The sequence below is a fragment of the Vigna umbellata genome, chromosome 1 (assembly GCF_029865625.1).
Source record: "Vigna umbellata cultivar VRB3 chromosome 1, Vumbellata_1.0, whole genome shotgun sequence".
NCBI classification, from domain to species: Eukaryota; Viridiplantae; Streptophyta; class Magnoliopsida; order Fabales; family Fabaceae; genus Vigna; species Vigna umbellata.
The window spans coordinates 81,255,375-81,327,463 of record NC_142165.1 but is presented as its reverse complement, the minus strand read 5'-3'; the positions used below and the strand labels follow the sequence as shown (position 1 = coordinate 81,327,463).

The 72,089-nt window shown below is 32.9% G+C and overlaps 5 protein-coding genes across 5 annotated transcripts; 2 read left to right on the top strand and 3 right to left on the bottom strand.

The window, feature by feature from the left end:
* Positions 1-4,467: 4,467 nt before the first annotated feature.
* Positions 4,468-6,536, bottom strand: LOC148206575 (uncharacterized). Its single transcript, XM_088116579.1, has 3 exons — positions 6,527-6,536; positions 4,610-5,391; positions 4,468-4,502 (listed from the first exon to the last, which is right to left on the bottom strand). The coding sequence occupies exons 2-3, from the start codon at positions 5,199-5,201 to the stop codon at positions 4,468-4,470; spliced, it is 627 nt and encodes a 208-aa protein (XP_087972705.1). The 5' UTR covers positions 5,202-5,391; positions 6,527-6,536.
* A 3,417-nt stretch (positions 6,537-9,953) lies between these two features.
* On the bottom strand, positions 9,954-20,318 carry LOC148206574 (uncharacterized). Its single transcript, XM_088104386.1, has 3 exons — positions 19,344-20,318; positions 11,114-12,212; positions 9,954-10,986 (listed from the first exon to the last, which is right to left on the bottom strand). The coding sequence occupies exons 1-3, from the start codon at positions 19,419-19,421 to the stop codon at positions 10,502-10,504; spliced, it is 1,662 nt and encodes a 553-aa protein (XP_087960512.1). The 5' UTR covers positions 19,422-20,318; the 3' UTR covers positions 9,954-10,501.
* Positions 20,319-35,090: 14,772 nt separating this feature from the next.
* Positions 35,091-37,143, top strand: LOC124842317 (phospholipase A1-IIgamma-like). The gene is made up of 2 exons (XM_047318775.2): positions 35,091-35,678; positions 36,436-37,143. The coding sequence occupies exons 1-2, from the start codon at positions 35,091-35,093 to the stop codon at positions 37,048-37,050; spliced, it is 1,203 nt and encodes a 400-aa protein (XP_047174731.1). The 3' UTR covers positions 37,051-37,143.
* Positions 37,144-48,453: 11,310 nt separating this feature from the next.
* LOC148206573 (uncharacterized) lies at positions 48,454-49,272 on the top strand. Its single transcript, XM_088108096.1, has 3 exons — positions 48,454-48,582; positions 48,664-48,990; positions 49,078-49,272. Exons 1-3 carry the CDS (start codon positions 48,457-48,459, stop codon positions 49,270-49,272), a joined length of 648 nt encoding a protein of 215 aa, XP_087964222.1. The 5' UTR covers positions 48,454-48,456.
* A 3,112-nt stretch (positions 49,273-52,384) lies between these two features.
* On the bottom strand, positions 52,385-53,116 carry LOC148206572 (protein FAR-RED IMPAIRED RESPONSE 1-like). The gene has a single exon (XM_088108095.1). The coding sequence runs from the start codon at positions 53,114-53,116 to the stop codon at positions 52,385-52,387; it is 732 nt and encodes a 243-aa protein (XP_087964221.1).
* Positions 53,117-72,089: the final 18,973 nt, after the last annotated feature.

Genomic DNA, 72,089 nt, shown 5'->3' with positions numbered 1-72,089 from the left:
ATGTTATACCCCCAATAAACCCAATTATACTGCATATGATTATTACCACACCCTTACTGATGGGGAAAAGGGAAAAAAATAATAGCAACTTAACAAAGAGTAATAATGCAGCAGAAATTTAATCCCCTTTCTTGTGAGAATCTGCGATGAGTACCAAACAAATAAAACAAAAACAAAATCCAAAACACAAAGAGACACCAACAATTTTTAACGTGGAAAACCCTTTAATGCAAGGGTAAAAACCATAAGTCGTCCAGACCAAAGAAAAATTCACTTTGATCAATAATAGAGTACAAAAAAGTCTCCGATAAAAACACCAAATGGTATTTCAATTAGCCAAACTAACTAAGCATAATGCTTACAAATGAGAACAAAGAAGATGAAAATTCTCTAAAATAGAACTGCTGATGTGAGGCTGTTTTCTCCCAAACTAGACCTCCGATTGACGATCCGAACGATTATAATGAAGAACCATACATTTGTAACCCATTGTCCAAAAATAAGCCCGATGTAACGGTAAACGACTTCACAACGATGAAAACACCAGTGCAGGTTTTATGTTATACTTCTTCTATTTCTTTCTCACATACTTGGTTTTTCCCTCTCATCAAATGACTCTAGTGTGTCCTACTAATCTGATCCATCTCCACTAAAACAAAGTGAGACATAATGGTCCACATTATTTGGCCTATTCTCCACATAGGAAGGGGGCTTAATAACCCAACACTTACAACATATATTTGCATGGAAACCCACAAACATCATAACTTTATTCTCTCTTAGCATCAAACCCTTTGTAGGGATAACCCAACAAAACATACATAATACAGTCATAGGGAAAACCTATCACAAATATTACCAAAAACTTATTTCCTTGCACACATAAACCCTTGCCCAAAAATAGCAACAAATAATCATAATCATAATCATATAACACACATCAAACAAGTATTTTCATGCAAGTAACTTGAGAATGCATAACATACAATAAACAATGGTAAGCTTTCCCATACCTTGGCTAATACTAGAGTTTTATCTAACTTCAAAAACACCACAAATCCTCCCTTGCACTAAGGTTTTCTGCAACTTTCTTCCTCTTTTCTCCTAGAAAACGTCTTTTTTCTCCCTTATCTTTCTAATTTTCGTTTTTTGATTTTAGGATAACAAAATGCAGACCCCTATTTACTCTTTTCCTGTTTATCTTGTTCTATTCTATCTCTATCTTTTTTAGTTTTAGTAAAATCTCTCAATTTATCTCTAAAACCACTAAGATTTCCTCTCTTATTCTTTCTTAAATAATTTTTAAAATATCATCAACCACCAAATATTTTTAAAATTCATGTAATCTTTTAAAATATCTAACATTATCTAATAATGATTTTCTCTAATAAAAATATCTCTTTTAATCTTTAANCATCGTGTTTACATGATCCTTAAAATTCTTTGGTGGCATGCCTTTAGTTAAAGGATCAACAATCATCAACTCGGTGTTAACGTGCTCAATGACCACTTTCTTTTCTTTAACACGTTCTCTTATGGCTAGATATTTAATATCGATGTGTTTACTTCGACTTCCACTTTTATTATTCTTAGCCATAAAAACAGCAGCAGAGTTATCACAATATAACTTCAGTGGCCTAACAATTGAGTCCACAACTCTAAGCCCAGATATAAAACTCTTCAACCATACACCATGTGAAGTAGCCTCAAAACAAGAAACGAACTCAGCCTCCATAGTAGAAGTAGCAATCAAGGTCTACTTTTTGCTACTCCAAGATACAGCTCCACAAGCTAGCATGAAAACATAGCCAGATGTAGATTTTTTGGTATCAACACAACCAACAAAGTCTGAATCAGAGTAGCCTACCACTTCCAAATTATCAGTTCGTCTATACATGAGCATGAAATCATTTGTTCCTTGAACATATCTCATTATTTTCTTTGCAGCTTTCCAGTGGTCAACACCTGGATTACTCTGATATCTTCCTAAAACTCCAACTACAAATGCAATGTCAGGTCTAGTACAAACTTGAGCATACATAAGACTTCCGACAGCTGAAGCATATGGAATATTTTTCATCTGTTCCCACTCAAGATCATTTTTCGGGCATTGACTTAATTCAAGTTTGTCACCCTTTACAATGGGAGCTACACTTAGTGAACAATTCTTCATGTTAAACCTCTCTAAAAATTTGTTGATATAGGTCTCTTGAGACAAACCCAAAATGCCTCGAGATCTTTCTCTATGGATCTTAATGCCAATGACATAAGATGCCTCTCCCATATCTTTAATGTCAAAGTTCTTTGAGAGAAATTGTTTCACTTCATATAGCAAACCCTTATCGTTGGTTGCAAGCAAAATATCATCCACGTATAATACAAGGAAACAAATCTTACTCCCATTGACCTTTTGGTATATACATTGATCCATGACGTTTTCTTCAAAATCGAATGAAGTGATAACATCGTGAAATTTTAGATACCATTGGCGGGAAGCTTGTTTTAATCCATAGATGGATTTATTAAGCTTACATACCAAGTGCTCATTATCTTTAGAAGAGAATCCTTCAGGTTGTTTCATGTAAACCTCTTCCTCTAGATCACCATTAAGGAATGTTGTTTTCACATCCATTTGATGTAACTCAAAGTCAAAATAAGCTACTAATGCCATAATTACTCGGAAGGAATCTTTCTTAGATACAGGAGAAAAGGTCTCTGTGTAGTCAATTCCTTCTCTTTGAGTGAATCCTTTGGCAACAAGTCTTGCCTTATGTCTCTCAATGTTGCCTTTTGAGTCTTTCTTGGTTTTAAAGACCCATCTACATCCAATGGATTTTACACCATCAGGCAACTGAACGAGATCCCAGACTTTGTTGGATGCCATAGAATCCATCTCGTCTTTCATGGCATCATACCATAGTTTTGATTCTTCGGAACTCATGGCTTGTGAAAACGTTTCAGGATAGAAACTGCTGGTCTTCTGATTCTAGTAGATCTTCTTAATGTTGTGTCAACATCTTGATGAGAAGCTTGTTGTTCAACTGGTTGTTCAACATTTACTTGTTGCTCCTCATCAACAACTTGATCTATATTATCATTCTCAGCAATTTGTGGAACTTCAATTATTGGCTGTCTAATTTGCTTTTGAACTGAAGGAGCGTGAATGACTACCAATCTTTCATTTGATTGAGAGGTTTGAGCTTCATAGTGATCTTTTTCAAGATCAACGTCTTGATTTAAATCACTCCCACTAATCAAATCATTTTCAAGAAACTTTGCATTTCTTGATTCCACAATCTTAGTGTTATGAGTTGGACAATAAATCTCTAACCTTTGGACCTTTCAGCATATCCAATGAAATACCCACTAATAGTCCTTGGGTCTAATTTCTTCTCTTGTGGATTATAAATTCTCACTTCAGACGGACATCCCCAAACACGTACATGTCGTAAACTAGGTTTCCAACCTTTGAATAACTCAAAAGGTGTTTTTAAAACAGCCTTAGTTGGGACCCGATTTACTATATACACAGCCGTCTTAAGTGCTTCAGTCCACAAGAACTGAGGAAGTTTTGAATTACTCCTCATACTTCTCACCATATCCATCAAGGTTCGATTTCTACTTTCTGCTACACCATTCTGATCTGGAGAGCCAGGCATGGTATATTGGGCAACAATCCCATGTTCTTGAAGAAATCTAGCAAATGGACCAAGTGCTTGTCCATTCTTCGTGTATCTACCGTAGTATCTCCACCTCTATCTGATCTCACAATCTTAATTTTCTTTCCACATTGTAACTCTACTTCAACCTTAAAAACTTTAAAGGCATCTAAGGCTTCATCCTTAGAACGAAGTAAGTACAGATACATGTATCGTGAGTAATCATCTATAAAGGTGATAAAGTATTTTAGACTACTTGCGTCCATATCCGGACAACAAATATCTGTATGAATAATTTCTAGTAAACTTGAACTCCTCTTAGCACATCTTTTGGACTTGTTAGTTTGCTTACCCTTAATGCAATCCACGCAAGTCTCAAAATCAGTAAAATCCAAAGTACTAAGTACTCCTTCATTTACTAATCCCTTAATTCTCTCAATGGAGATATGTCCCAATCTACGGTGCCATAAAACAGAAGAATCCTCATTATAACATATCTTTTTAACCCAGCGGAAACATGCATAGAACTATAAGCAGCGTTGTTTGCAATTTAATAAAGTAAAGACCATCGCATAATTCCCCAAAGCCAATAACTTTGGATTTATTCAATAAAGTAAAACCAAAATCCATAAAATTAAAGGAAAAACCCAAAGGTGCAAGTTGTGAAATAAAAATCAAGTTCTTGCTAAAACTAGGAACATAAAAGGTCTTTTCTAAACATAAAACAAAACCACTGCTTAAAACTAAATTGCACGTCCCAATGGCTTCAACATGTGAACTCATCTTGCTTCCTAAATAGATGTGTTGCTCACTTCCTATCGGTTTCCTTAGGTTTTCCATACCCTGCAAGGTATTAGAAACATGAATTGTAGAACCAGAATCAATCCACCATGTGTTATGATTAAAACTAGTCAAATTAGATTCATAACAGACAAAAGCAAACAAATTACCTTTCTTTTCAAGCCAATCCTTAAACTTTTGACATTCCTTCTTCATGTGTCCCTTCTTTTTACAAAAGAAACATCTGGACTCCTTCTTAATAACTGACTGAGCAGGAATCTTTCCCTTCTTATTAACTTGGTTCTTCTTATTCTTAATTGAAGTGGTCAAGTTCACCTTCTCCCCTTCTTCAATCAATAGCCTTTCTTCTTCTTGAACGCACACGGTCAATAATTCATTAATCGACCACTTGTCCTTATGTGTGTTGTAAGAGATTTTAAAGGGAGCATAATGGTGAGGCAAAGTGCACAAAATATAGTGCACTAGGAAAGAATCAGACATGGTAACTTCCAAAGCTTTTAGTTGAGCCACAATGTCCCTTATGCGCATGATATGATCACGCACTCCCTTAATTTCAGTGAGCTTTAAGGATGAAAACTGCATTATAAGAGTGCTGGCAAGAGATTTATCAGATGTCGTAAACTGCTCATCAATATCCCTCAGTAAATCCTTGACATTCTCATACTGATCAACCGAACCCGGATTCCAGCGGAAATATTGGTTTTTATTAACGTTACGGAGAGACAATTTGACCTCTCCCATTTTTCATAAAGTTCAATGGCATCTGAAGTGCTAGTCTCAGTAATACCCGGTGGTTCAGGTTTTCTAATAGCATAGTCTATGTCCATCCAGCCTAAATGAAGAAGAACTCTTTGCTTCCAAATCTTATAATTATCTCCTTTCAACTCGGGAATACCACACTTGATATCAGAAATATTCACAGATTGAGAAACTACAAATTCAAAATATTCATGTTCATTATCATAATTTGAGACTAAAATAAATGTCATGTTTTACCAATGCAAAACATGTCTTTACCAATAAGTCTATTAACATAAAACTTGCCTGTGGGCTAAAGTCTTACTCAATTAGACTCATTTAACCTTATGATAAAACTATTAAATTATATCACATTCCTAATTCCTGTGGGAAATTTAAGAATTATAATAAATATTTTATCCTAATTAATCATACAAATGTAAGGAAAATCCTGTGGGTATATTTCATCACATTATATATAATTAATTACAATTAATGTTTCAATAAAGTGATCTTTATAATATAATTTAATTAATTAAAGATGTTGTGGCTACTCTCTAATTATTAAAAAATTATATTTATCACTAAACATTAAATTCTCTCTTATATTTAATCTAAATAAAATCTAAGAGTCATATTATAAATATATAATATTAAAAAATTATTATACTAATATTTAATGTTAGTATAATATCCACGCATACCAGTGCCTGTATACCAGTGCTATATATATTATATATATTATATATATATATATACACATATAACAGCAATAAGAAAAAACATCCAATATAAAACGTAACCAAAAAATATTATATATTTATATATATGAAAAGCAATCCGTGTGTGCAGAATGAAAGGACAAGGCAGAGGAGATAAAACCAGAAGCGTACATTATTAATTAAAACCAGAAGTAGTGTACCTAAATCTCCAGTGCGCGTACAGCAGATAAAGAAGAATTTTTTTTTTCTGAAAGATGCCCAAAATGAAACGCAAAAACAAATATCGTTTCAATCATCTTCAACCTCCAGCATGGTTCCAACAAGGCGTATTCAAACACGAACCCAATAATATGTGAGGGTTTTAGCACCAAAATTTCACAGAAAATTTCACAGAAAAACTTTCTTCTTTCGATTCAGTTTCAAAACAATTGATAAAACTAAAAACACAATACGCAGAGGAGTGAACCAGACAAGGCAGAGGATAAACAACTCTGATACCAAATGTAAAAATTCATACTAAAGATTCGATAAATCTAAATATCTCAAACAAGCACATTTAATCATATTCAGATTTATAAGAAAGAAAGCGGAAGCAGAAAGACCAACCTCCAGCCATTGTTATATGCTTGCTTAAATTCTGGTTTCTGAACCCTTGCTCTTAAAACACGATGGTGATGTATATGAAGTAAAGAGTAGGCTCAGTGGCCTGATATGAAATTTTTGTAGTGCTCCAAAAAACCATCATTTTCTATGCCGGTTATAGGTCGAATTGGTATAAAAAATGTTTATTTTATTTTCATTTTACCATTACGAAAACTTTCTATATCAGTTGGAGCTAGAACATGTATAAAAAATCTTAAAATATTTATAATTATATCATTGCATCACTTTTTGTACTGGATGAATTATAATACATATAAAAAGTTGCTATAAAATGTTTTTTGCACTAATGTAAAAACACATTAGTAATTAATGTTAAATATCAATTTAAACTTTAATTCCCAAGTATATTGTTTTTTTATTTACAGTAAAGACTAGATACTAATAATTCTTTTTTAACAAAATAATATATAAGTTAGTCGGTGATAACCTTGTTTTTATTCTTTTTATTCCTGTTTTATGATAACCTTGAACTAAGTTTTGATTATTAGAATGGTGTAAAAGTATCTAAGATATTGTATGATCAGTTAGGTTATATGTTTGGATTCAATGTGATAATATTATGGTATTTGGTTGTTCATGTCTTGAATTAAGTTTCAAAGTGATAGTATGGTTGATGGACGTAATTCCATGGATCTTAAAGGGAGGTCACATGGTGGTGCCTTATCTTATTGGACGTAATTCCATGGATCTCAAAGGGAGGTTACATGGTGGTGCCTTATGTTATTGGACATAATTCCATGGATCTCAAAGGGAGGTTACATGGTGGTGCCCTATATTATTGGACGTAATTCCATGATCTTCAAGGAGAAGATTCATGGTGGTGCCCTTAGTGTTTAGAATGATTTGCATGGTAGCTCAGTCTTGAGGGTTATCTACAATGGTCAATCATTCTCAAGTAGAGAGGATTGAATCATGTCGTGAGTAGTAGCAGGAGATCCTAGTCTTGGGTGCTTCCAGTATAGCCTAAGGTGAGTGATAACGAACTAACCTCGTGAGTATGGTAGGGTGAAACCCATTGGCAATGGCTTTGCAAAGCAGCAGAGGCCACCACAAGTGCATGACCCGCCATAGCTCGACAATCATTCTAAGTCCGGACGAGTCAAGTGTAAAGTGTAACAAGTTAGGTTGGTGTAGTCTAGTATATCTGTATTTAATTGCATAATGTGTGTGATTGTTATAACATGATTTTTGTATATCTAGCTCACCCTTGCTTTTGTGTTGTGTTTTGCTTGGGTATGTTTTTCTTTTGCAATGATTATCCACTTAGGTGTGATCAGATGTGGATGAGGTGCCTCTAGAGCAGGCTTTGGTGGGAGATGATGTTGCTGCTTAGTCTAGTTAGGGCTCTTAGTTGTTCCTTATCATTTTGAAATACTCTACTGTGTTTAAGTTTTAAATTATGGTTTATTTTGGATAAGCTTAACAACTTATTAGCAAGTCTACCCTAACTGTTCTCTTATATTAAAATGTGGACCTACTATATTGTATTTCTATATAATCTGGGACGTAACTAATTATTTTAGTATTTAAAATTGATTGTCATTAAAAATTATTCTCATTTAATAGTCTTATAGTAAAATAATAATACCATAAATTTGGGGTGTTAGATAACAAGGTGAAGTATAACGTGTGATTTTCTTTAAATCAAAACAATATACTACAATTCTTTGTTATGCTATCTCTACTACATAACAGAATTCATAGATGTACTTTTCGAAAACTAGAATATAGTTTACTATTTTTATTTCCTTATCCTTGAACCTACATTTTCCCATCCATTTTCAATTAGTTGATTTGTATATTTTACACCAATAAATATTATTTTACAGACTCAGTGGCAAGTACGTAGCATATAGGTCAGAGAGAACCACTATTTTAAGTTTTTGGAAGTTTACTTTTCCTTTTTCGCGAAATGTAGCTTAATTACTCAAGGATATAAAGATCATACCCTTACACATATTGACACGTGATTTAACTTTTCTAACCTTTTCTTCAATAACTAAAAAAAATGTGTGATCGTGTTACTAATATTTGGTAAAATAGCATGTAATACTAAAAAATACCATTAAAATGTCTTTTTTTTTTACAATTTTTCTTATTTTATCTTTCAAATATTTGTTAATTCTTTTAATTTTTTTTATCCCAGACATGATTTTATTATTTTGTTTTCATCATCTATTCAAAGTACTGGAATTCGTTACTTTTACTTTTCTTATTTAAAATCAACTTTTTTATTTTAAATATTTACTAAATTAGATATTTACAATGACAAAAAATGACTATTATTATTATTATTTAAATTTCAATGTTGCTTTTGATTAGTTTGAGCCAATTTTCACGATTAAGGAAAGATTTACTTGATTTTGTCGAGATCTCTATGAGGTTGAATATAAGGTTTTCAAGAACCAAGTTTTTGTCTAATGTGGAAACTTTGAATTTAAAAAAAATAAAAAAACCACTTATAAAATACTCTCTAATATTTAAATAAGGAAGAAAGGAAGGATCTGTATTAAAGTAATAGTAAAGAAGAAATATAAGTATTAAAGTTGCTTTTGACACTATTTCTAATTTATTTTAAATATCTTATATCTAATTAAAAATGAAAGTATTATAGGATATTATATAAGAGTAATGATAATGTCGTATAAGATTAATATTAAATATATGGTAAGAAAAATAATATAACAACTAAAAGTAAAATAAATATAATTAGAATAGTTAATTTAGAAATAAAATGTTATAAGAATTTAAAATTTAAAATTAATTAAAAAATAATATTAAAGAAATCTGCAAAATACATTTCATCAATAAAATATATATTGTATAAAAATATATAGTATAAGCATATTTAATTATATCTTCTTTTACTAAACACATAACTTATTAAGTTAGCCTTAACAGTTTTTACTACCATTAGTTTTTCACCTATTTTTTTCTTTTACTATTGTGGTAAAATAGATCAAGTAAGGCGACATTGGTGGAAAATGTTACATAGAGAATAAATAATAGGAATAATCCCTTAACTACCTTAAAGGATAAATCAATTATTGCCAGCATTTTACATAGAATGACAAACTTAATCGTGCATGGATTATGGCTTCTTTTTGCTGTTGAATTTTTGAATCAAGATTGGCGTGCAATGACGAGGTTTAATCATTAGGATAAGAAGGTGAATACCTCCAACTGAATAGATCCTCCTCATCTATGTACGACATGTTCCATAATTGAATGCATGTAGTCACCCTGTAACTTGCCCCTGTTTATGAACCTCCGGCCCCACTTTAAAGAAAATGCTGTAAATCTAAGAACTAAAACATAAAAAAATGGTACAACTAGTTGCAATGTCCTTTGTTTAGAATAGTTGCAAAGCTAAAGCAAAATTTTTCCCTTCTCTATCATACATATTTTCGTAAATAAGAGTTCTATGTTACAAATCAAAATTGTGGTGGAGTTGAAAAGATCACATCTAGTTTCACTTAAATATTCTGATACTGGATTAGAAAGAGCAGCTCAGCTCAAATAGAATAACAAGTTGCACAACCTTGTACCCATCCCCCCTCTCTCTCCACAACCTATACAAAGTCTCACTGTCGGCTAAATAAATTACTGAGATGCACAAGATAGGAACTGCGCTTCCAACTATGTTTGCAGCAATGCACTGAACATGAAACAACTTGCAACAGATTTTCTCATCCTCCAATCAGTCAAAAATCAAGACAAATCAGTCAGGCTCTAGTCACCATCCAAGCAGTTTAAGATCAAAGCAATCAATCAGTCACTCAATACTTGCTGCCTGTATGCAAGTAACAAAAGAATGAATGAAGAAATTTGGTATCTTCAGCCCATGCCCCAGTTCCTCCTGCTCCGACAGTCATTGGAGGATTGCACGTGTAATTATTGTGACAATTAAATAATCAATCAGTATGGAATGACATATGGAAGAGCAAAAACATCTGCTGACTCTATGCGCAGAGCTTCGGCCCATACCTGTGGTGTATCCCCAACCTCTGAAGATTGCACCACAGATTTTCTTTCGGGTGAAACATTGCTGTCAAATAGCCATTCTTGATCATCAAAATCAGACCAATGATCCACCTTAGGTACGGAATATACCTGGCTTAGGTACTTGGAGTCTGGATGGGATGGCTTTGCAGAAGCTTCAGTTATAAAATCAACTGGCACAATATCAGTGCGAGTCTTGTTTGAAGAAGCTGAAAATGACTGAGTTTCAAAAATCTCATTTTTCATGCCTTCTTTGTTTTCTACCTTAACACCGGTGGCCACTTGCGGTCTATCCGAAGCATTTGGTACGGAAATTTGCCAGGGTTCCAATGGCCTTCCATTTTTGGTGAATGGTTGAGAGGAAGACAATTTTGGAAACTTATTGGGCAAACTGTCATTAACTGTAAGAAATTTTAAAAAAATGTATATATAACATGTGAGTCAACCGAAAAATATTATGTACAATCTTAAACACAACAGGATCACTGGGTAGAAATGCGAATAAGACTAATCATAAGTAACACTCACCACGTGGAACTCCATTTGACTCCATGTCTTTTCGTTTTTTGAGATTTTCCCCACCAACAGGATCATCATGGCTGTTTCTAGAAAGCTGTGAGAAACAATTTGAATCTTTAAGTCCAATTTTGTTGCTTTCTTTTAATTTATTTTGCTCTGTTGTTTTAAGTTCACTAGACTCCTTGTCTTTCTCCTCATTTTTCTTCTCTTTATCCCTATCTTTGTTTTTCCCATGCCCTTTCTTCTCCTTCTCTTTATCTTTCCTTTTATCTCTTCTTTTATCATCTTTTTTTTTCTTAACCTTTTCCTTTCCTTCATCTTTCTTTTCCTTAATCTTTTCCTCTTCTGTCTTTTCTCTAGCTTCATCTTTCTTTTCCTTAACCTTTTCCTTACCTTCAACTGTTGCTTCCAAATTCTTTTCAAAATACTTCCCGAGAAGTTTGGGTATTCCATCAACTCTAGGATGAACGTTTCCAGCATAATTCTGAGCTGGTGAATTTCCAATAGGTCGGACCTCAGCTTGTACTCCTCTTCCATCAATCTTCTTAACATCAAGGCCTTTATCCTTGGGTTTTTCACTACCATCAAGCCTGGTCCCACCTCCTTTGGCCACCAACCTATCAGTTGCCTCATTTTTTCCATGGTTTGCATTAGTAAAGTTATCAACCGATTGATTGGTAGCTCCTCCGTCATCATTCCTATTCCTCCGGTCCAACTCCAGGAGGAACTTTGATTCCATGTTTGCAGCCAGAGCATTTCTTTCTGTTGCCTTCTCCCCATTGTTACCAGAATACTGTTTGGTGAGTCTGTTCTCAAACAAGATATCCTTCTTATCATCGTGCTTATTTTCCTCTTGATGGATATTACCAGCATTGACACCCTCAGATTGTCTTGGAAAACCTTTGTCATCTGTAGAACTGATTTTACTTTTATCTCTATCTTTGTTCTTATCCTTATTCTTATCTTTCTTTTTCTCTCTACGTTTTTCCTTTTTGTCCCTCTTTTCCTTATGCTTTCCATCTCTTCCTTCTTTCTCTCTCCTCTCCTTACTTTCCCTCTTCTCTTTGTCCTTCTTATCTTTCTTATGTTTTCTCTCTTTCTGCTTCTCCTGCAAGTAATATGGTGAGAAGAGATATTAAAACAATAATTAAATAAAGAAATGACAACAATGGCTTCACAACATTTTCAAAACCTTTGCATGCAAGAGCAGAGAAAGGAGAATATATCAAAAGCAAAACATGCAAAAGAAAATAAATGGTTCTTGCCTGTTGACAAGCATATAAATCCTAGGAAGAAACCATGACAATAACAACAAGATCAATGTCCATAAAATACACAATGTCTATCAACTAAATGTTCAAGATTTTAGGAGATCATTGTGATGCCTTCCTTATTAAGAAGTTTCAATGATTAGATTCCTCAAACCCCCAACAGAAGCACTTTCATTCTTAGATGCAAATGCTGATCCTTCTAATATATATTTTATTTCTCTTTTGGCTTTCGGCACATATTACAAGATATGCTATGACACTTTTAACGGATGTCTTGTAATCCATGCCTTGTATTAAAATAAAAAGAACAGATAAGTGCAGCTGACAGGTCTTATTATAATGGTAGATAAGAAACTCTGGCAAATAAATATATACATGTCTAGTTATATCCCATAGATGAACCACCAGAAAACTTAAATGCTATCAAGGATAACTGCTTGTTCATCCTCTAAGTCTCGAGAAGCAACCTATATTCAAAGTCTAACAAATGAGAACAAAGTCTATGCATAAATCACAGGACTTTGTGGGTCCCACATCTTATTTAATAAATCTCTTTCCATTTTCTACTCTTGAGCAAATATCAACCAATAGAAGAGAGTGTTACACAAACTATTAGAGAACATGTTCCTAATTCTTCTCATAAATTTGCCTAGGATTCTTTATTTTCTAAATTTATCCAACAGTTTTATTATAATTGGTTATAAATGCCTTTTAGTTGTCTTATGCTACCTAGACCTTTTGAAGCACTATAGTATTGAGACATCGATTTCCTCATAGAACATATGAAAATCTAATCAAGAGCATGGCAGTAAGTATTACACAATATACAATTCGTATCGCATGATATGATACAGCACAACCCCCATGATGCCAATTGTTGGAAAACTTGTTTGTTCTCCCGAATTGGTGTTGCATTGTTCATATTGCACTTGGAATAGCTTGAATCACGATTCTAACAAGAATCGCAGCCTAAATCAATTGTGAAACCTAAGTCTTTTCACTCCAAAAATGGAAGGGGTTGCATGGCTCAGTGTGAAAAAAATCCAAATCTACTTCCTTTTATTGCATGAACTGAGTGGGTAGAGATGCATACCAATTCATGCTTTTCCTTACTCCAATTACCATGCATGATTTCTTTAGCAACAACAAAGGGCCTCTAATCAAAATGGGAACAAAGCCTCGGAGGTTTGATCTATGTAAAGCAATAAAAACTTGTAATTCTCTAAATATTTGAACCGTTTAGGAAAATGTTTGTACAAATAATGACACCTAAACCAGAATTCTATATCAAAATCCATAAATGTCCCCAAGATGTACAGAGATACCAGCTTGAAAAACTGTGCACAATATCTTACCTGGATTTTCCTCACCTTTCTTTCACGATAGGTTTAGCAGTAAAGTATATAATAGGAGAAATAAACTGCAGGAGGTAGTTACAACCTCTGGTGGTTGTAACAGGTTCTAAACAGGACTATTATATATAGTCGAGGGGTATGCTGTTGGAAGGGGTCTTTTGTTTTTAAGGAAAAGAGAGTTTAGGAGAGTTGGGTCCTCTCGGAAGACCTGGGTTATTGTACATTGTTGATTGTAAGGTTCTTACCATATTGGTAGAACTGTATTATTCCTAATAAAGCATATATAAGAACTGGTCTTGTATCTTCTGTAAACTAATTGGTTTAACAATTGGTATTCAGAGCTTCCTTCTTGACCCTGTGATAACTGTGTGATGGCATATGGTTAACACCAGAATAGAGTTCAAATTCGAAATTTTGGAACGCATTCGGTAGAACTGTATTATTCCTAATAAAGCAAATATAAGACCTGGTCTTGTATCTTCTGTAAACTAATTGGTTTAACAATTGGTATTTAGAACTTCCTTCTTGACCTTGTGGTAGCTGTGTGATCGCGTATGGTTAACACCAGAATGGAGTCCAAATTAGAAATTTTGGAACGCATGATTCAAGATAGATGGGATAGGCTAAAAGTGGAAAATGAGCAAATGGAACATTTTCAAAGAATGGAGAATTTGATTAGTGTATTATCGGGAGTGGTGGAAAATATCGTCTGCAATTCAATAGCTAGGTCTAATAATAATGACTTTTCGGCCCAAAAGACAGTTGAAAAAGATCAAGATGGGAAAGCAAATGAAGGTTCAAGGTGGTGCAAATTAGATATTCCAATCTGTGCAGGGGAAGATGCTTTTGGCTGGACTAATAGATTGGACAGATATTTCCATTTGCAATAAGTATCTGACGTGGAAAGAATGCAAGCAATGATGGCGACTTTGGATGGAAAAGCTTTAAACTGGTTCCAATGGTGGGAATCTTGCAATCCATATCCCACATGAGAATCTTTCAGGATAGTAGTGGTGCAACGTTTCCAGCCATATAAAGTAGACAGGAAATGTAGAAGATTATGTTGAATAACTTGAGCAATATGCAGGATTGTTAAAAGGAATGGATCAATATTATGTCATTGGGATATTCTTGAATGGGTTAAAGGAAGAGAGCAACGCTGAAGTCAAGCTGTATAAACCCTCAAATTTGGCTGACCTGATGATGACAGCCCAAATGGTTGAAGATAAAATTAAAGTTTTATCCAAAGGAAAGGGTTCAGTAAAGAATAAGGTTGTGACAACATCCAAATTCAATTGGATGACTAGGAGTTTTGCAAGAGGGAAATTCTCAAATGGCTTCTACGAAAAAAGGAAAAGATGTACGAAGAATAAACAATTCAGTGGGAGAAACCAAGGTTCACAGCGAGGATCAACCTTTAGATGGTTGACTGATGAAGAAATGTAGGACAAAATCAAGAAAGGGTTATGTTTTAGATGTTACAGAAGAAGAGGCAGACATATATTGAGATTAAGGTGGAAGATGGGAAAACAATGGAGCTATCTATGTTTACCTTGGCTGGTATGACCACCAAGAAATCATGGAAGGTTTGGGGATGCATTAGTGAGGAACAAGTTATTGTGATGATAGACTGCAGGGCTTCCATTAATTTTCTCTCCAAAGATTTGTTGGAAAGATGTGGGCTGACATATGTAGACACTCCTAAGTATATGGAAGAGGTGGGGGATGGAAGGAAATTGAAATTTCAAGGGAAATGTTCAGATTTGGTGTTGGAGATTCAAGGCTTGAAGATTCGTGAAGAATTCTTCATCTTTGAAATTGGAAGAGCTTATGTGGTTTTGGGGTTAGAGTGGTTGACGAGTTTGGGTGAGGTGAAGGCAGATTTTAGCAAATCCCGACTTACTATTGGTGGAAATGGAAATCAAGTCAAAGTGGTCAGTGATCCTACCTTGTCTAGCACTGCCACTTCCTTCAAGAAGTTGATTACCAACTAGCAACAAAGTGATAAGGGCCTACTTGGTGGAAATACTTAACGGGGATACAATAGGAGGCACGGGACAGCTGGAGTACTGCTCTGAGTGGATCAATTGTTAAATTCTTACAAGGAGTTTTTCTAAGTTTAGAAGGGCTACCTCCAAAAGGGTAGCAAGATCATGCCATTCACATGTTAGAAGGGGCTTCAATTCCTAATCTGAGGCCTTACAAATACTCCCACCAACAAAAGAATGAAAATAAGAAACTGATCAGTTAAAGGCTGGAATTCGTCCGAATCCTGGTGAGGAAGGATGGATGGTGGAGGTTTTGCATGGATTATAGGGCTCTCAACAAATTGACTATCCCAAATAAATTTCCAATTCCAATGATTGAGGAGCTATTAGACGAGTTAGCTGGAGCAACCATATTTTCTAAACTGGACCTTAAATTTGGTTACCATTAGATTATAAAGAAGGAAGGGCACATTGAGAAAACGGCTTTTCGAACTCACAAAGGGCACTATGAGTTCCTTGTCATGCCTTTTGGGCTGACAAGTGCTCTTGCGACATTCCAATCTCTCATGAACGAGGTTCTTAGGCCTTTTCTTAGAAGATTTGTGTTGGTGGTTTTGGATTACATATTGATATACAGACCTTCCCTATATGAGTATCTTTAGCATTTGTCATAAGTCTTAAAATTGCTGAAGGATCATCAATTGAAGGTCAACAAAAAGAAGTGTAGCTTTGGCCAAAGTAACATTGAGTACTTGGGGCATGTGATTTCAGGTGCAGGGGTGTCTGCTGACCCTAAGAAGGTAGAAGCAATGCAGAATTGCAGCTAGTGAATTAGAAGTCTTACTCAGATGGCAACCAATTCCAGAAAAGTTGATAGATACATGCAAAAATGCAGCTAGTGAATTGGAAGTCTTACTCAGATGGCAACAAGTTCCTGGGATGGAGAATAGCTGGGAATCTGCAGATGCTATCAACACAGAATTTCCAGACTTTCACCTTGAGGACAAGATGAATCTTCAAGGGCGGGGTATCGATAGGTTTAGTGGTAAAGTATATACTAGGAGAAATAAACAATAGAAGATAGTTATAACCACTGGTGGTTGTAATAGGTTCTAAACAGGACTATTATATATAGTTGACGGGTTTGTTGTTGGAGGGGAGTCTTTTGTTGTTTTGAAGGAAAAGGGAGTTTAGGAGAGTTGGTCCTCTCAGAAGACCTGGGTTATTGTCCATTGTTAATTTAAGGTTCTTCCCATATTGGTAGAACTGTATTATTCCTAATAAAGAAAATACAAGAACTGGTCTTGTATCTTCTGTAAGCTAGTTGGTCTATCATTTCACAACCTTCGTCTACGGCAGGGAGGTCATTTGAGGTTTCAATAACAAATGGAAGGATTTATGAAAATAATTCTCAGTTAATTTGCAGTAACTAAAGAAAAGTATTATTCTAAATTTAACTTGTCTACAGCACAAATAATCTAAAGTCAATATTCATTCAAGGAATCTAAAATTATTTTAAAGATTATTTTAAAAGAAAAACAACCTAAAACAGTTTTCTAGAGGTACACCAAATCGAAAACTTGTGTACAGATGGAACTCCACCTAAACTATAAGTTGCAATATCCAATTCAAATTATGTAGTTCAAGTCAGTTCCTATCATGACATAACTTAAAGGGTTAGGAGCAACAGCAACTGATCCTGTTGTTCCCAGGGTAGGTATTACAGATTGACATGCCAGTTGTAACTACCACACAATAACTAAGACTTAGAAGCAAATGATACTGATCCCTGTAGCTACTTTAAGTGTAGCTATGACAGTTGAAACCAAAAGTCAGGTGCAACTGTGAAAACCGGGAAATACAGGAAAAAATAACAATATATAGAATCATACCTATCGTACAATACCTTATAAGATTAATCATACCTAAAACAACTATCAATCAAAAGTACAAGGTAAACAGTCTTGATCCAGAAAAGTAAGTTCCATGCATAAGTTACTCCCTCAAATTAATCATCCAATGCAATAAATCTAGCTGATCTACAAAGCTTCAGCTTCCATACTCAAACATCATCCTGAAAAAATTGTTGTTCTTTACTATTTCCTCTTTCACCTCAATTTTCAAATCCCTGCTTATGGGAAAGCTCAACTACCTATGAGAGACACTACTACCAACTAAATCCAATAAAAAGTAGAAACAAAGGGTCTCAGAAAGAAACAAATAAAAAGAGAATTAAGGCCACTAGCCATCATCTCACCAGATAACCAGATAACATTGGGTAGGTGGAAGTCCAGTCCAGCAAGGAAAACAAAGGCATGAGGGAAGGGGAACAGAAGTTAAAACATGGACCAAAGATGCAGAGTCATTGCCCATAGCAAGGCCCAGAGTCACTGCAGAACTCACGGGATGCCAATTTTCTCAGAAGAAAAGCATGGCATACAAGGGGAAGGGGGCTCACATACACAATCATGGGCACCCACTGTTTTTCTAGAGCAACACTTCATGAAACTAGCAATGAAAAAAGAGTACAGAAGAAGAAACTTGCAAGTACTAGCTTCTTCACTGAAAATAACTACAATCCTGAATGCTAATATATAAACAAGCTGAATAATCAATCATCTCATGATATGGTCAAACATACACCATACCAATGAAAAAGGAAAACTAGACTAACAATTTTGCAAGTCAACACCTAACAAGAAGACTGATATGTTAACATTTAAAATAAGGGAGAAAATTGATCAGGATCAGTGTCAGTCAAATTGAGAATTCAAAGCAGATAATTGACAAAAACATTAACCACCATTCCTTTCTAACATAAAAATCAAGCTGAAGTTACTGTCATCCATAACAAGTACGATGATTTCACAAGAAAATCATAGTTTTCCCTAAATTTAAATATTTTTTAATGTAATCAAGGCAAACAAAGCATGAACTCAAGGGTCACATAAATTGATGTAACTAAAAGAATATATGCAAGAACAATATACCACTCCAATCTTGATCACATCATTGTAGTAGCAACCTCTTGGCTTCACCACAAAGTAACTTTGGCCACTTTTAGATGTTTGAGGAAAAAAATGTAGCGCAATTTCACCAATATTATGTGATTACAAAACAAAATTTTCGGTTATAGATTTATGACAGATAATCTGTCACCATTCAATAAAGGGTTCATGAATGATTATTAGATCAATTAAAATCACCCGGAACAAAAAAAGGACAATAAAAGGTCTGAAAATATAATATTTTTAAGGTCATTGATCAAGGATATTCAAAGATGTTGGCTTCAAAAAATCAGCAAGTATTACAAAGTACATTAGAGGAATCTTCAAAAGACAAATATATATGAAGAATCTCTACCAATACTATTTCTTCTGCTTCAATACCTAAAGGGTCAAATAACAGCAATGTTTTATACAACAAATCAAGCAAAACAAATTCAAAGCCTCAAACAAAAGCTTTACGACTTAGAATAAACAAATATATAACATTGTCAAGGATATGAATTAGAAGAATGACAACAATATGAATTGGGTGAAGTCTGTCACTTTATCTGAGATGGACCTTTCCTCTTCAAGCAAAGCATATGCAATTTAATTAATGAATGTTAAATTATATTTACCTTTTTTAACAAATCCACTCCATCTGTTCTAGCCTTCTTTATATATCCTGGTGGTGGAAATGGAAAACAGCGCGACATTGCATAAAAGCCTTAATGTAAAATTCTACGTGTGAGACTGTTAGAATCCAGTAACACTGTTCCAGGAAGGGAACAAACCAGCAACTATGCCCATGCACCATGTCACCACATTCATTTCAAGTTTTAAAATTCCTCCATGAACCTTCAACAAAACATTCACTTAAAGCCACCAAACCAGCTAAATATTTGCTTCAATTGCTTGAAACCAAACAAATGGTCTGAAATTCAATACTCTACTCTTGTGAGCCACCATATCACCAAAGACAACAGAAAACACCAAAAATGAAGAACAAATGACTTTGTACTTGATCACTCATTCACAATTACTAATAATAGACAATGCTCAAAAAAAACATTGTTAACATCTTTAGTAGTCTGTCCCAAAATACAAATGTTTCTCAAAGAGTCCCCAAATGCAAATGCTGAACTGTGCAATATGAACTCCCAGAGAGATGAAAGTCCCTGTCCATTTCAAGCAACCCGTGAAGTCCAGTTGTCTTTCAATCACGTCTCAATGAAAACCCTAATCACTCGAGAAGTTTAGAGCCCCAGTTACGATCCAATGAAACCCTAAAAAATATACCCACATGCCCAAGAAACTACTTCACCGAATAAAACCTAATCCAAATCCCAAAAACTTGTATTGATTTGAAAACAAAATCAGAGGAATGAGAGGAAATACAGAGAATCAAACACTTTGAAATGATGGGTATGGATCAAGAAGGAAGAAACTCCGATTCGAAGTGTTAACAGCCAAAAAAACTGAAATTGATAAAGGAGAGTCTAAGTGAAAAACTTGTTAGATTCTGGGTTCTCCTTGTTTACCAAAGGGTTCTTTCCTTCTTGTTCTCTGATTTATGGGTTGTATTTGTTTGTGTTTCTGTGCTCGAGTTGGATTCTATGTTTCTGTGCTTTAGTTGTATTCCATATTTATTCCTTATTCACGGCTAGTGATATTGGTTATTTGTTTTACTTTTTATTCTTTTAATACTAGTCATAAGACTCAAATAATCATATTTTTATAATAACATTTTTAGTTATAATTTAAAAAGTTATACTCTACATATATGTTTTTTTTACTCTACAACGTTGTATAGTAATTTTTAATCTTTATTATTAATTCAATATTAAGAAAATATATTAATTAAGATAATAAATATTTTTTAAATCAAGATAATTACATTATTTTAAGAAAACAATGAAATTAAATAATAATTACATATAATTCATTTTAATAAGTTTGAACAATAATTTCGATATTAAACATATATATGTTTATACTTCTTTTACTATAATAAAAATTTATTTAAATTATAAAATACTTTTTAGTTATTAAAATAGAAAATATTAGTAAAGTGTAAAATAAATTTTATAAAAATAAATAATTTTTATTATGGAAATTGTTTTTTATTATAAATAATTATTTGAATTAAAAATAGTTAGCCGAATAAAATTATATAAAAAATTATTTAAAAAATAATTTCATTTTATAATTATAGATAAAAGAAATTATTAGTTAAAAAATATTTAATAAATTGTACAGTGTATATTAGTTTTAAATTGTGTATTTTTGAACTGTGCAAGAAAAATGAAAAGTACAATAGTACTGATTACTTTCTTATATTACTTATAACTCTCTAACCTTATAGTGAATAATTCTAACATAGAAATATATTTTTGGTGCTTATTATTTTTTTTGTAAACAACATTATCATTTGTTATATATTGAAAAATAAACCATATTGCTATAATATAATATTATAATATTAAAAAGTAATATAAAAAAATAAATTATAAGGGTATAAGTTAATTGTAAAATATTTATGTTAAATTAAATTATAATTTATTCAATTTTTGCAAAATTTTATTTCATATATGTGATTCTTTTTTCAATTTGTATCTAGTATTTTTTTTCTATTTTTCTTTGTGTTTTTGTTATCTTAATTATATTGTTCAAGAAAAAAAATTATAATAATTCTATAGAGATGAAACTCAATTTGTCTCACTGTATAGTCGTGCATATATAATTAATAGTCGTGCATATATAATTAATAGTCGTGCATATATAATTAATGTGTTTTTTTGTGAACATTTATGTAGTGTTTTTGTGATGATAAATTACTTTCTTTGGGTAAAATGTAAGAAAATTTTTAACATGAAAATAAGTTCTGAAGTTAAATAATTATAATATTTTAGAAGTTAAATATTAAATATTTATTGTATTTATGTTAAAATTTTATTAATAATATATTAATTTGAAATTGTTTCCTAATATTATTATAAGGTTTCAATTTTAACAGCTTACAACTGATAAAATAGAGTGTTATAAAATTTTGATAAAACAAAACATATTTATCACAACCATATAGATATAATATTAGTGTAATTATCTAAAAGGAAATAACCATAATAATAAATATATTTAAAACAACTAAACATAAACCATTAGAAAATCAAGAAGAAACTATCTAGTGTCATGGTCATCTGCTAAAGATGTTACAACACCTATTTCTTCTGCTTATACCAATAAAGTGATCATCTCAAAAGAACCAAATAGCACACGAAAGACAACAAGGTAAGATAGAGTTCAAAAGAAAACATCATCAGATTATTTAATCATATCAAATACTAGATCACCATTTATAAAGTACTAAAAACTCACAAAAACATACATACACTTAATTCTAGACTCAATTATCTGGATACATGCTTTGACATTAGGTCTCACTATAGGTGTACACTCGTAGTAGTATTTATACTCTCAAAAGTCATAAACACAAGGGTTATCACCCTACTATTCACGTGGTTAATTAATCTTTCATGTCTAAGACCAATAGTCCACGATACCTCCTGTCATTTGTCTCCTTCGCTCCATTAATCTTTTAAAAAATTGAATGGTTGGTAGTATATCATGATACCTCTTTTTTGAGCTCTCATATGTCAAACATACACTAACATCACCAAGACATAGAATTTCTCCTTGAAATTCTTAAGATTTTGAGTCAGTGGTTGTGCTTAAAGTGTGAAGTTAGTTGAAAAATGGGGCATAATATTTTATGGTTTTGAGTTGTTTGAAATAGGCCAATGAAGGACAAACGTGAGGGATCCCAATTGTGGAAGAGTTTATAGATGTGTTCCGGAGAAGGTGTTAGGACTACCACCTTGAAAAGAGGTGGAGTTCACTATTAATTTAATGCATTGAGCAAGATCAATGTCAATAGCTCCTTATAGAATGGTTCTTGTCAAGTTTGTGAAGTTGAAGAAGCAAGTAGAGGAATTGTTAGAGAGGTAGTGGTTTAGACTCAATGTGTCACTGTGAGAAATTGATGAAAACCCATTTTAGTTTTAGCAAATATGGTGTTGATGATGAAAAAAAATCATGGAAGATTCTCACTATAATTTACGATATCCAAGAGGTTATCTAGATGTAAAGGTGCACTTTCAAGGATTCTAGAGAAGAAGAAAGGTGCATTTAAATGAAACTAAAAGAAAAAACACAATGGAAGTCAAAAGTCAAATGAAAATAACACTAAACAAAAAGAGAAGAAAGATGGAACATAAGATGGAAGACTAGAAGGGGGATGAGGTTGTAATGTTAGCACGCCACTTGAGGGGGCATAAGGCTTACCATACTTAATATAAGAGGTTGATGGTGCCACTTGAGCTCCAGGCTCAAGATGAGACTAATAAAAAGCTTACACTATTAAGAGAGCAGTCACAAAGGTGGTAAAATATGATGTATAACACTTAAAATATTCAATCGTTTTACAAGTGTAGCAGAACCTTTTTTATAAGTGATGGAAGGGATCTCTTTGTAAAAACATAAAATAGGGGAAATAAGCAAATAAATAAGAAAGATTCTAGAAAATGGGTCATTTAAGAGACACCTTGGGTAGAGCGTGACCTAGCTTACCCTCCAAGGATCTCATGAGGCACCTTTGACCTTCTAAAATGAAGGTCAACTCCAAGTTCCTCCATGCTTCCAAAAAGGCACTCAAGGTATATGTGGGCTCAAGCCCAAGCCTCTCCTCCACTACAAGTAGTGTTATCCTTCTCCAAGATGATCCTAGTTTATCCTACAAAATAAACAACTAAACAAAAGACAAGTTAACTCAAGTCAAGTCAACAAGGTCAACTAAACTCAAGTCAACAAAAAAAAGTCAATATAAAAACTAAACCCAATAAAAGAAAAAAGGTGAAGAAACTTCCCTTCTAATCATGTTCATCTTCCTTAAGCATGTGCCTCCATCCTTAGTAGGGGTTAGCGGCTCATCATCCTTCCCTTCTTGGAGAGAATTTGACCACAAATTTTTAAAGCCCTTCTAGATTGATTTTAAGTTCATTTGAGGAAGTAATTTCTCTTTCCTCCTATGAGGTCTTTCCCAACCTTTACTCTAGAAGCAACCCCTAGCTTTAAGAAAACTATCTTTCCTCTCTTTGTGATTATGGCTTTGTCTCTCCTTTTTGGTTTGGAGAGGGAAGGTAAAATAAGAAGGAGAGTGGCCAACTTGCTTTGAGACTCTCTTTTAATGGACAAGTAATACTTTGGTGAAAGCTTGTTTTTTTTCTTTCTTTTCTTCTTTTTATTTTTTTATTTTTTTCATTTTAGTTTGGTACTCATTAACCTCTTGAGGTGATAGAGGTGCTAAAGTGATTTTCTTCCCATGAAAGTAAAAAGAAAACTTGTTAGTATGGACATCATGGAGGGTGAGTTTATCAAATTGTCATGGCCTACCAAGTAATAAACGTGTGACTTCCTTGGGGACAACATCACCAAGTAGTTCATCCATGTAGCTTCCTATGGAAAAGTTAATTAGGATATGTTTATTAACATCAATTTCTCTCTCCTTATTTATCCAAGTAAGCTTGTAGGGCTTGACATAGGAAAGGTTTCGAAGCCAAGCTTTTCTACCACCCTTGTGATATCAATATTTGCAGTACTTTCTCCGTCAATGATTAGAGAACAAACCTTGTTGTTCATGAGACATCTAGAATGAAAAATATTTTCTCTTTGAATTGGCTCTAGTTCCTTGGAAACTTGTGAAGTACCTGAAAAACACTAGAAGGGGGGTTGAATAATGTTATTTAAAAAAAAAATCACAACCGGTATGATATAACACCTTCATCGAGATTGAAAGATTTTACGTAGATTGTTTAAAAACTCGACTTTGAAATTGATTTAAGCAATGAGTTCTTTTCAAATGTTATTCAATGGTTAAGAGATATTCGCTGCAGTGTTTGAATAACACTTCCTTTTTAATAAAAGTATAGGAAGCTTATATATTAGTAATGAAAGTGCAACTACGAGTTTTGTAAGAGAAGCTTTGAGAGAGAATAAAACAATAAATGCACAGATATTTTTATACTAGTTCACTCAAACTGAGTTACATCTAGTCTCCTCTATTCTTAGAGGGATCCGCTATAATCTTCAACAAGATTACAACTGAGTATTCTCACCACTTTTGGTATCCCTAGACAATCCTAGTATCCCTTGATACGTTGCCTATTTGAGTTTCACCCACTCTTGGTTATGCAATATTCTTCATCATTCACCACTCCTAGTATCCCCAAACACTCTTGGTATCAACCTGATACATTGTCTAGTTGAGTTTCACTCACTCTTGGTATCCCTAAACAATCTTGGTATCTCCTGATACATTGTCTATCAATCCTTAACTTGTCTGAGTTAATCAACAAGTGTTTGAATTCTCTTCAGAATGTGCAATCAATCTGATTGCTTACAAGTCATTACATGATTACTCTCACAAAGAGGATATATGTTCAATACAACTCAGTCTGTACACTCGCTGGGTGTTTTTCTCTCTTTTCTGTCCACTTACAAATAGTAAGCTTATATTACAACGAAGCTTGATAGTGTTTCTAGACTTAGGGTGTGTTCACATGAATGGATTTCACTATTCAGTTAGATTTGCGAGCGAAGATTTAAACTGATTTGCGTGTTCGTTTTAAAAGATATGCGCAAATTGATTTGAGATGATTTGTGGGATGAGTAACTTTTTCATCACCCGCTAATGTATCGAGATTTGGAGGGATTGTGCTTAAAAAGTCACATTTATCCTTGAGTTATCTTATAATACCATGTCCAAATATATTAACGTGCAAATAACATTCGATTCTAATGTCAAAATAACTGATTCCAAAGTTCTTGAACATGAAGAAGATGAAGAGGAATGGTGAAGACGAAGAAGAATAGAAACGTATTTGATTACATAGCATTTATATTCGGTTCCGTTATACAAACAAATACAAAGGGACCTGTATTCGCTTCCCTATGTTTGTATTCGATTCCCTAGAGTAAAAACATGGTTTATCCGGTTCCATTTTTTCCTGTATTCTATTCCCTCACAGTTCTAGAGTGGTATGTATTCGATTCTGTGGAATAATTTTGTACTGACCAGAGGGAGGTTAAGCATCTGCGTGACGACCAGAGGGAGTGAGACGGTGCTGTTGTTATTGTAGAGGTCGAGGACCTCGAGTCTCTGGAGGCGCGATAGCTCCGAGGGAAAGGTTTGGTTAAAGCCATTGTTGGAGAGGTTGAGGAAGCGGAGGGCAGAGAGGGAGGAGAGAGGCGGAAGGATGGGGCCGGCGAACTTATTATCAGCGAGGGAGAAACTGAGGAATGAGAGGTGAGCTACGTCGACGGAGAGACCCCAGAGAGGTGGAGACCACGATGTGGAGAGCAGAATAAGAAGAAGTGGAGGGTGGGGCGTCGGTGTCGCCACGAGTACCATAGTTCCGGGAAGCCGTGGAGGAACAAAACCACTGGGCCTGACCCAATTGATGCCACGTGCATATTTATTCTATTGGTACTCACCATTCACTGCTTTATTTTCTCCATTTCTTTCTCTTCACTCTATCTTTCTCAATTTTTCTACTTCAAATGGTGTTGCAGGGAATTTAGGTAAGTGGAGACTGAGAAGAGAATTTTTCTTTTCCTTTTCAAAATGATTTTGCATGTAATGATGTAATCCAAGACGATACAATTCTACCTTTCCGATCTGATTCCAATATTCTCTGTGGCTCTCAAAGTCAAGAAATCATGCCTTTACTCACTGATCCAGATAAGTGTAATTTTAACATTATTTTTTTATATTAATTTGTGAGTGTAATTCTTATAAATCTATGAAAATACGTTTTAAAATTAATTTATCATTTACTAAATAATTGATAATTTAGCTTATGAGTAATGGTATCATGATAAGCTTTTACATTTATTTGACACAAGCACAAGGATATAATGGTCATAAAAATGTAAATTTTTGTATTTTTTTAAGAAAGAAGAAAGTAAAAAATAAAAAAGAATAATGTCAAAAGAATGTAAAAAATTTAGGTATCTCAAAGAATCATTACTCTTATATTTTAAAAATAATTATTTCAATACATTTTAAAAATTATTTTTTATTTTTTTTCTCCTTATAAACATTTTTACAATTAAATATAACATTAACAATTATCATTTTATATTACTTTAATAACTAGGGGCATTTTGGTAATCTTCAATTTCTACCAATTAAACAAATTTTTTTTATCTGTCACATCAATCAAATTGTACACTAATTCTTATAAACTTTACTTTCAAATCCACTTCCATTTACCTTCAAATCCATCCAAATAAATAACCTCTAATTCATCCTCAAATCCCCTCAAATCCATCCACTCACTCTCCCTCAAATCCTCTCCCCCAAGTGAAGTAAGCCTTAAGCTTTTTCTTTTAAGATATTCTCTTTTTATTCTTGAGTTGTTATGTGCTTTTCTCTCGGCGATATTTCTTTTCTCTTTGTATGATATTCTTCTCGTAAGTTATTCTCTTGATTCTTTCTTTGAATCATCTTCTATTTGAAGACTTCTCAAAAGATATTCGTTAGATTGAGCTTTTGCCTTGAATATTGTGTCTTCTTAGTCTTGTCGTGTGAAGCAGTCGTTGGTTAAAGTTAACTTGTCATAGCAGACTTGCTTTTTTAGTACTTTGATAGAAGTAGGTTGTACTATTTTTCTGACACAACTTCTAATAGAGAGAACATTTCGTGAATGTCTTCTTTGTTTTTAACGTCCACTTCTGATATGCATTGGATATGTGGATGCATGTAGTAGGCTATTTGCAAAAAGTAGAATAGATATGCATGCAATAAATATGTCTTTTCTCTTATCATTTTTGTTGTTTTTGAACGTTGATCATTTAATAACATTTAATGCTTGTTCTGAACAATAAAGTGATTTTTATATTTTCATTTAAGCCCTTTTACTAAGATGCCAAGCATTAATGAGACTTCATTGTTGGACGAAGTGAATGATTTAGCTAATGATATCATTTAGTCCATTGTAAACGCTTTAAGATTCTGCTTCCTTCAGCTAATGGGCTTAGCGAGTTGTCTTTCACAAGCTTTTGTAATATTAATTAAGACTTTCAAATGACTTACCAAAAACATTTTCTCCACACTTTTATCTATTTGAGAGTTTTGACTAATCACCGTTTGATAGAGTATAGCTTATGCATTTAGCAAGGCTCTCATTGACGCTTTTAACTTTAGGTAATTGTTTAGAGTTGCATCTAGGTTAAGCCCAAATGTTTTTCTACAACTTTCCTAGGTTACTAGATTTTCAAACTATTTAACTTATCACATATGTTTCACCTATTCCGATATTCTACTTAATAACCTATTTTATGATTATTTCATTTAATGTTGTTTTGTTAAACTTCAAAACATGAGTGCGTTTAGACATTTTAATCTTATAGACGATTTTGTCTTAACAATCTCCCCCTTTTTTATGTTTAACAGATACACATCTAAACAATATGAATTTTCTCAATTCAGTACAGAGGTGCATTTATAAAACATTTAAGGTTCTTAGTTGTTTAATTATCTTGTGAGTTTATTAATATTTTGTCTTGTGCATGTGGGTTAGTGTTCTAAACCGTTGAAACTAATATGAGCAAAATAATCAAAGCATAATAACACATCAAAGTATAAAATAAATAAAAGACTGATATTTAAACACATAAACATATTACATTTACATTAATGTGTACAATATTACGCATGAACCTCTAAGAATATGGAAACTCCCCTTAATTATGTGTTATCCTATTTTATCCTATCGTCTGGTGTACTCCCCTTGAATACATTCTCCTAGATACTGACTAGTGTACTCCCCTTAAGTACATGCTCTTCTAGATGGTGACTATGTTATATGTTGATTGTGCATATATCTCGCTCCTTATTTGATAAACAATCAAAAAGGGTGATTCTAAGTAGTGTGAAAGGGGTTGACTAGAGAGTTACTATGAATTCTAAGTGATTCTAAGGGGTTGACTAGATAGTTACTTTGAATGTTGTGTCTATTAGTGTGTTAAAATATACAGATGCAAGTGTCACATGATGCATGTTATTAAGCACAGACAGAGATAAAGATCAATATATGTATAAACAAGATATCTTTAATCAAGCATTAAAAAGTATTTTTGCACACTGTACGTTAAACAGTATAAATCTGATATTTACTACTCAGGAACAGAGGGTTTGGAATCGGTTGATGAGGACTTGGTAGCAAGAGTGTCTCAACCATTTAATGATACTAGGAACAACACCTGTACAATAAATCACCAGATTGCATGTTGCTAATGGGACTACTTGGAGTCCTTGGTGTATCAAAGTGTAACAGCTGCACTTTTCCCAATTTGCACGGCTTTAACAACACCTTCAGCTTGAAGATTCCACTAATTTAGACACCACTGACTACTTAAATTGACCAGCCTTTTTACATGGACAAGCTGTGGAACGACTAGCTTATTAGAGCCAATCACCGCAAAAAGCTAGGAAATGGACCAATCTTCTACTATTTCCAATTCAATCTATGAGCCCTTACTTGAATATGAATTTCAATTTACATCTTTTTTCTCTAAATTCACTACACCGAATGAACATGAATGTGTTGCTATAATTGGTTAGTTGGTTGCTGCCACTCATAAACCAAAAAAATTGTAGTTGTATTAATTGCTTGATGATGCCTTCACAATAAAGCACTCAATCAACCAATTTGGCAGGACATAATTTGGCCAATTGTAATGTCCTATGCAAAAAAAAATTAATTCAGTTGAAGGTTTCCACTTTGCACTGCTTTGCATCGCTTCAAGCTAGAAATTCAGGTGCTCCAAAAATAGGTTACTGCACTAATTGACTAGCACCTAATAGAACCAGAGATGTATTGTTGTGCCGCTTTGTTTGAGTGTAGCAATACCCTTTGATGAAACCAACCAGTTGAACTAACTGTGTGGCTTCCAAAGAATGACTATGTGCGATCAATTTATCATAAAGGCACCAACCAATTTAGTGTTATATATCTTGGACAAATTCTAGCTTCCTGAGTAGTAGAAAAGGATAGATGCACTTTTCGAATCTGCACTGATTCAAACAGCCACACCTTTATCTTGGAGTTACTACCAGCTTGCACACTGCTAGCTTGAGGACGAGACCAGTTACTGCAGCTGCCAACCCTACTCTCACTGCTTCTCGTTGCAGCTGATTCAACACAGACTAGTTCAAGTGTAGCACCAAATCAGAACATTCTCTCAACGCCATTGAGTCCAGTCAGCAGCCAAATTTGCTTAACCAAAATTGCACCAGAATTTTCACCACAGAAGTGTTCAAGGCACCACAACACAACAAACATACAAGTCAGAAAAGCAGAATGAAAGAAACATTCTCAAAATGTATCACTCGACCAATATAAGTGATGAGAGCCTGATCAGGTACAAAGGAATAACACACAAGAGAAGGGCTTAGCATGGTGCATGAATGCCCAACGACAAAGACCTGGGCCTAGTGCAACCCAAGTCAAGGGCTTCTTTCGTCCAATTCGCCCGCCCGGTTGCCAACACAACACCCAGCGGGCCCGTCTTGTCCCATGCTTCTAGAAGACCTACGTTTCCTTTGATAAGTAGCTTGTAATTAAGAGTGCTAATGCTTGCTTATTTTAGTTGTTTTAACTTTTAGGTGAGTTTACCCTTAAACTATATAAACAGGGGCTGCATTCTTTGTAAAGACAACTTTGCATCTTGAGAATAGAAACTTTTTGCATTGTTGTGTGAGAAAAAGGAGTGCCACTCTCACCCAGGGTCTTATTGTGAGTGTTGAGCTCAACACTCCTCCTTCATTCATCCTGACGTTATCTTCAAGCGTGTGTGGTGTCTTCGTTCGTTTCATCTCAATTCTCCATTCTCTTTTTCGTTCCAGCTCATAGTCATCCATCCCAAACTTCGTTCACTGTTTCAACACTTGGGTTCATGCTTAATCGGTCAAATTCTTCCCCAATTGCTTATTTCCCCCTTAATTTTTCGTATGCCAATCTGTACACGAGCTAGGTTTCGATGAAATTATGCTTATCTGAATTTGAGTTTTTCAGGTATTGGTTCATAGTAGTGTATAGTACGTTCAGCCTTTCGGGATTGACCTATGTGCTTAAATTCAACCGGCAAATGGTCCTGTGTTCTTGAATCTCTGTTCGTGTTTTCTGTACGTTTGCTAATGTCCATTCTCTTCTCATGTTAATTGTTTTGTATTCGTGATGATTTTGTATTCGGTTTTTTTACCTGTATGCATAAGTGTTTTTTGGCATTCTGTATGTTAATTTCATTCGGTCAATTCACCTGTGTGTTTCCATGTGTTCGATTATTGCATAATTTTTAGGCCTCCTACAAAATTCACAACTCCCAAATATTGTGATCTGTTTTCAGCATGTAGCGTGCGTTGTTGATTTGGGTTCAGTTGTGCAAGTGAAATATGTGCAGTTCAAATGATTGTTGAATTGCGCCATATGTTAGTAGCGTTCTAAGATAGGAGTAGATCCGGATTGCTTGAATTTAAATTAAATGTTCTAAATAGGAAACTGTGAAGTAGGAAGTTAAATATTGTCTGATCATTAACAGCACAAGTGTTCATGGTTAAAGCTAAATAGAATTATTAGAGAGTGGATCTTAAGTATGGTGAAAAGTGTTGGCAAAACTAATAAAAACACAGAGAAGCTACATATTTCTACATTTCCAACAACAACATAACAATGAGTAATAAACAGTAACCGTGAACCCAAACTTAAGATATAAATAATCGATTTATGATTAAGGCCAGGCAGATTGTGTTGATATCCGGTAGACCTCTTTCCTTTCTACCTAACAATCTTTTATTTGGTCATCAACGTTGTTAGATATATTAGGTTTTGTGTTAATTAGGATAACATATTTTATATGTTAATTATTTTATTTTTACATATTTCTTTATATTTAGGTTTAGCCCATATTATCATTATTTTAAATATATTATCTTAGGTATATTTTTTACACAAGAAGATTAATCCTATATACAAATTTTGTAATATAGGAAAACTCTAGAAAGAGGATTTGAATAGAGTTTTAATTTTTTTCGTAAAACAAGTGTTTAATTTTTTTTTCAGGAGTTAGGCTGTCTCTAATCATTATTAAACACTTAAGTATTTAAAACAACGTTTAGAAAAAATCTTTGAAAACTAAAAATGTAGGCTTATTTGTATACTGATTGATTCTAAACTGAGTTATGTTTAGTTTTTTTTAAGCAATCTTAAGGAGTTTCACTAATCACAAAGTATTACAATAAGTTTAACCAATCCTAGTATTAAACTAACCTAACTGGTTAGAAGAAGTATAACCACTCTTGGTATGAATTAGTCTAAGTGACTAGACGGTTTAACTCTAGTGAGTTAAACTTACAAGTATTTTACTTCACTTTTGAAAGAAAACAACAAAGTGTTTTACAAATTATAAGAACAAGATATGCAACTCTCATAGAGATTTCAAAAACTTGTAAAAACTTTTTTTTCAAAGAACAGGTGTTAGACGATGTAAGCTTTAGAAAATAGCAGCAAGAGAGTGTGCACATATAATTCTTGATATCTTCTTCATGCATGTCCTCTTTATACAGAGACCTCTTTGAAAAAGATCCGTTACTCAGAGTTTTTGACTTTCACATAAAGATGTAGCCTTTTGTACTAGGTCAAAATCTATGTTGAGGCAATTGTGTTGTGTACGAAAGAAACATGCAGAAAGAATGAAGAAATCATTCCTAGAATATCTTCATTTCTCTAAATGTTCTTCTGGTTATGATGTAAGCTTTTGAATAAAGGTATTGTACTAATATGATCTACATAGAAAAAAAAAGGCACAACACAATAGAAAAAAGAGTAGTACAATATACATGCAATAAAGAGTTAGAAGATCATAGTTGTTTAGGCATTATACGTGTACTATCATTTAGGTACTATCTCTTTAAGTAACTTATAACATATAGGATATTTTAATATATAGTGATTAGCACTTTGCGTTTAGGTCAGTTCACGTTATTTAACGTTATTTCATTTAGAGACTTTGTTAAACTTTAAAACTAGAGGTTTGGTTAGACGATCTTGTCTTAACACACAAGGTTTAGGCGATCTTGTCTTAACAATCTTCCTTTTTTTATGTTTAACAAATACATATCCTAATTAACACAAAATGGGTAAAAGAGATTTTACTATCAAAGATTATGCTAGATGTGATAGATTTGTTCCAAGTATATATAAATTCATTCAATTCTATCAAGCTAGTCATTTAACTATCTTTTTCTAAAGGAATTTAGTTCTTGTGATAGTTTCTTACTTCATGAAAATCTCATGTTTTGCATACGAGGTTTATCTAAATGATGAATCTTGCCATTTTATGGTCATTATTATTTTTCTTTTATAACAAACAATGAGTTTTTATTTTATTTTCCTTTCTTTTATTTCTTAAGAGATGAAACATAATATTTTGGTAAATGAGTAATTAAGAGAAACAATAAGAATGAGCTTAGTACTAAAGAAGATAATTGTGAAGAAAAAAATATAAATAAATATCTTAATTTTGTTTTATTGTACATTTCTTCATTTTATTTTATTATTTATTATATTTAATTTTCCCTTTTTTTATAAGTCAATAGACAGATTAGTTATAAACACTTATAACTACTGCATGAACTTTACAAGCAATGGACAAGTTATTTTCTCCAATGTGAATATTAGGTTTTGATTAGGTGTAATTTAAGTTTTGTTTAACTTTACAAGCAATGGGCAAGTTATTTTCTCCAATGTGAATATTAGGTTTTGATTAGGTGTAATTTAAGTTTTGTTTAGGTTATGTTTAGACTTAAAAGATTAAGTTAGACATATGATTGTTTATTTTGATTTTAAAACTTTATATCATGTACTTGAATTGCACGAAATATATATTTTATTATGAAAATTTTATTATATTTCAGATTTTGGTTTCATGATTAAACAAGTAAAATTTAAAAAAAAGTAATAAATTTAATTCGCTCATTTTTATTTATAAATATACAAAGGTTTAAGTCTATTGGATACTAACAAACTTAACATTTAAGTATCTTAGTTAACAACAAATTTAAAATTTAAGTCTGCCGAATCTAAGTCTATTGTAAAATAGACTTAAAAAACCTAAAATAACAAACTTAAAAAGCCTATTTTGTATTTAATTTCAAAGTGTTGATCTTCCTCCTCCTTAATATTGGTCCTTCCAAAGATATGAATGAGGGTTATGCTTGTAGAAGACACTAGTACTATTAAATATGTAATTAATGTGAACATAGAAGGATACCTCGACTATTATGCTATTTATAATATAATTTAGGGTTAAATATGTTTTTAGTCCCTAAACTATTGGCCGTTTCTGGTTTTCGTCCCTCTTTCAAAGTAAGGTACAATTTGGTCCTCATTTTTTTCGAAAACGTTCGTTTCAGTCCTCGAAAACTAACACCGTTTAAAAAGTTGGTCCTCATTTAGCAACAAAATGAGGACTAAAACCAAAGTTCCCAGGACTAAAACGAACGTTTCGAAAAGAATGAGGACCAAATTGTACCTTACTTTGAAAGAGGGACGAAAACCAGAAACGACCAATAGTTTAGGGACTAAAAACATATTTAACCCTATAATTTATTATGTTTATAGACCCTTACCAGAATAAGCTTAGTCCTAGTGGCTTATTTACCTTTTTTGAATCAGTGTTTGATCATATTCTACTATGTTACAAAGAAGTCGGTAAATAATTAATTTTGGCAGATCGACAGGTAATAAGTCAGTCCGCCTAGTGGTAGTCGGGTTGGTCATGTTTGAGTGCAAACACTTAGGACGTATTCAGTTATATTTTACGTTATATCATCTTAGGATGAGATCAATATTCATCTGACCGAAGGATGCTTAGTCGTATAATATATATATATATATATATATATATATAATATTTATTTTTTTTTATTTTTTTATTGTGTTTGTTTAAATCTTAGGCGGTAAAGAAAACTTGAACAAATAGTCAATTTCATGAATGAACCATTATTTAAGAAAAGATGAAGTCTCGTGGTAAATTATTGGCACAGTGGTATATGTATGAACCCACACGTTTCTAACAATAGAACGACCAAGACATCATTTAAAAAGGAAGAATTGATTAAAAAATAAGACCAGCCGAACAAGGTCTTTCTTTAAAGAGGACCTAAAGTCTATATAATTTCATTAGAGAAGTGATTACATGTGGAGAATACAAAGGAGTTAGGAAAAAAAACGTATTTTGAATTGAAGAAAAAGAAGTAGTAGCAGATGGATAGCCATAGCATAGGAAGAAAATGGAGAGATCTTAGTGGGAGAAATAATTGGCAAGGTCTGCTAGACCCTCTGGACATTGACCTTCGCCATTACATCTTACACTATGGACAACTTGCTCAAGCTACATATGATGCTTTCAACTCAGAAAAGTTATCTGAGTACGCTGGAAACTGTCGATATTCCAAGAGGGATTTCTTTTCCAAAGTTGGTTTGGAACATGGGAATCCTTTCAAGTATGATGTGACTGAGTTCCTATATGCAACTTCCAAAGCCAGTGGTTCGACAGAGTTTGTCTTAAACTGTTTGTCGATGGATGAATGGATCGTGGAATCAAATTGGATAGGGTATGTTGCTGTTGCCACTGATAAAGGCAAAGCAGCACTAGGAAGGAGGGATATCGTGGTTGCTTTGAGGGGAACAGTTCAGGCTTCCGAATGGGTTCAAAATTTACAATTCCCTTCGGACCCTGCCACACTCATATTCCCTGATGCTCATCGTGCTGAAGTACACGGTGGTTTTTACTCCCTTTACACCTCAAACAACCCAGGTTCGCGTAGAACTAAGACCAGTGTTCGAGATCAGGTTCTATATATCTATCTATCTATAGATTTATCTTATTGTTAACAATAAATATAAATGCAGATTAATTTTTTTCCAATTTTACTGTTCATTGATAGCCCTTAAGAGCTAATTATTAACGGATAAAATATACTTTTAGTTTCTAAACTATTAAGCGATTTTAGTTTTAGTCTCTCTTTTAAACTTTGGTACACTTTGATCCTTCTTCTTAAAGAAACTATAATTTTTTGTCCTCCAAAACTAATGCGGTTAAAAATAGGTTAACGTCTTAATTAGGGTTCTTACTTAGTTAAAATTAAGACGTTAGCCTAATTTTAACGTCGTTGATTTTGGAGAACGAAAAATTATAGATTCTTTAAAGACAAAGATCAAAGTGTACCAAAGTTTGAAAGAGAGACTAAAACGAAAATCGCTTGATAGTTCAGAGACTAAAATCATATTTAACCCATTATTAACAATGAAATTAAATATAATTGATAAGTAACTTGTTGCAGATATATTGGTTTATGAAGAAAAGATTCTGCTGAGAATTTTTCCAACTTAGTTTAGTTAAAATTCTTCAGCATAGAAAGTGATTAAGAAAATAATTTCATTAAAAATGATCAACTAGGAAATTAATTAATTTTTAGTAATATGGATAGATACTTCTTACCAATAATATTATACAAAGAAAAAAGGAACTATTAGAAAGACTGGGTCAAACTTATTTGGCTTTAAATTATCTGTTTTAAGAAAATGTATGATGATGAGAATTATGCAGGTCCTGAAGGAGGTTAGAAGACTTGTGGAGAAATACAAGAATGAAGAAATTAGCATAAGTGTGACAGGGCACAGCTTAGGTGCTGCACTAGCAACTTTAACTGCTGTGGACATAATAGGCCAAGGATTGAACAAACGGAAAGAGCAACCACAAAGAGTATGTCCCGTGACAGCATTTCTGTTCGCGACTCCTCGTGTTGGAAACTCTCTCTTCGGGAAGATCTTCAGCAAGTACAAGCATCTGCGAGCACTGCGCATTCGTAATAAGAAGGATCAAGTTCCTAAACTTCCCATTGGCCTCACTGTTGTGGGTGAAGAACTCGTGATCGACACTAGAAAATCCAAGTTCTTGAAGAATGGGGTGAGTGCGCATAACTTGGAGGCTTATTTGCATGGAGTTGCTGGAACGCAAGGGAAAAAGGGAGGGTTCAATTTGGAGGTGAATCGTGACATTGCACTCTTGAACAAGAACTTGGATGCATTGAAAAATGAATATCGTGTTCCTGTTGAATGGAGGGTGCACGAGAACAAGGGTATGGTTCAGCAATCAGATGGTACTTGGAAGCTTATAGATCACAACGAGGATGTTAGTCCATCGTTACGTGCTAGATTATAGGTTGCTTTATCACCACTATGTTATTAGGGTTCTGCTGCTCTTTCTTTGTGCTATAATAACCTCCTTGTTAGTTCTTTTCATGTATGTCTTTTAATAAAGTGTGACTTAATTTGAAAGTTAATGAATCAAACGTGTTGTTCGTATTGTAAACCAACTTTTTAAATTTATTTAAGAAATTAGGTTTGATCCACATTCACAAATATATTGATAATGGGTTTTTTTACCACAAGGATGGAAATGATTATGAAGGTTTAACAAAACCCTTTTATAGATTATGTAGTGTATAGATGTGTTACAATTAATATTTCATATATATACGAGTTTAACTAACAATTATATTAATTGAACTAAAATATTGTACTAATTTAACGGTTATGGTCCAAAAAAAATCACATAGAAGTGTAGATCATAGAATATATGTTTATCAAATGTTAAGGTAACTCGAGAACACTGGATCAAAGGCCTAAAATTAGTCAATTTTAATTAATTCACTAGTAATAAAAAGACTTTTTAAATCGTTTAATATATTTTAGTTTTAATAAAAATGAAATCTTTTTAAATGTAGTGATATTTTTGAAAACTTTTTTACCGTTAGATTTCAGTTTTTGAAGCTTGTATTGATATATGTTTCGGTTCTTTAAAGAATCGAGATCTAGAATTGTTGAAAATAATTTAAAAAATGTCACTAGTGTCAATTTTGAAAATATTTACAAATAATTTCAATTATAAAACCACTTTTGAGATTAGTAATGAAATTTTGTTAAAATTTTGAGTAATTCTTAACTTGTCTTCAAGTCATGGCTATAGCATCCTATGAGATCCCTTTAACTACCTTTCTTTAAAATTGGTTCAATGTCTCTAAGAGCACAATCAACTATCTTCATTCCACCACTTCAACCTCCAAAACTGAGAGTAACCACCATCATCTCAATAGCTTTCGTGCCACTTCCATAACTTCATCTTCTTGTGTTAGTCTAACCTAGCTTGAAAAGGAGACTATCAAACATATTATGCAAAAATGAGATATTAAATTTCAGCCTTCTCACCATAATATTTTAGGCCATTTCTTCATGCTTGTCGAAAACTTCAACATACACCATATACTTAAACATTCTAAATGCACTCTTTACTTTAGGATTATAATTTTAGTTTTGGATTGTGTAATCACGAACGTTGCAAAATATATAATTTAGAATATTTGTATTTTGGGTTGTATTACTTTGAAATACAAATTTGTATTATAAATTGTATGTAGAATTTGGAACACAAAATTTATCTTTTGGAATGTACGTGTTAGAATATGAAGTGAAAAAAATGCATTCTGGATTTCCAAAATAGAAAACATTTTTTAATTCGTATTTTGCATGCATAATTTGGAATATATTTTGTATTTTGTATTTTGAAATGTATAGTCCAAAATATTGTGCAATCCAAAATGTACATTATCTTTTGAAATATACTTTTGTAATCTGAAATGTACAATCCATAATATAAATGTTCAATTTAGAATACAAAATTTGTATTTTAAAATATACCATCCGAAATATAAATTTTATATTTCAAGATACAAAATAAAAAATATATTCTAAATTATACAATTAAAAAGAAATTATATTTCAAAATATATAATTTGAAAGACAAATTTTGTATCATAGATATCCATTCAAAATAAAAAATAATAACAATACAATTTAGATTGTATTTTTGACATTTATGCACCTTATGGAGGTGTATATAGGAAGAAATAGTCAAGTTTTTAATATTAGAAAGGCCCAAACCCAAAAGAAAAAAACAAAAGTCAATGTCGAAAAGCCTCTTAACATGCAAGTCAAGGACGTAAAACTTTCATCACTGAACCAACTTTTACCATCTATCTTCTTTTTTTCACACCATCTCTGAGGGAGGAAAATGATAATTTAATAACATTTTTTTAATAATATTTTAACATTATTTATGTGTCATTCTATGATTGGTTCATGTGATGTTTATAATTATTATTATTGATTGTGAAATAATTTTAGACTAATCATAAAATGACTATGTTAAAATGTTGTCAAAATATCTTCATCCTTTCGCAATATTAATTTCAATTAAACTTTTTGTCAATTGAAGTTTTTTAAACTATGTTTTTATTTTGTTATACGTTCTTCTGAAGAAAAAAAAATTAATTTCATTTATTTATCATTTGAATTTATATATTATAGGATTAAACAATAATACACGTTGACGTGACAGACGACTTTTAGACAAAGTTACTGTTGGTTTGAATCCCAGAACCTATTAATTAAGATTTGGTTTGTTGGTACTGATGTTTCTGAATCATTTTTGCTATAAAAAAAAGTACATTTTATATTATATAGTTTGATAAATATGAGATATCAATGAAAGGGTTTAACAATTTTTTTAAATAATTTTTGTTTCAATACTTTGAAAATTTTCAATTTGCTCTTTTTTTTTTCAAATAAAATAATTTTTTTACTGAAATTGATATGTTATATGTGATTATATAAATAAATCAACTTTAAACGATGAGATATCATTGTTTAAGTCATGCACCAGTTTAATACAACATTATTATTGTGAATTTAAGGAAAAAGTATATAAACACATTTTAAAATAGCATCAAATTGAAATGACTTAAAATAGTATTTGACAAAAATCGTAAGAACAACGGAGAGAAAAAAGATGAAATTGACAAAAATTATTATTAGAATTAGGAAAAAAGAGCTATTAAACCTAATTAAAATCAGAATATTTTAAGAAAAAAATAATGATTGTTGTTGTTAACAAGATAGACATTTCTTGAACAGACAGAGGAAGAGTACTGTGTACTGGGGAGAAAGAGGTTGTTGGTGCAGTCACGGGAAAAGGGATGAGACATAGGGAGTGGGTAACCTTTGTAACAAACACGGGATGCGCCTAAAGTCACGAACCTCTCAAGTTTAATTCAGACAGACATTCTGCTACAGATCTCATGTTTTTTTCATCTCCACCACCTCTTTTCTTTCTGTATTTTGCTGTTAATGTTATGAAAGTGTTTGTTGAGTCTATACAAGAGGAGTACAGTAAAGAAATACAACCATCAATTAAATATGAGTTCAATCATAAAAAAAAATTGTTAGTACTTTTTATTTAAAATTTTAAAATTATGAATTAATGAATTTTTCATTTTTAAATAATATTTTATTTTTTTATTTTTATCCAATATAAGATTTGGTTCATATTTTAATTTTCAAAAGAATGTTCAAAATATGTGAAATAATTAAATTTTGTTTCATCCAGTTAAAGTTTCTTTTAACTTTTACTTAAAAAAAAAGGAAAATTACCATTTATTCTATTTTCTTTTATCATTAACCCTTAAATGTTCTGTGGGGATAAGCTCTGTCACTTGGTTTTGGTGTATTTTCCTCCTTCCACTCAGTCACCGTTTAATGTTCTACACTTGGTTTTGGTCTTATTTCTCCCTCCTTGTTCAGTCTCCTCTTGTGTGATTCACTTCTTCTTTGGCGCGAACATTGTGTTAAATTTGAATGACATGGTGAACAACCAAGGTTAAAAATTGGTAAAAATGTTTGCTTTTTTTGCTTTAGATTTTTGTGTAAACAATTTTTAGGGTTCCATTCTAAGGTTTACAGATTACGAACTGAAAACGTATGATATCATGTTTGTTTTCGTTTATTTGCTTTTTTTTTTCTGGCTACCTCACATGTTTTGGTTTATTTCTGTGAAAATGTTTTTGGATTTTTCAAGTATGATAGGGATTGTTTTTATTTGTCTGCAATGTTTTATTATTCTTTAAGTTTTTCCTTTAATTTTGTCTTTTTTTTTTCCTACATGAGGAGGTATAAGATGTTATTTCAACAACCATCATGTCATCAAGATTATTAAAATTTCTATTATTTTAAGTTGATGTGAGAAAAGAAAAACATTAACCACTATCAGTTACAATTACTTTATAGGTAATATAGGTCTAGATTATTTTCAATCAACATTAATATCAACAAGACAATAATATTATTATTAATATTTTTGGATTAATAAAAATTGTTTAATATTTAAATAACTTGTCTATTAGTAACTGAAATACTTTCTCTAATCCAAAGAATGAAAATGTGATAAACTAAAATGATTTGAAATGCAATTAATTTAAATACATTACATTCGAATGTCTTAAAATTACGCTTTTCCCCCAAATATAATATAGAAAGTTTTCGGGGAAATGATGCCCTTTTGCACCTTATATACTTATATACTTAGAAAAGAAAATAAAAATAGGTGTCTATTAAGAGAATTAAATATATCGTGGTATTAAAAATTCAAATTTAAATTTCAATCTTGGATAGAGATAAAACAGTTAAGTAACGTATAAAAAAACCCTAAATATATATAAAAGAGAAGACCCCAAATATATAGTCTTAAAGTTTAAAGTTTAAAGTTAGAAATAAAGTTAATTTCTTTATACGTAAATTGGATTTATATTTGAGTTTTATTGTGTGTTTTGGGTAAATTCTTCTGAAAAACTCATTAACAAGTGAATGCTTTGGTTTGGATAAGTGAATGGTGAATATGACTTTCACGTACTAATAACAATAAATTCTATTCTCAATCCTAAAATGCATGTGAGGACATGGCCCCTACCTCTTCTTGCTAGGAAAAATTGTAACAACCCTAACCCCAAATCACCATCACTACCAATTGCTAACTATTTCAATACCTTTCCCCTCATACCAACTTAACAACTATAATTTCCTTCATAACGATACTATGTGATTATATACTTCGGCTCATCTATATATAGCATACCTTCAAAGACAGATATGCAAAACCTTTCCTTTGTTTCAAAATTGTTTTTAGTAAAATTATGATATATTTTAATATAAATTGTTTTATTAGTAAATTAAAAAGTTCTAAGTTTTTCAAATCCTTGAACTGTCACTTGTTGTAATAAAAAAAAAATAAAAGAAAAAGATCAATTGGTTGTGTATATGAAAAATTCTTTAACAAAATAGAAACATTTTATGTTTCTTTTTCTCTTCAAACATATATATTGAAATTAATTAATTTGTGAATGTGTGTCTTACATTAACTCTTGCTTCGTTGGCCACGCTATCTACAAATGTATAGCAATATTGAAGCTGTCTTCTATCTCTTTATAAGTTCACAAATAGACTTCATAAGGACCACTTGCTGATTACATTCTAATAGCCCCACTTCCATGATACATTCCTTTCATGCTAGCTTTTTCTACACACTCCATAATTCTTCGCGTTAGTTTGTTCTTTTTATTCTTCATATTTTCTCAAGTTATTAAATTAATCTGTTTTCTTGATTTGCAGTTCTAGTACAAGCTTTAGAGCACAATTAAAAAAATTTACTTTCATAAGTCAATATACAGTTGATGACTTTACAACAAAATAAACAACTAATTATAGACATGGACATTGTAGTTGTAATATGATATGCAAAAGGCTGGCATAACAAGAAGACAGAAAAGATGTTGATGTGTATGATAGGTGCAAGTGTTCAACTACGTGCATGCAGTGAGAATGATGTAACATGACAGTGTAATTCCAAAGCATCACATGATGAATTCTTACACAACTTCTTACCTAATAGTATTGGTGGTTGAAAAACAAAACCAAAATTATCATAGGCAATGGCGCTGCAATTGCCGAGTTGAAACAAAAAAGGTTCAATTGTGAAAACAACTCTACTCTTTGTCTTATTGTTTTCTCTTTGGAAATGGCAAGATGTTATTGTTCACTACAATTTGGTATAACAATAGGCTATTCTCTCTCTTTATCAACAAGTAAAAACTAGTTAGGTTCATAAATCTTATTTTAACGCCATTTTGAAAACCCAATGTCAATTTCCTCAAATATTTATTTTAGTTCTTGGAAATATAAATTCCAATCAGATCCTATTCTCAAAAGCAATAATGCATTGTACAAATTATGGCATGTTTGGACTAGATTATATTTGACTTTATATCACTTTTTATCTCTATATTCATTAATTTTGTTTAGTATGAAACTCATTTTTTTTAGTGTTAAATGTGGTTCTTAATTTCGTAATTTATGTTCAATTTGATTTTTTGGTATACATAAATTACGAAATTAAGGACCACATTGAATATTCGAAAAAAATGAGTCTCACATTAAATAAAATCAACAAATATAGAAACCAAATGTGATATTAAGCCATTATATTTTAAAATATATTATAATTAAAGTAAATAAAAATATATTAATTGTACTATTAAAACATGGTTGTTAATACATGTTATAATACCTTTATTGTATTTGAGATATACGGGTACATGTATTTATAATATAATTATATAAATCCAATTAAGTTGGATGCAATATAATCAAATCATGTGGTATAATTTAGATAATTTTATAAAAAATATATAATAATTGATTTAACCTCAAATATTTAGTAAAAATTATATCTCTTAATTATTTTGAATAATTTTCTCAAACAATATTGAAACAGTTAAAATCTAGATTATTATTTAAATATAGTAATCAATCGGTAATCAATTAGATTGTTTTGCTAGTTAGGGTTTTTAATTTTTCAGTTAGGGTTCTTGACTTTTCTCCTTTTTCTCTTCGAGAGAACCCTATAAATATGGTTTCCCTTTATTCTCCAATGTAATGGAATTACTGAAATACATAGGAGAGAAAAGGGTTTTGAGTTGTTCTTACATAGTCATCGAAGTTTCTTCCTCCACGATTGTTTCCTCCATGTGCACCTCTTTCTCCTTTCCGATGAAGGGTTTCTCAAGCTCTTCTTTTTCTTCGTACCATTCTTAATATGATATCAGAGTTGTGAAATTTGTAGATGTTTTCTTAATAAAGAGTGAATGATTAGATTTAGATTGAATATAATTGGCAGAAATAAGAAAGGAGGATAATATTTCAAACCATTGTCTACTGGCTTGTTTTAGTCCATACAAGAACTTGGTGAACCTACAAACCTGACCTTTTTCATGGACATGTAGTCCGGGTGGTGGCTCCATGTAAACTTCTTCATTTAGGTTCCTATGTAGAAACGCATTATCCACATCAAGCTGGTGTAGGAACCAATTCTTTGAAGCAGCAAGAGTAATTAGTAACCTAACAGTAGTGAACTTAGCAACTGGAGAAAAAGTATCCAAAAAATATATTCCTTCTTGTTGGATATAGCCTTTAGCTACTAGTCGGGCCTTGTATCTTTCTATGGTGCCATCAACTTTATATTTGGTCTTGTATACCCATTTGCAACGGATGAGAGTTTTTCCAAGAGGTAGTTGTGTTAGATATCAGGTATTATAATCTTGTAAGACCTTGATTTCTTTCTGCATAGCATCTGCCCACTCATGTGTGTCTTTTGCCTAATCATAAGAGTGAGGTTCATTGTTGGCTGTAACATCCCGATTTTTGGGATGTCTCGATTATGAGGAAAAATTTTAAACTTTAAAAAAACATAATATCATTGCGAAAATCAACTTATATAATACCGAAATTAATAAAATCAAAACAAAATAAAGCAAACCCGATTACATTATTTCTAAAATTTATAGCACAAAAGCTTTAAATAACCCAAGTCGTCTTCCCACTCTCGCATCTATATCATGCATCTGGAGCATCTGTAACATCCCCTACTCCCGTATAACCAAATGTCATACGATCATCGCAAAACACACGCACACAACCACAACACAAACAAATTTGAGTAAGCTACCATAGCACAACCAATGACAATAAAATTTGTACATAGAAAACAAGCACAACTTAATACAAATCAATCATCTATAGCACTATCCTACTAACATAATCATTTTTACACTCTTACCATCATCAGTATCCTCAATAACCCTATCACTATTATACCATCAACGTTATCCTATCAACAACGTCTTCAACACATCGTCACTACAAATTCCCTATAGAGGCTCATAAACATACCTCCCAAACCTTGTAGAGAAGAAACAAAGAGAACAAATCCAAGAAAGAAACCCCAAATCGCGAGCCTCACGACAGAAAACAACTAAACCCCATTCGAAATCCTTGCCGCGAAGACACTAGCGGACGAGATCCTTGCGTCGCGAACTGTCGCGCTTGCCATCGGAAGGCGCCTCTAACTGAGACCCTCGTGATATGAGAGACGTCGAAAAATGAAGTCATGCATCTCAAAGGAAGGAGTTTGCGTCCCGCCTGCAAAAACCTACCCAGAACCAAGAAAGAGAAGAGGAAAGAAACCCTCGCTCCTTGCAATGCGAACCAAAACTAGAAAAAACAAGGGAGAAGAAGATTCTGCAAAGTTGAACAAGGGAGAGGAAAAGAAGATGCCTCACGAACACACCACCAACCACCAGAGAAGGCGAAAACGCTGCCTGCGTCCGCCTTCGTAGCTTCGTTGTCCTCGCCGCCACGAGGCTTTTGCCATAGGTCGAGACAAGAGAAAAACCCAGGATTGGGTGGACCGCAAGAAAGAAACCCAATGGGAAAATATTCCGATTAAGAATTCAAAAAGAATACTTTGACACGCTGAAAGTTTTTGACACTCATATGACACGCGGTAGGGCCCAAATTTTTTGAATGTACAAAAGGATGATATTGTCATTTACACGCTAAATGAAACGCTGCGTTTCAGTAAATTCTTTCTCTCTATGTTCACTTTTTTGGTTTGTCTGATTTCACATTTGGACCAATTCATTTTCGAAGAGGTCTTCGGGCTCTGCTAGGGTTTTGGCTGATAGAGAACGTGATAAATGGAAGAGGAAGTTTTTGTGTTGTGCTAGGGTTGGGGCTGATAGAGAAGCCGAGAAGTGGAAGAGCAAGTGTTCGTGCTGTGCTAGGGTTGGGTTGATAGAGAATGCGAGAACTCCATGGGTGCCACTTAATCGGAGGGTGTATGCTTCTTCTTCGTTTCTTCTTTTGTCAACATTTTTGTAGCTTTCCATTTCTATTTGCTTCATTTTGGTGAACCCTAGACTAAAGGGGGAAAAGTCTTGAGGGGGAGAGTTGTGGTAGGGAGAACACTAAATTCACAATCCGTGACGAGCGAGATTGGTGGTGAATGAGAGGCACTGAGAGAAGAAGGTTTGGGAAGTTATCTCTGTCTAATTTGAAAACTGTTGTTGAATGTCTAATTTGGGATTTTATTTTGGTTAGTTTCCTTGTTTGACAAATTTGATTGTCCTGTATTGTAAGTAAATATTGATTTATGACAAATCTGGTTTGCTTGATTTGTAACTTGTGTCGTGCCTCATGCGTGCGAAATGCAAATGCTGGTTTTCGGAGGGATGCATTTGTTAGTAGTGGGAAATTAGTTATTATAGGGTGCCTAAGTCTTACATTGAGTTCTATGCAATGTTCGGTAGAGTGTCGAAGTGTTTATTAGGTATTTATCAATTTATATTAGAGGTGGTTGTCAATGTCTCAAAAAGGGATACCTATTAAGGATTGTAACCAACGAGGGAGTTGATTGAAGTGGATTATTTAAGCATTTGGTTTCTCCCCTCAATAGCTAGCTTTTGAGAGTGAATTTCCCTAGTGCTTGAGTATTTCTCACATTTAATCATCCAATATTTAGAAGCTTTTTTAGTAAAATTACTTTTAGTTTTTGGATTTTATCATCTGAAAACCCTCATTTGTAGACCTGTTGAGTTTGGTTTTCAGATGGTAACAATGAAAGGAATTTTAGTGTTCCTCTTTGAACATTCTATGCATTTCTCCCTTTTGTTTTGTTTTTTCTTGTGTATGATTTATACAATGTCATCAACATCTTGTTTAATTAGTTTAAATGCACGTCCACTAGCAACTAACTTTTTGCTATCTCTTCATGATAGGTGGCTGCACTTGTTCCTAAAGGTGATGTTGATGGTGAAATGGGTGATGCTCACATGAATTGATGAGTCAGGCACTTCGAAAATTGAGCCATGCCTTATCACAGACATAACATATCTCTTTTCCATCCTTTTTTTGAAGGTAGTAACTATCATAATTATTGAGCCTCGTTAGATAGAATGTGCAGACTTGGATTTGTTTGGTATGTAGAAAAAGAATATGGGAATTCTTTCCATTTATTGAAATTTCTAATTATGCATTGGCCATGCATATGTCAGACATGTACCAATGGACTTATTTTTAAACTTATTGGTGGCTTATTTTTATAAAATTTGTTTTAATCAAGTGTATCTCATTAAATATAAACAAACGAAATTAATTGTTTGATAATGTTTAAAAATTGTATTTAATAATTAATTTTAAAAGTTTAAAATATGTATATTTGAAATATAAAAAAACGCTCTGTAATATTGTGAAATTTATTTAATTAATTTTAATAATGTTGGATGTATTTTCTATGCACAACCACCATGGTTCTTTTAAGTTTGATGTCTTTTTGGTATAAGAGTGGCAGATGAAATTGAGTAGGTTGAAAATTTAATTATTATATATGGTTTATGAATGTGATTTTGTTGTGAGAGATGTGTCTATATATGTCTTCCATTTAAATATTTTATGGCTTGAAGTCTAAGTTTTTTATTTTATGGACATGCAGTCAAAGCATAGAGATAGTTGGAAGAGTCATTATGGAAGAACAGGTTTGAATGCACATGATGATTTTTTATGTGTTTAAAATTGATTTCCTGAAGTGGTCTATTTGACTTGTTGAATTGTTTACTTTGATATATAGGTTTATGCACCACATTCATGCAGGACAAAATACTTGGCACATGTGAATACATTATTAACGGATGTGCAGAAGACATTTATACAAAGAACTCCTTTTGGATGGCTACTGTCCATTGATGTGGAAGCCAAAATGAGTAGGACACTACTTATAGAATTGTGTAGTAGATGGTCAGAGAGGAGGGGCGGGTTTGAAGTTAAGTCTGTCTTTATTCCATTCACCAAGTTAGACGTTTGCTTAGGTTTAGGTGTTAGGGTTAATGGAGACATGTTTAAGCTGTTTAAAGAGTAAGTTGATTGTCATAGTAGAAGATTGTTTGATACAAATGATGTAACTATACATCATGTTTATGAAGAGCTTCAAAAGCATATAAAAGGGGATGAAGTGGCTGATGTTTGTAGATTATATTTGTTGTTACGGTTGAGTGAGTTTTTGTTTCCAAATAGAGGTGGAAAATTTCATTTTGGTTTATTCGAATTATTAGATGATTTTTCATGTATGGGAAAGTATAACTGGGGGGGTGCTATTTATGAGTATTTGGTTTCTAGTTTGTGTGATGCTGCATTGTGTGTAAGGAAGAGACAAAAAAGATCACACTTTCATGTGGTTGGCTGTGTATTTGCATTACAGGTATATTTTGGTTGTAGTCAAAAAAGTTTTTGTGTTACAATTTATAATTGTTAGTTATTTCAAATTGAATTTTGTATGTAATAGATCTGGGCAATGGAACATGTTTTATTTGGTCATAAGAAGTTGGCTAAAAGAAAAAGTTGCTTACCTAGAATTCTTCATTGGATTCATGTTAAGGTTGGTGAAGCAGAAGTTAAAAAAGCCTTTTTCTGTAATGAAGTGAGTTCAAAATAGCTTCTAGTAATTACTTATGTAATTTGTATTGATTTTAATATGATTTGTGTCCTTTTTTTTTTATAGATCATTACTGAGGTATATGTAACCAAGGAAGAGATGGCTACTAAAATTGTTAAAGAAGCCTTAGATGGTCATCATAATGCTAGAGTGAAGCAGAACTACGGAAGGAAATGTTTGGCTGATATTGTTGCTGAAAATGAAGCTTTGCGTGCTATCATTGGTGACCAAGAGGCATCCATTGTCGAGCTTGAGAAATTAGTAGAGAAGCTACAAATGTTTGCTGCACAAAAGAGGCAACGGTCTGCTGATGTTGGGAACTGTTATTCAAATAAAGATTATGACATGGTAGTTGATGCTTTTGGGACCACTAATTCAGAGGAAGATTATGAGGTATTACTTTCATCTGTTGGGAAGTCAAATTCTAAGAAAGAATTACAAATGCAAGGTGATGATGTTGAGAAGTCGAATTTTGAGAAGGTTTTTGACATTACACCTAATGGTGTTGGAAAAAGTGTCCATGAAGAGAGTGGTGATGTTTTAGGTAATGAAGATATGGATATTGAAAAATCTAACATGTACACACGTTTAAAAGCTCAACCTAGGAAGCGTGTGAAAAGTCTAGCTTTGAAAACCCCCTGGACAAGGTTAGATAGGAAAAATGCCACGCGCTAATCAAATAAAGGGTAAGGATTCATTCTTTAAATAATTTGAACTACTTAGTGGTTATGTCATTCCTGAATTAGTATCGCTTATCAGCCTTGTAGGTCAGTTCTACATTCTATTGTTGATACGTGTTGTTTTATGTCCTTCTTCTTTGGGTAGGTGCGTTTCATGGGTAAGCACTCACATCTATCCATGGTTTCAGATGAAGTCAGTAGTACATCCTTACTTTTACTCTTTAAATTTTTGTTCAATAGTACAAGAACATATGTTTAAGAAAGGGATTACATTTGTTTGTCTTTCTAATTATTTTCTTTTACTTGGTTGGGCGGATGGGTTTTGAAATAGATTATATCAGTGACTTTGGAGAATTAGTATAAAAGATACCGTTAAAGATCAGATACTGTTTCTTCAGGTACAATATCTGTCACTTTAATTTTCTTCTATGTGCCAAAATGAGTTCATACTTGATGGCTATTTCGGATTTAGGTGAGCAGGAGTGAGGCTTAACAGCCAATCAAAATTTACAAGTTCTTAATTGTTTTTGCTTTCACGTTTAACCTCTCCTTTATAATATTGCTCATTGTCGTAATTCATTAAACAACATTGGACTTGCAAAATTAACAGAAGTTCTATATGGTTGAACGACAAAAGTCAAAATTAGCACATGAAGTGATATTTTTTTAAAAAGGTTATTCATTTAGTAGGATTTGATATATATGGGAGGGGGAAATTTGTGTGATTGAGATGAAGATACATTGTATCTGTGAAATAAATTCTGATTATGTTGTGTTGGACCATTTGGCAGGAGGATAACAGAAAAATGGTTGCATCAGCTTTTGGGGAATACCATGGTGGTGGTACTGGAACTCGCCTTATAGTGGATGATCTGAAATATCTCTTCATGGTGTACACCCCGAACTTCCAGACTCGTAAAGGATTATTTTGTACTGAAACAAAGAAATTGTAATGGGGTGTTCCCAAGTATTAGACATTAAAACAGTGTTACTGTGATCTATACTTATGAGTTATTGTTATGTAATCCAAAGCTTGTACTTAAAATAAGTCGTTTCAGTCATTGTAATTTTAATTTTATTACCTTAGCATTTATTATACAAGGGAAAAATTTATTTGGTTGCATATAATTTGACTTATAAATGAAAAGTGAATAAATAAAAGTTAGAGGAATAAGTCAACATTCATCTTAAAAGTTAATAATAAATTATGGGTTTATATTAACCTTGTGCTTCATAGAGAAAAATAAAAACTAAAATTGGTGCTTCATCAGAGATAAATAAAAAATAAAATTAATTCCAGTCAATGCTGTGAAACACTTGATTTTTTTCCTCCAGTAACTGGTTATCCCATAAAACATTTGTGGTTGGTTGTGACAGACATTTCGTATAACAATAAATTGATAAACCTTATTTTAATTGCTTTGATATCAAAAGTTCACTGAGGCATCACATGACGTGGTTAAATGGAGTGGTGTTATGCAGAATAGTAATTTGGTCATTTAAACTACTCTGGTTGTTTGCTGCATTATGTGGTTATTCAATTCAAAATTTGTGGTTGGTTGTCACTGACAATTTGTACAAAAACAAAATATTTGAAATGGATATAACTGGCAAAGTATAAATATAAGATATTTCTACAATCTGCATAAATATGACATTCATTTTAACCACATCTTTCAAATCACATGACCAAAAAATCTTCCTCAACATAGATGTGAGGAACTTAATCGTAAGTGTAAACTTTGTTATCCAAATACATTGTCAATATTACTAGTGGATGATTGCGTGTTTTGCATGTCATTGTGTAATGATGTCAACAGTGACATGAACCCAGAGGATTGCACAGTTGATGCCTACATGACAGAACATCCAATGCATGAGATTAAAATATATGGACGTTGTAGTAAATTTCAAATCATTAAACTCTGAAAAAACAATTGAATCTTACCGATCCAATTGAGTTGGGTGTTGTGTAATGTGTGTTCAGTGTCACATCAATGTTGTTGCTGAATGTTGTATTTGGTACCTCCATCATAGTTTCCTGTATTAGTAGTAAGTATGAAGTTAGTTTAAATTTCTTTAGTGTGAAAACTTTAATATCACCAAATATTTATTGCAATTTATAACAGTAAGAAATAATGAAATAAATACTTACAGCAATACCAATGGATGTTCGACTACTAGCTTTTGCTGATGGTTTCTTCCTTGTTATTCTCTCCGTTGTGGATTTCAACCTTCTTGTCCTAGGTCGACCCTTTCGCTTCACAGATTTTGGGCTTTGGACTTGAACATTGTTTATAGTTGTGTCAACATCATGGCCTATTTTACTATCATGTAGGTATTGTTGTTGTGTGTGGCTATTGTTGTTGACGTATGGTGAAGGTGAAATTTGTAATCCATGCTTGTTGACAAAGGAACTAAGGTTGTCAACCAATAATTGTGTCAAGTGTATTGACTCACATGCAATCTCAGCAATATTTCCAAAATTCTTGCATAAGTTATCATAGCGTTCAATATGGGGATCCTTTTCCTTGTTGTGGTATGATGCTCTAATATACGTGTGCTTTCTGCAGACATTTTTACACCATCTTATGAGTATGTACTTAGCAGGAAGCTCTGTTACTCGCTCTTGTGCCAAAACACATACAGAATGTCTACATATAATACCCCTAAACTCAAAAGGCAAACAACTGCAATTAACATCCATTGTGTCTCGTTGATATGTAACCATGAATACCCTCTCTTCCCTTATTTCGTTATGAATGGAGTCCTCCATGACCTTGTACAACGATGAATTATCTTCTACCACAACACCATCAACGAAACAATTAATTTTACCTCTAAATTCGGACTGTATTTCTGCAAACTTAGCATGTGTGTAATGCTTTTGGAATTGTCGCTCTATGAGTGATTGTGACCCGCATGGAAGAGTTGTGTTTAATGATGTGAAGTCAGCTAGGCTCTCTTTTTCTATCTTGTGTTGTAGTGCATTGTCATATTGTTTAACAAATTCTTGAAGATTGTTTGTGAGTTAATATATCCATCAAAGAATGCATTCATGCTTTCGCTTCTTTGAGTGGTTGACATGGCAGCCCAAAAAGTGTTTCTCAAGTAACATGGACATTTAGTATACGGTTGTCGTCATCAACATCAATCTCGAAAAAGAAATCCTTATTTAATTGTCTCATGGAAGAGAAATGGTTTAAGAGTGCCTTTGCATCACCATCTTTATTTAATGCTCTTCTTTGTTTGGCCACATAATTTCTAACATTGTGTTTGACAAACTCCAGGTTCTCGTAACCTCTTGTAGCACAAACCAAGGACCGGAAGCTCTTGTTAATCCTCACTCCTGCTTCAACATTCAAGTCTAGTGTTCTTTTAACGTTCAGATTCATCCTTTTATTGCCTCGGAGCAATCTTGACTTTGTTGGACTAAGATCATGACTATGTACATCATCAAATGCTGAAATGTACCACTTGGCATCTCTTTTTGATACAATCATTCGAGCTGCACAATCATTAGCCAGTGTTGGACGTGCAATCATTTGATTCTCAATGGGGGACACAAATTTTGCAGCCCTAGCACACACCATCATGAAGTAACATAATTCGTTCTTGTTGTTCTTCCTTGAAGTCCTTGTTCGAATTCCAAAACTCTTTGATATTGCATATTGTCTATAAAATGACTTCACTTCATTAATAGTTTCAAAGACCATTCCAACTGTTGGAGGGATTGAGTTAGGTTGAATATGGTTTTCATTTAATTCTTCTTCTACATTGTCATGTTCTTCATGAAATTCAATATCATCAAAAGATGTATTTATATGCTCCATGTCCATGCTTCTCCTACAATAATTCAATAGAAGAATAATTACTACTTACTGGCCTAATTAATAACATCCTTAACTTAATAAAATTTGTAGATATCCATAACCAGAATAATAAATAACCACATATGAATGAGCAAATAACCACTTACTGCACCTGTAAAAGTTATTCATGAAATTCAATATTATCCAAATATGTATTTATATGGTCATTGTCCGTACTTCTCATAAAACATCTCAATAGAAGAATAATTACTACTTATTGGGCTAATTAATATCATCCTTGATAATGAACTTAATCATTTTTTTAGATGCTCATAACCAGTATAAGAACTAACCACATACGAATGACCAAATAACCACTTACTGCACCTGTAAAAGTTATTCATGAAATTCAATATGATCCAAATATGTATTTATATGGTCATTGTCCGTACTTCTCCTAAAACAATTCAATAGAAGAATAATTACTACTTATTGGGCTAATTAACATCATGCTTGATAATCAACTTAATCATTTTTTTAGATGCTCATAACCAGTATAAGAACTAACCACATACGAATGACCAAATAACCACTTACTGCACCGTTAATTTTGAATTTGAATTTTAAATTTACAGTCTGGAAATAATTACTTCACAGTTAACATTACAAACCATTATGCTATCCCATGAAATTAAAATGGGTATAGAGTTAAATAATTCAATCGGAAGAAGAAGTCAAATTCAAGGAAGATGACAAATATAAATCCAAACATTAAATAATTTCAACAACCTCCTGGGCAACACAAAAATTTATTCTTTTGCAAAAAAAACTTCTAATCACTCACCTATTTAATAGAACTTCAGTGGTTGTTGACAGATATGGACCTCAATAAATGGTCTAGACCACTTCATTCACTCATTTCATCTTGTAGCAATTTTAGGGTTTACGGTTTCCTAATAAGTAAATGATGGAAAAACTTTCTCTCCCACCTCTCATTGCAGTCGAAACTTGAAAAAGGGTCTTGAGCTTTAAAATTTTGCAGAGGCATTAAATGGAGTTGTCATTCCATTACTTCTATCACAAGAAATGACAATTAATGCTTAATAGGGCATTTTCATCATTTCAGTTGAATGTTATTAAAAGTTGTGCTGATGTGGGTAGAGTAAACACTTTTGCGCAAGGGAACCAACACTATTCACGTATTGGAGGTATGCCCACTGTTAGGGTTACATTTACTTCAGCCCCAACGTTCTCTTTCAATAGCTAAATCATGGATTAACTTTGTTTTTGTTCCCTTCCTCTTCTTTTCATCTTTTATTCAAGAAAAACAGAGTTTGGCGATTGTATGTTTTGTTTTTAGGTATTCTCAATCTTTTGGTTACATTACCTACACAACCAATTCGTTTTTATGTATTCCCAATCTTTAGGTTACATGGTATAAGTTTCTTTAAGTTGACTTCGTCTTCGTTTTATGTTTTTTGTCAACATAAACAGAGAGTAATGGAAGCTTGGGAACAACTTGATATTGATGAAAGTGATCTTGATAGTTTTATTCACCGTTGCAATTCGAATAACAATGTCATTTCGGGCCCTGCTGGTGTCATTGAGGCAACCATGATTAACCGGCAAGTGAATGAAAACATTTCGACACAAGAATTTTTGAGTGACATTGCAAAAGCCAATTTTCAACGTGACTTCACATCCAATGCTTGGGTATGGACTGAAAAATTAATTGACATCCATGGTAAGTACAAGTAATTTTCGATTTCAAGAACATTATGGAAATAATAATTTGATTTGCAGGATTATTGCTTAAACATGAGGTTGAGCATATCTCAACCCTATATTCGTTGAAATGAACTTGTAAGGTCTCCTTGTTGCGATGTCTTGTTAAAGCTTGTGAACATAATGGACTGGGTGACATGAAAATAACAATTTGGGTTTGTTGATGTATATTGTAAATGACTTTAGTGGAATGTTTAGTTATTTTGAAAACCATATTGAACTGTTTTTAGGGAAAATGTACCTCTTTACAGGATCCAACAGGGACTGTAAAAGCAAGTGTTCACCACAAGGCCATTGATCATTCTGAAATAGGTCCACACTTAAAAAGTTGGAAGTGTGATAATCCTACAAGATGTAAGTATATTTTTTGTGATCAATAATTACTTATTGACCTTGTATTCCCACAACAATTTATGGAGTTAACCAATAATGTTTGAACAGGTTGCAATTTTTTCACCAATACGCGAAACATACTATCTTAACATAACTCTTAGGAATATTGTTAAGGTAAAGTTTACATATGTTTTGTATTGTGGTGTTATATATTTTCTAAACCTTTTTTACCACTTTCAATGACAGTCCCCGTATGTGCAGGTTTTTCCAAGTGATATTAGCTGCCCAACTGATGACCTAGTACGTCTAACAGTACCGATTGTTATGAACAACCCTCCAACACATTCCGTTGATGATATCCTTAGCAAATTGATTCCACCCGTTCACAACGACAAACCTGAAGGCAGTGGATCAAACAAGAACAGTTAAAAGTGGAACAAATTGAGGACTTTCAAAATTTCCTTATTTGTATTTTAGTTTTATTGTTGTTGACAGTTTCGTATTTTGTGCGTGTTTACACGGATGTGTTATTTAGTACAATTTGTGAAGTAATAATGTTAGCTTCATCAATGTATTGTTGCATTAAGTGGTGATGTAATGTATGCAATGTTCGAAGATTGATATCATGTTCCTTTATTATGCATCCTAAGAATGTAGAAATGATGGAAGTGTTATGTGATATAATTATGTTGAATTGTTTTAAGACATGTCCTTTAATTATATAAGTTTCAAGTCTTGGTACACACCTTACAATTTGAAAACAAATATTGAATAATCCATGTTGTTTTTTGAGAAACTCACGTGTTATAGAGTTCCGCTATTCCCTTTTGTTCCCTGGTTGCAGTAAGTGATTGCTCACTAAGTCCTACGTGGTCATTTGTGAAATAGTTTCTGTACAAGAATAAAAGTTGTTTAATTCAATATGAATAATCACATTTCTTAGGTGCAATAAGCGTTATCTACTAAGTTCTCTGTGCTTATTTATGAAAGAGGTTTTGTAGAAGAATAAAAGTGCTTTAATTGGATATCAATCATTCATTTTTTAGGTGCAGTAAGTGGTTATATACTAAGTTGTATGTGGTTATTTATGAAAGAGATTCTGAACAAGAATATAATTGGTTTAATTGAATATCAATCATTGATTTCTTAGGTCCAGTAAGTGGTGATGTACTATGTTATATGTGGATATTTCTGAGAGAGGTTCTGAACAAGAATAAAAGTGGTTTAATTGGATATCAATCATTCATTTCTTAGGTGTAGTAAGTGGTTATATACTAAGTTGTATGTGGTTATTTATGAAAGAGATTCTGAACAAGAATATAATTGGTTTAATTGAATATCAATAATTGATTTCTTAGGTCCAGTAAGTGGTGATGTACTATGTTATATGTGGTTATCTTTGAAAGAGGTTCTGAACAAGAATAGAAGTGGTTTAATTGGATATCAATCATTCATTTCTTAGGTGCAATAAGTGGTTATATAATAAGTTGTATGTGGTTATTTATGAAAGAGATTCTGAACAAGAATATAATTGGTTTAATTGAATATCAATCATTGATTTCTTAGGTCTAGTAAGTGGTGATGTACTATGTTATATTTGGTTATTTTTGAAAGAGGTTCTGAACAAGAATAGAAGTGGTTTAATTCAATGTGAATAATCCCTTTTTTTAGGTACAGTAAGTGATTATTTAACAAGTTGTATGTGGTTATTTCTGAAAGATATTCTGAACATGAATACAATTCATTTAATTGGATATCAATCATTCATTTGTTAGGTGCAGTTAGTGGTTATATACTAAGTTGTATGTGGTTATTTATGAAAGAGGTTCTGAACAAAAATATAATTCGTTTAATTGAATATCAATCATTAATTTCTTAGGTCCAGTAAGTGGTTATGTACTATGTTCTATATGGTTATTTCTGAAAGAGTTTCTCAACAACAATAAAAGTGGTTTATTTTAATATCAATCATCACATTTCTTAGGACAAATTTCATCAATATGGTTGGCAGCCAAACTTTTATGAATAAACAAACTTAAATTTTCATCCAAATACCATTTTATAATCAATCATAAAATTCATCAACATTAAATAGTACAACATATTCTTCATTACAGAAACTAAACAACTTAAAAACCAGTAACATTAATTGAATCCTAATCAATCATATTTTGTGGACATTCTGTTCAAAATGTACATTAATTGTTCCCCTACTTCAATGTATTCAAGTTGGTGATGTTGTCCTACTTCACGCCTTAATCATTGCCTAAAGGATCCCACATTTCTGCAATACCCTTCTACGATGAACATTATCTTCGTGTAATACCCACTGACAAACCATTTGTTGTCGTAGAACTTGTAATTGTTCCTGCAATAATAATACTCTTGTTAAATTTTACACTAAAAAACCTTTTATCATAAATCATATTGAAATAAACATATACATAAATAATACTAACCATTGTGTAATCGGGCATTTTATTCCCATCAAATTTAGGTCTATGATCCCATAACTCAATATACTTAATGACCAATATACCACAATCATACCACACATTAAACAAATATTAGAAAGTGATTATATGACACAACTCAATAAATTGTCAACACCAACAAGTTCACTAACGTATTTGGTTGCATAGGCAAATCTTCTTCGATCACTTTCATTTCCTGCTCCTTAGAGTTTGAGTGTATGTCAATCATATTGAATAATTATTGCAAAGTGGCAACCTTAGAAATTGATATTCAACACATTCAATACTCTTGTAAATCTTGTATTCTAAAAGTAAAGTTCACTTAAAACAATAACAATAAAACAAAATATGTCTTACCATAGCCTTGTCAATACTTTTTCTACACTGCCTTTTGTAACCAAGAGAATCCAAAATGAACATTTCTCTTGATTGACAGTTCACAGCATAGCACCACCAATGGTCATCACCAACAGTGGGCACAAATAACTAAAGAACCACAACCACAAACATCAATACATTGAAGAACACATGGTATGATAAACCTATAACAGAACACATATACTTACAAATTCAGTTGTTAACAAGACATTTAATGGAAATGATTGAGGTTGGAAGAAATGATGGTAATCTGTTGCTACCAATGGTTCTCGCTTTTTTTTGGGAATCTTCATTCTCTCCATAACCATTGTCTAAAATATTTCATCCATAAAATTGGTTCAAACAATTCAATCCTTAAATACGCCAATAACTAATATCAACAAGTACAAAACTTTATCATTCAACAATTCAATCCTTACATTTCCGCAAAAAATGGATTGAAACAACACCGTCTAATCGTTCCAGATATGTGCAATTGATTATACACAATCGTCCCAGTGGCAGACAACATAACCTACACCAAAAGTTCATCAAAGTTATACACTCACATAATTGGTTGTTATACAACAAGTTTTGGTTCATTACACAACTTACCATGTTATCAATTTTTCCACGCGGTCGTAGGCATTGGAAGTCTGCTATGGTCAACATGTTGTTTGACATCTCCAAAAGTACTCTACATACAACACAATTTCATAATAATGTTCATTTCAAACACATTTATAAATCATATAATATATATATATATATATATATATATATATATATATATATATATATATACATATATATATATACATACATATATATACATACATATATACATATATACATATATACATATATATACATACATATATACATATATATATATATATATAAACTTTGTTTTGTGTATAACTTACTTAGCACCATCATTACAAAGCCCCGAAGTGCAAGTTGTGTAAGCATTTGTAAAAACAATGTTCTCATTTGTGGAGAGTCCCTCCATACCCCCATCCACAAAATTGACAACAGCCAAATCTCTTCGTTTGTCATCTGTCGAAGGCCCTTCCATACCATCATTAAAAGATGGCATCTCATTCAAAACCTCTTCTTCCAGCCGTCTTATACTTCTTTGTAACTCCAGAAGGCATTCTGCATGGTTATCAACCCTTGTCCTCAAGAGCCTTTGCTCTTCGACAACTCTAGCAAAGTCAAAGTTGTCATTGTAGGACTTACGATTAGTCTCCCCAACAGAACCAAGTGATTCCTTGATTTCCTCATTCTGAAATTGTTCTTCACTCAAATGGAAATCCCATAATATCTTCAAAAACAAATACAAGTTTACATAAACAACAAATAATATTAAGTCAATAACACAACAAATGTAACCAAAATATCAAAACAAATGGAATTACCTCAGTGCGTTCATTATTTTTCTCCTTTTATCTTTAATTACAATCCAATGAAGAATTCGAGGATAAATACTCCTACCACCAATATCATACAAACTTATGTGTTCCACAACCCATAACTGCAAAGTTCATCAAAATAGTTCAAATTGTTTTGACAAAAAATACACATTTATTTTGTAACAATTAAATAAATAAATTTTAAAACATACCTGTAATACTGCTGCACAACCAGTTATGTGTATAGCATCATGGTATGTTTTGCGGTTCTATTTATCCGCTGCCCGATTCAAACTACTTTCTATCAAACTATATACAGCATCACCCCAATTGTATATATTTAGTTCATCAATGTTATCTAATTTACTAAAAGGGACACTGTTTATCACATTATTATTCCTAGGAAAATAAAATATTCCAAATGTTAACAATATATACAACCTACAAAAATTGTCAACATTTTTGTTTTGTTTTAAATTTCTTATCCCTCAACTTTTCCATTATAGTAAAAATTGTTATGTCCTCATCCCTAAAAAAGTTATTAACAATGCCACCAACATCATTTTCTAGATTAAAAGTTTAACCAGAATTTGACAAACCTAAAAAAAAACACACATCCTCAACTGTAAAAGGGACTAAATTCTCCCTGATCCTAAAAGCCTTATGTACGACATCCCACCTACTAGTTAATTCTACAAGAATGGGGCTAGAAATAACGATATTGTCCACCAAATCGACTAAAAATTTAAAAGGTGTCGACTTTATTCTTTCCTTCCGAAAGGATTATAGGGAAGCATTTAATTCAACTATAGGTTGGGTTTGTACTCGGTGCCTAACTCTAACTATACCCTGCAAGTATAAACCAAACCATATCTTAGTACAATCAACAATCTACCAAATAAATATTAAATTGAAACAATTACAGCATACTTACAGGTTCATTAACTTCTCTGTCCATATCACTATATCCTGCACATTTTACCAAACACAATCAACATCATTGTATAATTAGAGTGACAAGTTCGGTTTATTATGTATTTAAATCATTCAAACCATATCTTAGTACAACCAATCATGATTATTCAAGCATCCACCAAGCTATATTCACACACAACACCTTCACATCATTTCATTGTTCATACAATACTAGACCACATTTATATATGAATGAAACGTGCACTCTTAATTTGAAACCAATGCCACCCAATTACATCTGCTTATGTACCATCATTCACAAGCCTAATTTTTATTCAATTACAACAAAGGTATACACTTACCATATTAATATCAGTATTTAAGACTCGTATAACTCATGCACTGTGTATTAAAAATGCTTTAATTCATATCACGTGTTAATTCAGAATTAAATCATGACATCTTACCTTAAGTTCATATCACATCATTTGTTTAATCCACATACCAATATTAACTTCAGTTGATGACCCAATTTCAGAATTTAAGGATAATAATAAATAAACCTATATAATCGGTTTAGTACTTCGTTATCAACTTAAGAATAATGATATCCAAACAATCTTAATTCTTACATTAGTTCAAACAACATTGTGCCTCATTTTATTATTATAAATTATATAACATCAATGACAATCTACACGCGTACTACCAGTATTAAGATACTAGCAACACCAAAATATGTTTATGGTATCATTTGAATCACATATGGCACTATTTCAACAATACAATAAATTTTATATTGCTTCTAAGACTATAGGCAATATCAAACAGTTTGAGTTTATATTCCACATCATGTATACCTATAAGTCATAAATTATTAGTCTAAAAGAAATATAATTAACTTAAACATAGCAACACATAAAGTCTTAACCCTTAGAAGTTTGAAACAACAAAGTATACAAGGTTTTCCCATCATTACTAAACATTGTATTTATGGAGTATGCATTTTAAGTTTTACAGGACAATGATCATAGTTTTATCAAGCTAAAACATGTAACATTAAGATTTGTCGGTCATCCATCCAACATACCCAACCAGCAACATTTCAAATACATTTTAATTCAATTTTTAAATGCATACCCAATTAACTATAACTACAAAACAACCTTCCATAATCCAATAAAATATTGATTCACTCAAACCGAAAACCAAAACATGTTCGTACATTCCCAGGTTCATACATATATATACATGCTCTACACCCACACCATACAATTATATATTAAAGAAGATTTATCAAATTAATACAATAAAATATGTCTGCAGCATTTTAATTCAAACAACAGAGAATTCCTGCAACAATTTTAACCCAAACAGCAAATAATTTTTCTGCAGCATTGGAATCAAAACAGCAAACAATTTTTTGTAGCATTCTAATCAAAACAACAAACAATTTTCTACAGCAATTTAATGTTAAAACAGTAAAGTTTCTGGTGCAGTAACAACAATCAAAAGAGCCCAATACAACAAGATTTTCTACTACAGTAACAGCAAAAACAACAAGCAGTTTATACAACCTTTTTCATCCAAACAACAACTACAAACAAAAAAAAACAACATCATCATGGGTAGTGCTCAAAAGGGTAAAACTACCACACAAAAAAATTGAAAAAAACCTACCTCAAAGTCACACACCATAGAAGCGACACAAGTCGAAACGCAAACCGGAGACCACAACCCTCAACTTCACAGCCACCCGAAACCTCCACAACCACCAAATGGGAGCGGCAAAATGATGCTAAACCACCTTTAAACCCACGAAAAACCTTCACAACCACCGATTCAACCACCTCAAATACACAAAATCGGAAGCAATGAACAAGGAGGGACAAAGAGAGAAGAAAGTAAGAAAAAGTAAACCTAGATCGTATTCTTCATTCACCACGAAAAAAAAACGAAAACAAAATTTAGCTTTCTCCCATTTTTACCCTCAGTCAATAAACAATTTTTTTAAAACAAAAATGACGTGACCCGTGTCATATGAGTGTAAGTGACACGTAGGCGTGTCATTGTATTACTGCTCTTAAGAATTTAATTCAGGCTTTCATCCTAGTGTATTCAATTAGGATTTTAGAATGAATTATGAAACTTTTATTTAATAAGCGAAACCCGAGTCATTTGTATCCTCTCTTATAATTTCTCTTTCCAAATTAATCAAAGATAACTCAGGGCTATCTTCCCACTCTGCAACCATTAATTCTTATTTATTTAAATCATTTTCTTCCTTTTACAAAATAAGGATTCACGTTAACTCATGATTGTTTCTAATTTTAATTAACATAACTGCTAATTCTTGCTTATTTCTAAATCTAATTAAAAGAAATAATCACAAACCCATAATTTACAATTTCTTTAATGTTTTCCCACTTTCATTTAATTTACTTTCCGGGCATTAAGGCTTTGTTCACTTGAATGGATTTGGGGGAGAGTGATTGAGGAGATTTGAGAGGATTTGAAGGTAAATTTTGTTGTTTATTTGATTGAATTTAGAGGTAAATGAAAGTGGATTTGGAAGTAAATTTTTTTAATTTGTCATGTCAATCAAATCCTACACTAATTCTCACAAACTTTACTTCCAAATTCACTCTCACTTACCTCCAAATCCACTCAAATAAACAATAAAAAAATTTACTTTCAAATCCTCTCAAATCCCATCAATCACTCTACCCCAAATTCATTCAAGTGAACAAGGCTAAAAGATTTCTATGTATAAACAGAAAAGAGAATCAACATTTATGGATTCAAATACAGAAAATATTCATGATATATAAACTTCCAAATCTCACACAAATCATCCAAATAATCACCAATTCAGAATTAAATTAACTCTACGTAAACAATTAATTGAATATGATAAGCTTCCCATACCTTAGTCTATTATAAAACTTCAAGGATACGCTTACTATCTTCTCAAAAATATATTTTTCTCCTCTTCAATCTCTCTGTCTCACTGTGCTCTCTTTTCTTTTTTTCTTAATTTTTTACGTACCTCTTTCTTTTACGCTTTCTTTCTTTTTATTTCTTGTTCAATAAGTTCTTATTTTATTTTTAAATTAAATTATTTTATAACTTAAGAGTAAAGTTTTCTTATAAATCTATCTTCTTAGGATTTGAACTCACAATCATTCAATCCTAGACACACATTTCTACCAACAAGCCAACACATCATATTTACAATATAGAACCTCATAAATTTAACAACCATGCAATAACATGTGTTACACTTATATCCAAAAAAAAAAAAAATAGAATTTTATGTTCTACACAATACTTGCACGCTACACCACACCTTTTGAACTCATGCAGATTTTGATAAAACGTATTCAAGCCTTATTTATAATCTTTACATTTTCACGGGTCTTACATTGGCAGTTATGGCCAAAGTGTAATTTAGGTTTTTTTCGGATAAAGAATTATAAGACAACATGTTAGAAATGGGATAAGGGGTCTTGAAATTATTTTTCATGCACAAGGATTGATTAAGCTGATGCACATAGTCAGTCATTTAGGTAGGAGTCCTTCTAACTCTGATGGATCTTCTGTGATTGCGATGAGTTGTTGTTGTTGCTACTGTCAGTATTAGCCAGCTCAGTATGTCTCTGGTCATAGTGTCCCTTTCCATTGGTCCTTCAATGTCAATTAAATTGTAGTTGCATAGAAGGTTATTAAGAAATGTAGTTTTGTCTTCTTGTTGTTGGCTTTCCTGTTGTTTTGTTGGTCTTTATAAGGAAAAACATCTTCATAGAAGACTACGTAATTTATTTGAGTTTTTTAATTTTAAAATATAACTATGTAAAATGTTATTATATATTGTTATAAATGTTTTTTCTAATAAAATTTAATATCATTTATGATAATTTAATAATACATATATAACTAGTTAAGCAAAGAAATATAAATGCACATGAGTTATTTACTAAATATATTAATTTTTGTCAATTAATTATAGGTTCATAAAATTGAATGAAATACTCACATTGGCAATAGTAGAGTTACAATTAATATTTATGTAAGATGTTTAAATTTCTAAGTCTTCAAAAATTAAAATTAAGAAGCCATTACCGAGATGCCATTTAATTGTTGCGTTTACAGAATTATTGATCCATTAAATTTGGAAAATTATTTTTAGAACATTTTCAATATATTTTGTCTATATAGTGGGTCCAAAATATATGCTAAGTAATGTGATTTAACTAAACTTATTAAATTTTAACTAAACTTATTAAATTTTGAGATATATTTGTTGTTGTAAATATTTATATATTAGTATATTGATAGTATATGTAACTAATGTTGGTAGTTTAGTCAGGTCAGATTAAATTATGTCACTAGTTTTATTTTTATAGGAAAATCTCAAATCGATTCTCTTATTTTACGTATCTCAATTTTATTTATATTTTTAGAAATTTGATGCAATCTAAGTCTTTTTCGTTAGTATTGTATTAACAACATTAAAAAAAGTGTCATTGTTTTTTTTTCAATTATTTTTAACATTTTTTTAAAAGATGAAATTTGTGTCATGTGCCAAGTTAACGTCGTGCCACATGGCTATAGATGTAGTAATGACAGTACCATGTGTCATTGTTACGTCAGGTGTCATTGTCTTAACCTCAATTTGGTTCATGTATTTTTATTTTGTCTCAAATTTAATCTTATTTTTTTTAAAATGATGCAATTGCGACCCTCACCAAATTGAAACAAAATTTAATTTTTGAATAAATGTTATACAAATATTTTTATTAAATATTTTTAACAAGATTACGTTTATTTTACATTAAAATATATTTAAAATTGTTTTTAAATTTTAAATTTATTTTTTTAAAATTTTTATAAAACTATTTAAAATTATTTTCAAATTTTATATTTAAATTTATAAAAATTTTATTTTTAAACCAGCTAAAATATTTGTATAGAAGTTATAAAAAATTTAGACATTTTAAAAATATACAACTATTTAAAAGACATGAGCCACAAGGCTAAAAAACCCTATAAATACACATAGTATTTCACAACAAATACACACACTCTCATACACTAATATAGATCATACAACTCTCTTACTAACTTAAGTGTCGGAGAGTTTTTATAGGTGGATCTTCCCATGTGTTATAGTCCTCAGGAAGCTAGATCAAGAGTAATTAAGCAACTTAGATCTTGTCATTTGTTTGATGGTCCGTACTTAGGATTTCGATAAGAATATTTGTCGCCCACCGTGGGGCCGATAACAAGGTTCTAAGTAGAACCATTGATCCCTTAAGCCCTCTATTGGGATTGAACGATCACTCCCCTTAGAGCTCGACTATGGGGCTTATGTTCCTACGACACTTAATAGTCCCACATCACTTAGAAGTCGAGACCTAGGGCAGCTTAAATAATTCTTCCATCCTCCAAGGTACCTTTTAATGAAAAAATGTTAATGGATCACAGGCTTCAAAGTGGATAATACCTCAAATGAGAGGTGAGTGACTCCTATGATATCACTCGACGGACTTAGGATCAAAACATTGACACCCACAATGAGCTCGATAAAACCTTTCCTCAAACTCACTCTTTCATGGTTACCACCCTAAGTCAAGCGCAATTGTCACATAAGTTGGAATCCAACCCGGTAACAACCCTTCAAAATCAAATACAAACACTAATGTAGCAAAATGAAGAATAACACAAGTGTTACAACTTCGAGCTCAAAGCCTTGTGCACCGAACACCAGGTAGATACCCAAGCACTAAACCAAATGTTGACCGCCTTGGAAAACAAAGATCCACCTTCACATTCCCGTCCTTGACAAAAGAAACCCTTGAGTTAGTAGTGCATACGTGGCACTCAACGGCAAGCGAAGAATCTCACATGTGAAATCATCATGGCAGGAGTAGGACCCCAACACGCCAAAAACACTACAAGGAAGACCCGCACAACCCCGAGCAAAGCACATCACTTTACCTCAATAAAGCCCCCAAGGGGACTACAGTCAACCTGCTCAACACAGATACAAAGAGATTGGAGCAGATCCCACTACTTGAGATAGGACCATGACACGTGGAAACATCGTAGCCCACGTCGAGTATAAGGGGTCAACAAACCCAAAAAACTCTACCGGAAGGACGACATACTTCTCATATATGCCCTTAGACTTATGATTTTCGAGATAGGACCACCTATTCATGCCCACTTGATGTCGAGAATTTTCATCTTTTTAAAAAGGGGATTAGGCCAACATCCTAAACAGGATTCTTATCAACATATGTAAATACAACTAAAGAACTGATTCAACCACCCATATGAAGGCTTATCTAATCTAGGTTAGTATTCATATTTAAGAAGAAAAGAGTTTTTTGCTGGATGTTTCTTACCACCTTGGAAGGACCGACCTTGGATTGGTATTATACACTACCCCCGTATTTAGTAGACTTCTTTAACGCGTTAAGTACCTTGTTCTGAGCTCAATTTGCTAACTGCAAAATTCTACCTACCTCATCGGCTGCCTTGAAGTACACAGAGTAGGGGGGAAACGAGACCCTTAGGCCCTTCATGGAAAGATTCACCATCGCAATGACCAATATCTTGGACTCTATTTGTAATTATGCATTCCTTGATCTGTGGTCTCCAACCCGGGCCTTTCTCTTATTCTCTTTTCATCAAAAGGTCAAATAACATAGACAACCTGAGAGAGAGCCACAAAGTACATGACCATAGAAGAAAACACCCAAGAGGGCAAAGAAGCCCAAAGTCCCAAGGAGAGAGAAAGGCATGAAGACCAATGTTGGAGACCGAGCTACGTCCCAATACAACCAGGGTATCCCTTGAATGCTAGTAAGGACACCATACTTAGAGAGACGTGTAACTTAGAGCTCATCCAACTCCCATGACCTCAGGAACCTATCATCAAAGCATAGGTCACGCCATGAAAAAATGTAGATACTTGATGGATATCATCGAAGAGTTCATCCACTCTAGCACCTTAACCTAGTTTGTTTAATAAGGTAAAGATGGTTGAAGCAAGGGCTGAGGAGGGAGACGTCAAGGAAGAGGGCACAAAAAGGCTTTATATCACAAGACTAAGGACAATCAAACTAACCCAACATGAAACCCCTCCAAGTACAACAACTCACTTCGCCTCCATCCAACCTATGATTCGAAGTTAGATAATCCAGGCACAACTTAACCTTGCAAAGGTGAGGGGAAACATTCATACCATTGACGAAGGTTTCCCTAAAGGGGGAAGCTCCTGAGCGACACAAAGAAGATACCAAAAGAGCATTAACTTAGTGAGTCAATTCCCACCAAGGCGCTTGCATCTCGTAACCTTCATGGATGAAGATTTATGCATAGATGACCTAGATCAAGACGACACAATGGTCATCACAAAAACCATTGTCAATTGTCAAGTGCATAATATTTTATCAATCAAGGCAACTCGACTGATATCCTATTTTGGCTTGCCTTCCAAAAGTTAGACATCCCCACAAACTTAATCTGACCTACCCAGAACCCCTACTCGATGTTGTCGAAGAACGGGTCCACACCAAATGATATATTGATTTATTAATAACCTTGGGGATGCTAGAACCCCATCGCACTGTAATAGTATGATTCCTCATAGTGAAGGTGGACACATCGTGATTGGACAGAGAATGCTAAACAAGCTCGAACTCGTTGTGTCCCCTCCACACATGGAATTGAAGTTCCCGATCGAGGACCACTTATCCATTATCACCATCAAGGCAGATCCAAATAACGCAAGGACCTACTACGCCCTAAGCCTTAAAATGGCATCATATGCGCCCCTTACTAGCCTGATAGGCACCAGCATGACGACCCATGTAACAATAATAGAACAGTCTGCCTCATTATAGATAGAACCACACGACTACAAACAATGTGATCATGTTTGACTAATGTTGTCATATGAGTAAGGTTGACTTGAACGACACTACCCTTGACCTTGACCCAAAGCCAAGTTCCTAGAGGACAACCAACTTTCATTTGATGAGCTTATGCAGAACTACGCCTAGCGAACCCAACCATCTCAGCTCAAAAAGATTGATATCAACATAAGAGAGCCAATTTGCGGTCAAATAATAAAAGTTCTTAAACAGAACACAAATTTATTTTCCTAGTGCAAGGCCTTGGATTCTTATGCCATCATCTATCCATCCTTCTACAAGCCAAGCATATGGCCCAAGGAAAAATAAAGCTCGGAGAAGAGCACAAGGACACTGTCAACAAAGAAGGAATAATGCTCCTTAAAACCAATTTCATTAAAGAAGTCACCTATACCACATGGCTTGTCAACATTGTTGTTGAAATAGAATGACTTAGTTTCAATACCAAGAGGGGGTGAATTGATGAAACACAAAAATCAGAGTCTTTTAAAAATCTTTTTCACAAAAGGATGATCTTTAAAAAGTTTCTTGAATCGCAAGGAATAAGATTTTTTATGTGTAGCGGAAATAGTTGACTACGTGAAAACTAAAGTCGACTTAGAAAATTAAAAGTGCAAGGATAGAGAATTCAAACGCAGGTTTTATACTGGTTCGGCCAAACTGGCTACATCTAGTGTCCTTCCAATCCCAAGAAGCAAATGCACTATAATGGTCAAGGTTTTTACAACAAGGCTTTTATAACGACCTCCACGTCAAAATATAAAACACCTCTCTAACCCTCTAATCAAAATATAGGCATATACAAACAAAGAACAACAACAAGATGCCCCCTCTCCTGCATTCTTTAATCGCTTTGAACAATCCTCAAAGTCCAGAACGCCACACGTTCTCTTCCTGTAGTCACAACAAGGCAGCCACAATCTTCACAAGATTGAGAGAAGAAGTTGATAACGTATCAGACACCTCAAGTGCAGGTTGATCATCAATGCGCACAGATTCTTGCTCGTCAAGCAATCACCAAAGAATGAACACCTCGGTCTTTCTTGATGGATTCTTGGAGCTTTAGCACGTTCTACCAGAGATCAATAATCTGAGACAATTCAATCAAAACATTAGATTCACAAAAGTCTCTGCAGAAATCAAATTCCCGTCTATATATAGTTTTTTACAAAACTGACGCTCCTAAGTCGACTATGCTACTAATAGAGTCGATTATACTCAAACAGTTATAACAGTTAGTAGCAGTCAAACCAACTTAATTGATTTTGCATTTAATACAGCTGACTCACAATCAATGCTTAGTCAAAGATATAAAATATAATCGTTAGACATCACAAGCATTAACAGAATTTCAAAACATAACTAACTAAGTTGAGTAGCTTGCGCATACAGTCGACTTTGTAACACTTCATGCAGTTTTGAAAAACTTTCTTTCCAAAAATACTCATAGCACACTTTGAAAAAGTTTGTGCAAAGCCACGAGTTTTAATCGACTTACTTCATAATGAAGTCGACTTAAAACTGCTGTTTTGCCACATATTATAAGTTCAACCAAAGTGCATGTGGTTTTCCTTTTCTAAAACATATGTCATGCATTCACAGATAAGATCTCATGTAAAACACAGTGAATTGCAATAATGACAGAATCAACACAAACATGTTCTCAAATAATCATAAACATCAAAGCTATAAACATGTAACACATTTAACAACACATGTGTTATTAATTATGTGTTGTCATCATAAAAAACCAGAAGCTCTGAGATTGTAGGTTTAGCTAAACTAGTGCACTCCCTATCAACAATCTCAACAATTGTCATGGTGACGAAAGCCAACAACAAATAGCGCATGTGCGTTGATTACACCGACCTCTAAAGAACATGCTTAAAGGACACATACCCACTCCGTAACATTGATCGGCTTGTGGACAACACGGTAGGTTACAAGTTGTTAAACTTATTGGATGTGTACTTAAGGTACAACCAGATTCGAATGTACCTATAGTGGCAAAGTACATATGACGACAAGCGACATTCTATACTATCCAGAACGAGGAACTCTTCAGAAGAGGGTTTGTCTCACATCTAGTCAAGTTCCCGCATCAGGAATAGGCCCAATACTTCCACATGCGACGTGCATTCTACAACCTGATGCATGGTCTCGTGAGCACTAAGAGTTGGGTACTACTAGCCTATATTAAGATAAAATGGCCATGAATACATCATGAAGTGCAAAACGTTTAGCCAATTGCATTAGGTTCCTCTTGGAAAACTGCACACTGTAGTTGCTCCCCAGCCATTCACTATATGGGGAATGGACATACTGGATCCTTTCCCACTAGCAAAAGAGAAAGCCAAGTTTCTCATCATGATCGTAAACTATTTTACTAAATGCATAAAGGTAGAACCACCGGCCACCATCTCAACCCAACAAGTCCAAAAGTTGCTAGAAAAACATCATATGCTGAGATAGACTACCACAATCCATAGTCACTAATAATGATAGATAATTCATAGATGATAAGTGCTTGATATCAGTGAAATTCAATGTTTAATTAACACTTATCTTGTTTTGATTATGTATAAATGATATGACAACTACCCCAATTTTACTTGTTTTGTAGAAATACATTAATCCAAGGAGTTAAATCTCCAAATTGAAGAAAATATGAAGAAATCCAATCGCTTTTAGAAGAATTTGTCTTGTCACGGCTGGAGCAACACCTAAGGGCTTGAGCCACGAAGAAACCCATGGATGAAGGTTTCCTTGAGCCATTAGCTATAGCTTGAGCCTTAAAAAAAATGCTTCAATATTAAGCAACCATGAACAGATCTAGCCCAAAAGTTCATAACTTGAGTTAGGAAGGAAACTCACTAATGGAGGAAACCTCAACGCTTGAGCCGTGAGTAACTGCTTGAGTCGTGATGCGAGAGTCTAAAAATATATCCCTCTGGACAAATTCAAAAGGGAGGTGGAGCAAGAGAGAACTAGAGAGAGAAAAGACTTCGATCTTAGCCATCTTAGGGTGTGATTATAGAGAGAGGCTCTAGTGAATCTCTTACACATAATCCTTGTACTTCATAGACATATTCTTAGAGGATTAGGAGATGTTTTCCTCCTTCTTTGTTGTACGTCTTCCCATATTCATGAGGAGCTAAACCTTCATTGTTTTAGAGCATGATATAGCATATTCAAACTCTCTTGTATTCAATGCCACTTTCATTTTTGCAGTTTTCATTGGATTTAAAGTGGTTACTTGATTTATGCTTTATTATGGGCTGAATTGATCACTTATCCTAGTTGTAAGCGATCACTAACATGTTTCATACTAGACATGATGACGTACCCCTAGCCATGACCCAAGTACATTCAAGAAGAGCTAGAGTCATTTATGCAAGGTGAAGCAAAACTCTTTCTCTTAGGTCATCATGGAGCACCTATAATAGATTAGGAGTATTTAGACCTTGTATTCAGGGTTAAGTAGTGTAGGATTTCTTGTTAGGCCTTGTATTAAGGGCCAAGTAGTGTAGGATTTTTGAACAATCTTACTTAAGTTGTAGGGAAATATTTGTGCCTAGCTTAAGCTAATATTGAGTGATTAGTTTTGTAACCCTAGTTTGGTGGAGGGTGTTTTGTAACACCCCAAATTATGGGATTCCACGATTTTACAAAAAAACCGATAAATTTCAAAACTTTATCATAGTGTGGAAACTTATTTTTCAAAAACCTTAACCTTCCAACATGCATAATTTATTCAAAACATAATAGTTTCAAAAGC

Excerpts from the sequence above, each read along its gene's own strand:
- LOC148206575 (XM_088116579.1), bottom strand. The coding sequence starts at position 5,201 with ATGGGAGAGGTCAAATTGTCTCTCCGTAACGTTAATAAAAACCAATAT. Across the intron at positions 4,503-4,609 it reads GGATTGGCTTGAAAAGAAAG|GGTATGGAAAACCTAAGGAA; the intron begins GTAATTTGTTTG and ends AATACCTTGCAG.
- LOC148206574 (XM_088104386.1), bottom strand. The coding sequence starts at position 19,421 with ATGTCGCGCTGTTTTCCATTTCCACCACCAGGATATATAAAGAAGGCT. Across the intron at positions 12,213-19,343 it reads GAGTGGATTTGTTAAAAAAG|GAGAAGCAGAAAGAGAGAAA; the intron begins GTAAATATAATT and ends TATTACTTGCAG. Across the intron at positions 10,987-11,113 it reads GTCAAATGGAGTTCCACGTG|TTAATGACAGTTTGCCCAAT; the intron begins GTGAGTGTTACT and ends AATTTCTTACAG.
- LOC124842317 (XM_047318775.2), top strand. The coding sequence starts at position 35,091 with ATGGATAGCCATAGCATAGGAAGAAAATGGAGAGATCTTAGTGGGAGA. Across the intron at positions 35,679-36,435 it reads AGACCAGTGTTCGAGATCAG|GTCCTGAAGGAGGTTAGAAG; the intron begins GTTCTATATATC and ends AGAATTATGCAG.
- LOC148206573 (XM_088108096.1), top strand. The coding sequence starts at position 48,457 with ATGGAACATGTTTTATTTGGTCATAAGAAGTTGGCTAAAAGAAAAAGT. Across the intron at positions 48,583-48,663 it reads AAGCCTTTTTCTGTAATGAA|ATCATTACTGAGGTATATGT; the intron begins GTGAGTTCAAAA and ends TTTTTTTTATAG. Across the intron at positions 48,991-49,077 it reads ATTCAGAGGAAGATTATGAG|GTTTTTGACATTACACCTAA; the intron begins GTATTACTTTCA and ends AATTTTGAGAAG.
- LOC148206572 (XM_088108095.1), bottom strand. The coding sequence starts at position 53,116 with ATGGACATGGAGCATATAAATACATCTTTTGATGATATTGAATTTCAT.